Raw genomic sequence first — 72,089 nt, forward strand, 5'->3', positions numbered from 1 at the left:
ATAGTTGCATGTGGTGAAATTCTATTTGCAGTGGCATTTTATTTTGTAATCAATGCTGCTTTATGGGGAAGTGTTTGTCTGGTGATGTGCAGAATTTGGGAGCAAGGAAAAGCAAAAGGGAAATGCCATGACATAAGGAGACTGTTGAGCAGAATGCAAATGTTAAACCAGTTGGCATTTCGAGAGTAATCAAAACGAAAGAATAATATTTTTAGTAAGAGCCAGCTGTCATGGCATAAAAAGTGGTTTCTGTAATCAGCCATAATGGAGGGCCAGTTACCATCTTTGCACCAACTCTCATATAAAAAGAATGAACTTTAGGGTGCTAGTGTAATTTTAACACAAAACCCTAGGTTCATTCTCCCCTATAAATAGGAGATGAAACATGACTTTTCGGGAGACTTGGAGATTTTTAGACAGTCACCAAGAGCCTAAAAATTCGGAGAAAATGTTCTCTCTTTTTTCCGTCAATCATTTTTTCCGTGGCATTCCTCCACTGACAAGCTAGTGGGAGTAGCGTTCTAGACGTCCGAGAGGAGCTAGTTCGTTGGGACAGTTCATGGTGGCGAGGGAAGCTCCGGCAGTGCACGTCGAAGGCTTTTCCTCCTACCCTTTGCTCTTTGCTTTCATATTTTATTTTTGGTTTGTAAGGAATGGATTAACTTACTTTGTGCTTGCTTATTTCGAACCCCGCCATGAACTAATCCTATTTGGTGGGAGTTTAATTTGGATATTTAAGTTTTGCTTTAATGAATGGTTATTTTTCTATGTTATATTCTATTTTGTTTATGAAGCTTAGCGCCTTAAGGTTGTAGGATCTACGAAGTAGTTGTACCTTAAGAGATTACTTAGTGTTCGAGAGAATGTCTAAGTAGTATATCCTTAGTATTCGAGAGAAACTTGGGAGGAACCACATAAGCAAGGGGTTTTAGATAGTAACTAGGCCTAATCAACCTTAGAGATAAGGCTAGGTTTTCATTCGACTAAAAGGAGTTGTGCATGAGAGATAGGTTAGATGTTAATGCTGCCTGCCGTAAAAAGGTATTGTCGAGATATATCCTATAATCTGGACCAATAGGATCCTTGCAGTAGCTAACGCCAATCGGTTTTGCCAAGGCATCTTCAATCTGTCAAGTCCCTTAACTAGAGATAGCATAGGGCACTCTTAGTAAACTCTATCGGGCATATAAGGCATAGAAGTAAGACCATTCTGAGAAGTAAAGTTAGATTTTCCTAAGTAACTCCTATCACTCATTCTCAGAGTAGCATGTCGTGTGAGGAGTCTAAAGTCCTTATAAGCAAATCCAATATTTACAATTTATTTTGCCTTTACATTTTCATTTGATTGCACTCAACATAATTCAATTTGCCATAACATCTCAATCTGCTACCATATTACCATCAGACAATTTCCACAACATCCATTCATTTTGCCACAACATTTTCATTTGCAAATAACATCACTAACTTTACTTAGGTGACATAGTAAAGCGCTTTGATTAAACTTATCAATTTCCTCCAATCCCTGTGGAGACGATACTCACTCATCACTGTATTACTTTTTCGATTGTGTATACTTGCACATATTTCCGTACCCATATATAGTACTCACAAATAGCGGACAAGTTTATGGCGCTGTTACCGGGGATTGGCAACTGGAATTAATTTGTTTTGTCAAAGCATTTTTATTTTACTTTTTTTAGATAGCTTTACTTTTTATTTTCTTTATCTATTTCAGGTTTTTCACGGTGTATGGCCAGAAGAAATTCGAACGAGCCATTAGAATCGGTTGAACCTGAGATCGAGAGGCTTTTTAGGCAAAGAAGACGTGCTCAACGTGCAAATATGTATCAAATAGGAAATCAAGGCATTGGTCAGGAGGAATATCAGAATGTCGAGGCAAATCTAAATGCTGGGAATGCAGCCCGACCTCGTGTCATTCGTGATCACTTAAACCCGATCTTAGATGACTTAAATCCTGGAATAGTGGCACCAGAAATTCAGGCAGCCCACTTCGAGCTCAAACCTGTCATTTTCAATATGCTGAATTTTATAGGGCAATTTGGGGGCATGCCAAATGAAGATGCCATGCAGCATATTGTAACTTCTTGGAGGTGTGCGATTCCTTTCGCCAACAAGGAGTGCACGAAATGTTTTGAAACTAAAGTTATTTCCTTATTCTCTGCGTGACCGAGCAAAGGCTTGGTTGAGTGGCGTTCCAACGGGTTCAATGGAGTCATAGACTGATCTGTGCAAAAAAATTTGTTGCGGTATAATCCTCCGAACATGAACACCCAACTGAGGAACGATATTGCTTCTTTTCGTCAAGTTGATGACGAGTTGATGTATGAGTGTTGGGATCGATACAAATGATTGCTTTGTAAATGTTCGAATCATGGTTTTCAAGATTAGACGCAAGTGGTGATGTTCTACAATGGAGTTAATGCACCCACGAGGATAATGCTAGATGCCTCGGCAAATGGAACCTTACTTGACAAATCACCAGCAGAGGCATTTGACATTATGGATATGATTACCACCAATGATTATCAGTTTCCATCCACAAGGCTTGGACTTGGGCGAAAATCACATGGAGCTTTCGAGCTAGACACTAAGGATTCGATGTCCGCCCAACTTGCTGCTATCACCAATATGCTGAAGAATTTATAAAGACCAAGCGAGGTGAGAGAAGTAAAGGCAACCCATTCAGTATGTTTATTATGCCACGTCAATCACAATGACAGTGATTGCCCGACCAATCAAGAATCCATTAATTATGTAGGCAACTTCAACTAAGATAACAACAACCCTATTTTAACACATATAATCCTAGATGGCGTCAACATCCAAACTTTTCATGGGGAAACCAAGGAACCAGCAATGCTCATCAACCAGCTCGGCAGCAAAATTTCAATGACTCCCAGGGATTTTAATCGAATATGCCATGGAATAATTCCAACAAGAGAGGGCCATCTTCATTTAATACTAGTTCTTTGGAGGCCACAATGAAAGAGTTCATAGCAACAACGAAGACAATGTTGCAAGACCATGCAACCTTCATCAAAGGCCAAGGGGCTCTGCTTCAGAGCCACAGTTCGTCGTTGAGGACATTGGAGAATCAGGTTGGTTAAATTACTGTGGCATTACAAGAACGACGACCAGGACATCTGCCGAGTGACACTGAAGTCACAAAACCTCATGGTAAAGAGCACTGTAGTATGCTAACTCTACGAAGTGGTACACAAATCAACGTCGAAGATAATTTGGGGGAAATCGAAGGATAATTCACCCCCTGAGACTGTACAAGCTGATCAAGAAGTGCTAGAAGAAGAACCAGAGGAAGAGGATAAGGATGAGATTTCATCAAGTAAAGTAACTGAGGGAGCAAAAAAAATGCCAAGGAAAATTCAGAAAGTTTGTTGACATTCTGAGTCAACTTCAAATCAATGTTCCTTTTCTGGAGGCTATGGAACAAATGCCTACATATGCTAAGTTCCTCAAGGAGATTGTGAACAAAAAAAGAAAGGCTAAGCAGTACGAGACAATTGCCACGGTAAAAGAATTTTGCTCATCTTAAGCAAGCTGCCACCAAAGAGACATGATCCGGGCAGTTTTATCATCCCATGTTCGATAGGAGACAAATTTGTTGGGAATGCACTATATGACCTTGGCTCAAGTGTGAACTTGATGCCTAAGTCAATTTTTGTAAATCTTGGGATAGAAAATGCAAGACCATATCCATCATCTTGCAATTAGCCGATCGTTCACATTTGCATTCTGAAGGGCGAATTGAAGATGTCATCGTGTGGGTTGACAAGTTTGTTTTTCCTGTTAATTTTCTGATTCTGGACTGTGAGGTCGATACCACAGCACTCATCATCTTAGGGAGACCCTTCCTAACTACCGATCGTTTTCTCATCGACTGCGAAAGGGGTGAGCTGACCATGAGAGTGGCCGACCAATGTGTTACTATGAATGTCTTCCGATCCCTCAAGTACATGGATGATTCTGAAGAATGCCAAAGCATTTTAGAAGTGGATACAGTAATCACAAAAGAAGTAATTCAATTTTTCCAAGACAATTTCATTCAGGTGGGACCTGATGAGGGGTTATTCGAAGACTTAAAGGCTGGAGAGCCTAATGATTTTTCTATCGAGGAACAACAGGCTAGCTTCCTCAAATATAGCCCAGGTACACATTTTGAACCTTTGAATTTTGAAGAGTTTGTTCCTCCTAAGCCCTCATTACAGCATGCTCCTACCCTAGAACTTAAGAATTTGCCACAACATCTTAAATATGCTAATCTGAGTAGTAATAAAACTTTGTCTGTGATTATTTCCTCTGCCCTTACTCCTAACCAAGAATCTAGTTTGTTAAGTGTTTTGTCACAGCATAAGAAGCGTTAGGATGGACGATGGCAGATCTGAAGGGAATAAGTCCAACTATTTGCATGCACAAAATCCTGCTGGAGGAATGACATGGCAAATCCATAGAGCCACAACGAAGATTGAACCCAATCATGAAGTAAGTTGTGATGAAAGAGATTCTCAAATGGCTTGACGCTAGAGTGATTTACCCCATTTCGGATAATTCTTGGGTGAGTCCCATCCAATGTGTGCCAAAGAAGGGAGGCATGACCGTGGTTACAAGCGAAAACAACGAGTTGCTATCTACACGCACAGTCACTGGGTGGCGAATCTGCATGGACTACCGCAAGCTCAACAAGGCCACCAAGAAGGACCATTTCCCTTTGTCGTTCATCGATCAAATGCTGGATCGACTTACTGGCAAGGTATTTTATTGTTTCTTGGACGGATACTCGGGGTATAATCAAATTGTCATCGCATCGAAGTATCAAGAGAAGACAACATTTACGTGTCCTTATGGCACGTATGCTTTTCGAAGAATGCCTTTTGGACTCTGTAATGCCCCGGCAACCTTTCAGCGCTGCATGCAAGCCATATTTTTTGACATGGTTGAGGATTTCATGGAAATTTTCATGGATGTTTTTCTGTTTTTGGAGATGATTTTCAAAAATGCCTCTGCATTTGGCAAAGGTACTGAAACGATGTCAGGAGGTTGATATCGTGCTGAACTGGGAAAAATGACATTTCATGGTAACTAAAGGCATTGTTCTAGGCCATAAAATTTCTGCGAAGGGCATTAAGGTAGACAAAGCCAAGATCGAGGTAATTGAGAAGCTACCCCCACCAACTTCTGTCAAGGGCATTCGGAGTTTCCTTGGACATGCTGGATTTTATAGACGATTCATCAAGGACTTCTCCATAATATCCAAGCCCTTGTGCACCCTGCTTCAATAGAACCAACCGTTCGTGTTGAATCAGAAATGCCATGGCGCATTCAAAGAGCTGAAGTAAAGACTTATCTCTGCACCAATCGTGGTTCCCCCAGATTGGACGGCACCATTCGAATTAATGTGTGATGCAAGTAATTTTGCTATGTGAGCTGTCCTTGGGCAACGTAGAGGTAAAATTTTTCATGTTATATATTATGCTAGTCGTACCTTGAATGAGGCACAATTGAACTATACTATCACTGAGAAAGAATTAATTGACGTGTCATTTGCATTTGACAAGTTTAGGCCATACTTGATAGGCACCAAGGTCATAGTTCACACTGATCACTCAGCTATAAAATACTTAGTAAACAAAAAAGATGCCAAGCCTAGACTGATTAGATGGATATTACTCCTGTAAGAGTTTGACTTAGAGGTAATTTATAGGAAATGTACTGAAAACCAGGTTGATGACCATCTATCTAGGCTAGAAAACATTTCAGAATGCCATGATATTTTTTATATTAAAGAAGAATTCCCTGACGAGAAAATTTTATATGCCACGGCAATTCCATGGTACGCTGACCTTGTGAATTTTCTTGTTAGTGGTGTTTTTCCTTATGAATTGAATAGCCAGGGCAAGAAAAAGTTTATGTATAATGCCAAGTTCTATTTTTGGGACGAGCCGTATATGTTTAAATAATGTGTCGATCAAATGATTCGACGGTGTGTCCCCGAAGAGGAGCAACGAGACATCTTACACCATTGCCACACAGCATCCTATGGAGGGCATTTTGGAGGTGCGAGGACTACTGAAAAGGTACTCCAATCAGGTTTATACTGGAAATAATTGTTTAAGGATGCCCATGAGTTTTGCAAAGCATGCGACAGATGCCAGCGCATTGGGAACATTTTCATACGACATGAAATACCGCTGCAAAATATTTTGGAGATAGAGCTCTTTGATGTTTGGGGCATTGATTTCATAGGACCATTCCCATCTTCTTTTGGAGATTTATACATCTTGATTGTGGTGGACTATGTATCTAAGTGGGTTGAAGCAATTGCCACACCGAGGAATGACTCTAAGACGGTGCTCAAGTTCCTTCACAAGAACATCTTTACTCGATTTGAAGTACCAAGAGCCATCATCAGTGACAAGGGCACTCACTTTGATAACAAGCAAATTGCCAAGGTATTACAAAAATATGGAGTACGACATAAAATTGCCACGGCATATCACCCACAAACTAATGGGCAAGATGAAGTGTCCAACTGTGAAATCAAACAAATCTTAGAGAATGTAGTGAACCCTCGAAGGAAAGACTGGTCCCCAAAACTGGACGAAGCACTCTGGGCTTACCGAACGGAATTCAAGACACCTTTGGGAATATTGCCCTTCAAGATGGTATTTGGAAAAGCCTGCCACCTGTCAGTTGAGCTAGAACATAAGGCATACTGGGCAATCAAGAAGCTGAACTTCGACGCACAACTAGCTGGGGAAAAACGGCTACTCGATCTGAATGAGATGGAAGAGTTTCGAGCACAAGCATATGAAAATGACAAGCTCTACAAGGAAAAAACGAAGAAGTGTCATAACAAAATTATTTTTCCACGAATTTTCATGTTGGACAGAAAGTGCTCCTGTTTAACTCTAGGCTCAAACTCTTCCCTGGCAAACTGAAGTCATAATGGTCGGGACCATTCGAAGTCCACCATGTTTACCCGTATGGCGTTGTGGATATCAAGAACATGGACGATGGGTCCATCTTTAAAGTCAATGGCCAGCGCCTGAAGGTTTACCAAGGAGCTCCACCCATGCGTGACAAATATGCATTCCTCTTGCATGATGTCGAAACTGGCCAAGCATCTTGAGGATGTCATTACATTTTGGATTTACGCTTGTGCATAAATAAATGTTTATTTTGTTACTGTTTTTATTCAGTTTCCTTTTATTTTACTATTTTATTTTTCTTTGCAAAGTTAGGGTCCATCCAGATTTTAACCGTACCAGTATCAGATTCTGAACACTCCAACCCCACATAATTTAGAAGCACACACATCGCACGATCACCGCACCACCACAAGCATAAAGTCAAGGTACCAAATCATTGCATGATAGTATTAGTAGAATGAATATGCCATGACATTAGTAAGTGTTAGAATTAGTTCTAGAGTAAATTAATGATGCCCGATGATGATGAACTCTTGATGGCTAGGATTAAATGTACATGACTATTGAGGATGATAGAACCAACTCTAAGACTTGCTTCTTTGAAACCTTTGAATACACGATTGTATATTTTCTATTCTTAAGGAACTTAGAAATCTTTTATAAGAGAATTCTTGCATGTCTTGGCATAAACGATGAAAACCCCACTTTGTAAAAAAAATAAAGTTGTGAATAAATGCTTCGGCATATCTGTAGAGGGACACTCCGCTATGCCATAGCATTTCCTGCAAACTACAAATAAATAAATGGAAGCTATGGTATATGAGTGAATAAAAGTAGTCACGGGATGACTCTACCTGACTAGCTCGGGGGTGAAAGGTATACTCCCTTTTACCTAGAGTGTGGGATGGTAGGTGTGATGGGCTGACTCCCCTCGTAGTAGTGTTAAAAAAAAGAAAAAAAAAAGCAAAAAGGAAAAGAAAACAATGCGGGAGTAAAAATTGTAAATGTCGTGGAAAAACAAGAAAACTTCGTAGAAAATTTTTAGGTTTGTTAAGCATGGACTGGATACAAACAAGCACACACCCACACAAAGAATCTTGCCCTAGGGGACAGTACTTGATTTCTCAAACCAGTCTAGCATGTTGAAGCCAAATGTTCTGAGGGCTGAAATTCTATCCCATATAACTATTCTGCTTCTAAACTTGTCATGGTATTTTTATTTTGCTTACTATTATCCATTGCTTGAGGACAAGCAATAGTTTAAGTTTGGGGGTGTGATAACTCCGTAAAAAGGTATATTTGGGACCTTTTCACTTAAGTTATTGACTGTCTAAGAGCTCATATAGGATCATATAGATGTATTTAGGAGCATATAGTTGCATGTGGTGAAATTCTGTTTGCCGCGGCATTTTATTTTGTAATCAGTGCTGCTTTATGGGGAAGGTGTTTGTCTGGTGATGTGCAGGATTTGGGAGCAAGGAAAAGCAAAAGGGAAATGCCATGACATAAGGATACTGTTGAGCAGAATGCAAATGCCGAACCAGTTGGTATTTCGAGAGCGATCAAAACGAAAGAAGAATATTTTTAGTAAGAGCCAGCTATCATGGCATAAAAAGTGCTTTCTATAATCAGCCATAATGGAGAGGTCAGTTACCATCTTTGCATCGACTCTCATATAAAAGGAATGAACTTTAGGGTACTAGTGTAATTTTAACACAAACCCTAGGTTCATTCTCCCCTATAAATAGAAGATGAAACCTGACTTTTTGGGGAGACTGGAGATTTTTAGACAGCCGCCAAGAGCCTAAAAATTTGGAGAAAAAGTTCTCTCTTTTTTCCGTCAATCGTTTTTGTCGTGGCATTCCTCCGCTGACAAGCTAGCGGGAGTGGTGTTCTAGACCTTCGAGAAGAGCTAGTTCGCTGAGACAGTTCGTGGTGGCCGAGGGAAGCTCCGGCAGTGCACGTCGAAGGCTTTTCCTCCTACCCTTTGCTCTTTTCTTTCATATTTTATCTTTTGGGTTGTAAGGAACGGATTAACTTTCTTTGTGCTTGCTTACTTCGAACCCCACCATGAACTAATCCTATTTGGTTGGAGTTTATTTTGGATATTTAAGTTTTTCTTTAATGAACGGTTATTTTTCTATGTTATATTTTGTTTTGTTTATGAAGCTTAGCGCCTTAAGGTTGTAGGAGCTACAAGAGTAGACGTACCTTAGGAGATTACTTAGTGTTCGAGAGAATGTCTAAGTAGCATATCTTTAGTATTCGAGAGAAACTAGGGAGGAACCACATAAGCAAGGGGTTCTAGATAGTAACTAGGCCTAATCCACCTTAGAGATAAGGCTAGGATTTCATTCGACTAAAAGGAGTTGTGCATGAGCGATAGGTTAGATGTTAATGCTGTCATAAAAAGGTATTGTCGAGACATATCCTGTTATCTGGTCCAATAGGATCCCTGCAGTAGCTAACGCCAATCGGTTTTGCCAAGGCATCTTCAATCTGTCAAGTCCCTTAACTAGAGATAGCATAGGGCACCCTTAGTAAACTCTGTCGGGCAGATAAGGCATAGAAGTAAGACCATTCTGAGAAGTAAACTTAGATTTTCCTAAGTAACTCCTATCACTCATTTCCATAGTAGCTTGTCGTGTGAGGAGTCTAAAGTCCTTATAAGCAAATCCAATATTTACAATTTATTTTACCTTTACATTTTCATTTGATTGCACTCAGCACAATTCAATTTGCCATAACATCTCAATCTACTACCATATTACCATCAGACAATTTCCACAACATCCATTATTTTGCCACAACATTTTTATTTGCAAATAACATCACTAACTTTACTTAGGTGACATAGTAAAGCGCTTTGATTGAACTTATCAATTTTCTCTAATCCCTGTGGAGACGATACTCACTCATCACTGTATTACTTGTTCGATTGTGATACTTGCACATATTTTCGCACCCATATATAGTACTCACAAATAGCGGACAACAAACTATTACAAGATCAATTACAGAAGGCACAAATGTGAATGAAAGCCTATGGAGACAAGAAACGTACAGATAAAGAATTTCAAGTTGGGGATCGTGTTTACCTTAAACTCCATCCATACCAGCAAACATCCTTTGCCCTCCTCAAGAACTTGAAACTTGCTACTCGGTATTTTGGTCCCTACACAGTAATTCAAAGGGTGGGATCAGTTACTTATAAATTTAAATTGTCTAACCACTCGAAGATTCATCTTGTATTTCACGCAAGTCTCTTGAAAAGAAGATAGGTGAAGAAACGATTACTTCCCTCGATCCTCCTAAGATTGGTGTTGATGGCCAATTAAAGGTGTATCCAACTTGTGTGTTGGACAAACAAATTGTCAAACGCAATAACCAGACAGTGACACAACTCTTGGTTCAATGGATGAATTTGGGTTTGGATGATGCAACATGGGAAGATTATAGTGGTTTATGCGTATAATTTTGGATTTTGATCATTGGGGACAAGGATCGTTTGAAGGGGGTATTGTCATGGTTGAGAGTAAAATGAAATGATGAATTAGGAATAATTGGGGTTAAGGGTTGATAAATTGGAAAATTCACGATTAGGGATTGGAGATGAAGAGAATTAGGGAAAAAGGAGATATGTGTTATGAAATGGGTAATTGAGTTGAGAAGTTACCTGATGAAGTTGTTGAGAATGGAGATATGGGTCAGCCCAAGAGAAAAGCCCAGGCGGGTGAGTCAGCTGAAGTGGTCCATAGCCAAGGAGTTGTCGTTGGAGAGAATCCAGACAAGGAATAGTTAGTTACACTACATAATAAGAGCATTGACACTTGAAACAAATAATTGGTAGTTGTTAGTGCCTTAAAATATATATTTGCATCAAATATGTAATTGAGATTTTTATGATGAAATTGAATGAAAAAGTCTTTTTCTCAATCTTTCTTCTTTTCTTAATCTAAATTCCTTTTCTTTTACCCTAGAACCGTGACACCTAAGTTGTTAATTCTAATTAATTCCTTGACAAAAGTGTTACGTGATAAATAAAATGATAAAAAAAAATCTACATGTTGTGTCTTCTTCTTCTTCACCATAATTGTAACCTATAAATGGTGATCATATCATCTAGTTGGACCTCTCCAAAACTATATCCGTTGTTTTTCTCCTTCACCATTCACTGTTATGGAGACCAGCAGCTCCTCAACCTGCAACACCACTTTCAATGGAACCACAATTGGGATACTCTTGCTTTAATTTGTTTGTCTCATAAATCAAGTAACCTTTCTTTTTATTGTTGTTGTTATCGTCATCATCAAACGGAAACTCGTTTACATAACATTGTTGGCCAAAGTTTCACCATTGTTTCATTTTCTACTTGTATGAGTATCTCTATGACTATCTTTGCTTTTTTTCTGCTAGGAATAGAGAAGACAACCATTATTGCTTCCTTCTCTTTTATTTACTCCGAAGTGAAAAACTATATAAACTTTACTTTAAGCTTATCCTTGTCTTAGTTTTTCATTAGATTATGCAATTATAATTGGCTTATATAAATATCTGTTTTATTTTTTTGAATTAAGACGAGACAAAGACAAGAGTCTAAAGTTGGGTTACAGAATCGTGTCCTAGAGCAGCAGTATCATAGGCAAGGAGGTTTGCTACTTCCATAGGTGGGGTAGTGTAGAGCACCAGGTCATAATAGAGGTTCGGGCCAAGCTTGGCCATCGGGTCGGCCACGCAGTTAGCATCTCTTGAAACCCATTGAAATTTTATCCCCCATGCATAGGCGCAAAGCCCTGCAATCGCACGTATAAAAAGAATCTGGCTAATAATGGGGTCATTTTTAGACAGTAGATTGATCGCCCGAGAGCTATCCAACTGCACAATGATTCTGATATGGCCAAGGTTTCAGGCGACAAGGAGTCCTTCTTAAATGGCCCAGAGGTCGGATTGAAGGATCGAGCTTATGCCAATATTTTTGCGAAAACCGATAATCCAACCCCCTTCCGAATTCCGAGTAACACCACCAGCCGAACCATTACCATTGGCGATTGACGTCGAACCATCCGTGTTTAAACAGAACTAACCTGTGGGGGGTTTGGACCACTGCTTTTACTTTTATTGTATAATAAATATCTCAAACTTTCAGTTTAGCGTGACTAATTGGCTTTACTGCTTTTGGTCAATAGATATGATTCTATACCATCCAACTCATACAAACATATACTTATATACATGCCTTTCTTTCTTGCATTATTATATATAGCTTACACCTTTGATTTTGGATGTTTAGGGAAGGAGAAAGGTGTAACTATATTAGAAATGAAGCATCGAGATTATTGTTATGGAGAAAGGGACGGAGAATGAAACAAGTTGCTTCAAAGACTAATTGATTTTGGATGAGCTAAGACTTCAGTCATTGCAAGCCCAAATAAAAAAACAAGGCATCTGCCAAAGAACAAGATGTTTCTGATGCTATAATCCCCAGTAATTATGTAGTTACCTATGGCGACGAGTCCTATACTAATGGTGAGGTGGAAAAATTTGTGTTTGGCTGTGGTCGGAGCAATAAAGGTCTGTTCGGTAGAGCTTATGGCCCGTTGTAATGGTCCAACGTGGAAGTGGTGGATACAAGAGTTACATTTATGGTGAGGAAGAAGAAGAAGATACGCAATACATAGATTTTTTCCTTAATTTTTTAATTGTTACCCAACATTTCCATTAAGGGGTTAAAGAGAGTTAACGGCTGATAGACTAAAATCGAATAGATTGATAGCGTAAGAAACTAAAATCACTCTTTTTTTAACTTGCTACCAAAATCAATTAAACAAAAACATAACATATAGTTTACCCAAGAATAAACGATTTCAAAATCACGAACATAATAATAAACCTCGTTGTCAACATGTTTTCACATTTGGGTTAAATAATCATTTAGCCCTCGCTTTGATACCTAGAGAAAACGTTGAATTCCAATATTAGTCACCTAAGTATTAACACGTTTCTGTTTGGATCATCAAACAACAGAAACTTTTACTTTCGTCATTCATATTTTTGTAAAAGACAATTCATAACCCCTTAACCATTCATGAACTCATCTTTCCTTCTTGATACAGCCTTCAACCTTTAATCTCAGTTTCTCCAAGGCTCCAACACTCTCCGGCTATCACCCATTACTTAAATGGCATAATGACAAATTACCCCCAAATTTGCATCTTTTAATATTTTAGCTCACAATGTTTTAATTTTTTTGTCAAAACAGACTCTGTTGGATAGAAATTATTAGTTGATTAATTTTAACACATTTTACTGACGTGACATTTTTATATTTGTTTAATATTTTATATGACATGTGTCACGTCATTTAAAATGGTGACGTGATATATGTCATATCACTCAAAGTGATGATAAGATATTTGAAAAAATCAAAAATTAGAAAGCTATTTGAGTAAATTAGATATAAAATCATTATTTAAGGACTCATTTGATGTCTTAGCAATAATTTAGGATAAACTAAATATTAACTTTTTGCTAGTATTTCCATGTCATCAATTTAACGGATGACGATGAAGTGGCTATTTTATTACAAATTGATAATATTAATGACTAAGTTTTTACTTTTAAAACTTTGATAGGAAAAAAATTTACTCAAAATATTAGTAACCATTCGTGCAATTTACCCTTTTTAATATTATTCTCAAATTTAAACCCTACCGATAGACACGAAGCCGTCAGTCACAAGTCACGAAGCAAGTGTCCTCCCATTTCTAGGAATGGAAACGGGTCAGGTCCGGGCGGGTTTTGCTCGCCCCGTCCCCGAACACTAAATGAATCCCCGACCCCGACTCGATTCCCGACGGGTTTTTTATTGGGGCGCCCTGTCGGAAATTTTTTTTATCCCGTCCCCGAACCCGACCCGAAATATATACCCGAACCTGAAAATATTTTATATATAATTAATATAAAAATATAAAATATTATATCTATAATTAATATAAAAAAATATATATATATATATATATATATATATATATAATAGGGGCGGGGATACCTTACCCCGAACCTGACCCGAAAAAATCTCCGAAAAAAATCTTCGATACCCGATCAGACCCGATATCATTCAACTCGACTCGACTCGAACTTGACCGAATTTCAGGTTTCCCCGTCGAATTCGGGTCATACTGTCATCCCTACCCATTTCGTTGAGGCCACAGCCCAAACTCCGCCAAGGCCGCACACCTGACTCTCCATTATTTCACATTTTCTAGGTGTAAAAAAAACCTTTGTATTATTAGTCCATCAATAAATAAAATAATAAAATACATAAATAATCATTAAATTTTAATATTTTATATAATTATAAAATAATCATTAAAATTTTATCATTAGAATTTAAACAATTATATAATATTTTAAATAATTATAAAATAATCATTATATTTTATTATATTATCATAAAGTTCTCATAAAATTGGTTAAATTACTATAAAATAATTTTAATATTTATCAATAATTTTAATATTTTATACATACCATAATCATTTTGTAATATTTCCATAAGTTTAATCATTAATATAAATTTAAAATTTTAATGATACAAATTATTTTAAAATGATTTAGTAAAAAAGTTATATTTTACTCTAATTTAAAAGTTTTTTAATTAGATTTTTTAACTAAATTAAAAGGAAAAAATCAAGATTCCGCCTAATAAATAAAAGTCACGCGTTCAGCTCACCGTCAGGCCTGTGATAAGCACCCTTAACAAGGATCATTATTGTTTAATTAATTTAATAAAATAATCTATTTATTTATTTATTTATGCTGGTAATTTTCTCCTCTTATATTTATGCGCAAGCCAAGCAAGCGCACCCAACCGCTTTATTTCATTTGCTTTTCTTCCTTCTCCCAAAATAATCTTTCACCATTGTTTTTTGTTTTCCTTCTAATTTTAAAATATATTTCTAATAATTTTCTCGCAGATTTTCATCCGTATCGAGGTACGATTTCCTTTACCTCTCTTCTATTTTTTCTTTGTTTAATTTTTTTTTATTTTGGTTGATAATTTTTGTTAGTTAATTCTTTTTTAACCCACTTTAATCATGAAAGAAATATGTTTATCTGAGTTATTTTGGTTACTTTAATGTTTGATCTTGATTGTGCTTGATATTTGATAATCTATAATGGTTTCAGGTTGTGCTGGTGTTAATCATGCTTAGATTCTCTGTTAAAATCTGTATTTGCTAGAGATGTTTTTTTTTTAAATCCAGTTAAAATTGGTTTCTTAGTTGCGATCATGGACACGATGATCATCAGCATAAGATATTTCGTTGTTGATAATCCCATTGACTTGACTTAAGATATGACCAGCAATTTTTTATCTTGATGCGGTCGTTGTAGGCTTGTAGCTAAAACCAAGAGGGTTTGTTGATGTTAGATATTTGAGCTCTGTTTAATTCAATGTTATGTTTCCATATAATTGATTGATTTCTTCTAGAGATTGTTCTGTGAATCGCGATTAAAAGGTTTTAAAACTGATACGAGCTCAAATATTCTTGTTTTTCAACGGGAATTCTGTGACATATGAAATAGTTACTTAGTATATATATATATATATTACGTCCTGCATTGAGTTCATTCCAACAGATAAGGGAACAAAATGGGCATTGTGGCGTATTATTTCCCGAGTCTTGTTGTTGTTGTCAGTGTTTGTTTAAAGAATTAATTTCTGAAGGAAATGGAAAAATGGAAAATGATTATCATAATGTGCTCCCTTGGGATGCTGTAAATTGACTTTCATTTTTTTTATTTGAGGTTCAGATGCCAGTTCATATTTTAATTACTTAAAGTTTCTAGCATGCCTAGTAACTGCTTCTTAGACAAGATGCTTTAATAGCTAGGGTGTTTGAGTTTCTTGATCGCAATAGCAACAACTAGGCTTAGATCTTTTTATTTATGCAGGTTAGGGACTTGGTGTTTCATTCTTGCCCCACATCCTGAGTTTGACCTTGAGCATTAACACTAACTAGTATGCCAGTTTTTGAACAGTAACCCATCTATATCTGAAGGTACGAGGTTTCCTATTATCCCCTTTCTCGAAGAATGCTTTTTGGAAGTAGTTAATTAGAAGTTATACATTGAGACTTGTTCTAGCCGTCTGCTTCTGGGTGAAATGTGTCAATATCTGTCAGTAATTATTAATTCCTCTTTCTATTATCTTCTTCTTCATCATGTCTTGCAGAATGCAGCACCATCATCTTCAGTTATATTTCCCTTCTTAATTCTCCAGGCTTTTATCAATGTGTTGGCTTAGCTGCAAAAGGTTTTGACATATATTTAAGCATCCCTTTAAATGAACCATAAATAGGTTACTATAGCTGGTAAATCATTTAGTTGTGCCATTTCTGCTTTCTATTTTCTTATCTCAAATGTTGTTGCAGGGGAGCTTTGTTGATCGGAAACTGAAGGAAAGATTTCTATGTCTTATTAAAATCATGAGCACTCACGTAGTGTTATAAGTTGGCCTTCATACAAAGAGCAAGTAAATGGTATTAGAGCTGCCACTCTAATTAGCAGAACTCTTTGACCTCGTTGAATATCCACTTTACATAAAGTTCCTTATTCTCCCTTGACTGGAGATTTCATAAAAAATGATTAAAAGAAAACTAAAACCTAATGGTGATAGTGATGCTATGATCTTAAGTCCTTCATATTTGGTGTTATGTGTTAGCTTGCTAGTGCTTGGTGTAGAGTGCCAAAGGAGGTTTAGGGAGTGGGGTTGAGGTTGAGGAATTGTGAATAATATCTTCTTCTATCGTAGTTTGCAGTTCTAAGAAGATGTAATGACCTAAGAATACCTAAGAACCCCAGGGGCATCTCCGTAAAAATTCCTAAGAACCCCAGGGTCATCTTTGTAAGAATCCCTAAGAAATCCAGGGCATCTTCATGGCTGTTACAGTTTTGGCAGTCACCCAGTCTACAGTTTTTTCTGAAAGATTGATTTAAAGTGTAGGGCATGATGATGGATTAGCTGAAAACATTGAGCTTTGTGTTCTCTTCTTGGCAATCCTGGAAATGTAGTTTTTTGTGGAGCCTTATTTGGTGGTGCTAATTAATGTCATATGGCCTCTTATGGTGTAAAATTGGATGCTTGGATGATGACCATAGTCATGTAGTTGGGATTGACATTTCTTGTATATGGTCGATGTAGTAGAAATATGTGCTTAAAAATATCTAGGCGCTGAGATCATGCTCTATATTCCTGGGAGGAGGTATGACTATGCAAACAAGACTGGGATTTTGGTGATTATATAATAGCCTTATAGCTTCAGGTTTTCAAATTTTATTGAGGTGGAGGGTCAATATGTACTTGGATGCAATGATTTAATTAGGTCAACACTTGACCGTTGTTGCTGTCAAGATGCATGGCTGTGAACTGTTGACAAGGAGCTGAATTATTATTAAGTTCTGCTTGAACCACTCATGTGGCTGATATGGTTTTCCTGTAACTCGACATCAAATAAATGGAGTTGGGTTTGTGGGACTTTTCCTGGTTGTATGTTAGGCTTTCCTCTTACTGTTACCATCTCTTTTATTTACATGTTTCTTAAGCTTCCATATTGTGAGGTTAAAATCATCATCTTGATTTGTTTTTCTTAAAGCTTCATGGTGAATCATTCAACAATTGGAAAACATGTCCTTAAACTGATGGGAAACTTTTTGTATGTCACTGAACTTAGGAAAATTGAGGCTTGCATTCTAATAGAAATACGTAATATATATTTTTTATCCGTGCTCACCTAATCCTTTGACCTTGGAAGTTGTCAGAAATCCGGTGTGAGGCACAATAATGTTCCTATGAGATATAATCTTGTATCAACATCTCTACGTCAAATTTTTTACATGGTAAAAAAGGTATTGTAGGAATCAATCAAAACCTTGATATTGAAGCCATCTATGCTTTTGGTAGATGGGATCTTACATCAGGAATGGTAGCCGTCTCCTCTACAATTATTTTGTAGATATACCTGATTTCTTACTATTTCCTCTTTTGTTATTTTCCTTTTTTAAGAAAAAATATATAACGTTTGGTCTTAGATGATACATTTAATTTCTTTTTATAAAGCTATTCTTTAAATGATTTTTTTAGGATAAAAATAGGTAATTGCAGCAGACTATATGTGCTTGCTTAAGAAACAATTGATACACCCACATGAATTTTGATTGTTATTCCTTATGTTGGTGAATATTTACAAAATTGTAGCTTCTCTTCTATTTTTCCTCAAATCTCCAAGGATGCTTTCTTTTTATACTTATTACTGCTCCATGTTTTAAACTTTTTCCTTAAAAGTTTACTGCTTATTTTTAAGTTAAAATCTTCATTTGTTTGGACAGGGTTCAATCTCTATGCATTTGTTTTCTTCTAACTTATCTTCAACGTAGATAGGTTCTGTTCCTCCCTTAAAAAGTGGAAGCTCAATATCAAGGAGAGTTTATTTCCTTTATTAATATTTTTTCTTTTGTTGAACTAAAAAAGGATAATATTTTCTTCTTAAAATTATTTCTATTAATTTCATAATTGGAGTGAAAGGCATTTTTCTTCTGCTGTTGCTTTGGCTATGAACTGTCCAGCCCTATTTGGTTAAGTGATGACCATTTTCATTCCTTCCATCTGCTATTAGCTCTATAAATCAGTTCCAGGTGATTTCCTGATGAGTAATCCTGCTTCTACTAGTGCTTCACCTTCACGTCTGAACCTAAGGTACTTTGTGTTGGGCTTAAAGGGTTAGTATTGACATCCAATTTAAAGTCTCTATTTAATTGCTACTCCAGTGTTCCTTATTTTGCCTTCACTTTTTCCCTCTTTGTTTCTTGCCCCAGAATATGGAGGATGCTCTCTCTAATTTTATGGAGAGAGGCAATATATAAGGAGCTGATAAAAGGAAGAGGTGGGACTATGGCTAGCATGCCAGTTTTTAAGAAGACCATAGTTGGGAAACTGGGTATTTAGGGTTGTTGACTTCCTATTTGTGAGAGCCTACTGTGAAAATCGCTCTAAGTGATGAGGGCTTTTGCACCAGCATCCATTTTTCCTATTCCTAGGAACCAGTCCATACGTGATTCCGTTGACCTATTAATGCACAGTTTTGATTAAGTGGGTCAAAGCCAAAAGCTATTGTAGTTGTTAAAATTCTACTTGAGATGTCCTTTTTACATACCAATTTGAGCATGTGCATGTATGTTTATGGCTGACTTTGTCTGCTGGTGCGTCTGCACTGCAATATATAGAGAGCTTATGCCTATAGTTCTATTGTTATCGCTGCTTGTAACCTCATGTCTTTCTAAATTTTTTATAATGTGTTCGAATAGTCATTTCTTTTAAAAGAACAAGCACTTGGTGTTACAAAAAAACAAAGGTGCCTTAATACTCAATATATTTCTGCTGGTGCCAACTAGAAGATGTGATTCTTGGAGTTGCTTTTGTTTGCATTTTTCTGCAGACAAATATATCCCAAGTATTATTGTATTTGTTGACAGAAATTTAGATTTCTTCAGAGCTCTGGAAATTCTTTATAAGAAATGAATCTTGTAAATGCAATATGTTGATTAAATGACATGCAAATACTAAGTGCATCCCTTTTTTTTGGATTATTAGATATTAGTTAATTTTACTTCATTTCTTTTTATCTTTGATTTTTCTTTTTTTGTAGGTTGACTTTTCTTCTAGAATATAACTTGGAAGGGATTTGGTTATGGGGCATAGACACATAATTGACACCTCCCAAATGTTTGAGGGTGAAAATGAGCAGGGCTGGAATCATATGCATTCGGACCAACCTTATGCAAATCTTGGTATCGTTATTTTAATGCATTAACTTTTGCCTTTTATTTTTAAGAGGATACATTTGATGCTGATGAAAAATAGATAATTATTTACACTATGATGAAACTTGTTTGCTAGGCAGGTTGAGGTTGGACTTGTCATATCTCTCATATCTTGAAAGTTGGGCCTAGATTTTGGCTTTTGAGTTATGTTGTCTTTTGTGTTGTAACTGATCCTTATTTGTACACTAGCTTTTGTTCTAATGGCTATTGATTCCTTTTTGTTTTGCTTGGCAGTGAGGGCAAGTACTACAGAACATGGCTCCTTCTGTCCTGTGGAAAATATGTCTGTCGATGCAGTGCATGTTTCTCCTCATTGGAATCCTGTCCCTAGGTCCAGTGGTTATGCTACGTCAAGCCACCATGTTGAAGCTCCGCAATCTGATGCTTCAGGCCCATCCCATGATCTTATTCTGCATCCATCAGCCCCCGGAGCATTTGGTGCAACCCCTGATAACTATATGCGTCATGCTTTTTCTTCCAATTATGATAGGCATTCTCTCCATGGAATTGAGGGTGGTTTTGTTGATCTAACAATGGGTGGTGGTAGAGGGCCTCACAAGCGCAAAAGCCCTGGAGTCCCGTCATTCTGTGAAAGGGGCAGTTCAAGCAGATATGTTGGAGCTGGAAGTTCATCTGATCTTCCTCTATCATCCGACTTATGGCAAGAAAAACCTAATGAAGATCCTCAGCAAATGCACTTGGATCATGTTGCCATGCTCCCGAGTTATAGAGGCAATAGCCTTTCAATTAGGGGTGAAGGTTCTATGAGGAATGTGAGAAGCCGTCCAGCACTTAATCTTGAATCCAACCAAGTTAGGAACCATTTATCAAGCAATCCTTCTTACACTAACTATTCTACTAGCCAACCAGTTGACCGCTCTAGCTCAGTGGATCTCGCTGGTCAAAGCTCTAATGCTTTGTCAAGGGAATGGGAATGGGGCCATTTGAGAATGTCTCCTATTCATGGAAGTATTCAAGCTTCGGGTAAGTTGGTCAAATATTTCTCAGTTATGTTTTAAGTTCCCCATCACTTCTTAGTCTGTTATCGGTGAGTTGCAGATCCAGGTGTTTTTAATCATGAGACAAACCACTTTCTCGGTGGTAGCAGTGCTATGAATTCTTCTGTAGAGGTTGAGGGGCTTCAGCATGATTTCATTTCGGGTAGAAATCCCATTCTTCCTCAGAGTTTCCATGGCAGCTCAACACAATCTGTAAGGGGTATTCGCACAAACTATTCTCATAGATCTACCCCAGCTTTTAGGGCTTCTTCCAGCAGTGTGCAATTAGGACATGCGGGACCCCCAGATGAGGGGATTCAAATTGTTGCTGGAAGTTATTCCTCCAGACATCCTCGACCATTATCAGCTATAACATGGCGTAATAATGACAGGATTGGAAGGTCGAGGGTATTTAATGACAGATATCGACCTCCTGCTGATGATGCGGCTTTCCATGAACGATTCTCATCTGAGGTATTTAGTGCTTGTGAAGTAAATGAGTTCTGGACTCTTTCACGGTGTTGCAATTTTTATTTTTATTTTTTTGCTTTGATTGCATCATAAGTGTCCTTTGTTGATTGATAGCGGCCTGTTCTGTTGACCAGGCCGACTTCTAATCTAGCCAAATTTTCAGATCAAGTGTTTCCCGTGAGAGACGGGAAAAATTCTATTTGATCATCAGCTTGCCAAGTAACTTTCCTGATTTAACGAGTCATTAGCTGAATGTTGTAATTTGTTTATCATTCTGCAGGGTTTTATGATTGCGGACCACCCAGCCTTTTCCGGATCTAGAAATATGTTCGACCAACATAGATATATGAGGCTAGACATAGACAACATGTCTTACGAGGTATGTACATATTTCCCTTCTCTATTAAGGTGTTATTTCATTCTTATTTGTGTTTTGCTCTAAATGACCCTGTTTGATACGCTTGATTAGGAACTACTTGCATTAGGGGAAAGGATTGGGAGTGTTAACACAGGTTTGTCCGACGACTCGATATCCAAGTGCTTGACGGAAACAATTTACTGTTCAGATCAAATCCAGGATGAGAGCTCTTGTGTGATCTGCCTGGTAAGAACTTTTATCATGTTTGAAACATAAATAACTCAGATCATGTGGAACCGGCCACCACTCGGCAACTTACAGTCTGTGCTTTGATTTTATAAAACTCGAATGGGAAGTTCGAATATCTGACAAAGCTTTGTAATTCACAGGAGGAATACAAGGACTTGGATGAAGTTGGGGCGTTAAAGACGTGTGGACATGATTACCATGTTCCCTGTATCAAGAAGTGGTTGTCAATGAAGAATACATGTCCGATCTGCAAAGGCGCGGCTATGGCCGAGGATAAGGAGAAATAATGACTTATATTATGGTTTACCATTCTTGTATATATATATATAGACATTTGCCCCCAACAAAATCAGACATTGGTTAACAAATTTGCAGAAAACAAATAAGGGAATGTTAGATTACTTTTCAACCCCTGATCCCTCCCGACCAACAAAGCCTCATCTTTGCCGGCAAACAGCGCGAGGACGGGTTTTTCCTTTGATAAGAATCGATATTGCTTTTTAATGTTGTATTTCTGGGTCTTGTCTTTAATGTCAAATGTTAATCGAAGTACTTATTTGGAATAAGATTATTATATCTTCTGGTTTCTCATGGAAACAAGATGTTACAAAATAAGAATTCAAACAGAGGTATGATGAACCTACCCTATTACTGAATATATCTTCTAGTTTCTCATGGAAACAAAATTTTGAGCCAAACTCAAATACAAGTGATCATGTTAGTGTGGAAGGAAAGTGCGACTTGTGTATGTTCTATTAGGTTTTGCCAATTGCTGCTGATCAGCCATGTGATATAATACCACCGTATTGTTCTTTGAGTATTTATATCACTTGAAAAACCAGTTTTATGTTCGCATGCAACTACCCACTGAATCAACTAGGAGGCTTATCGTGCGAGGTGATTGCAAGTTGGATAGTGTTCGATTTGTTCTTGTTAGAAAAATTTGTTGTTCGACTTGTGCTTGTTACAAAAACTTCTTGTTCAACTAGACTTGTTTCTCGTTAAGCTCATTGCTCGACTTGTTGCTCATTAAGCTCGTTGCTCGTTAAACTCACTAAAAATTTTACCTTGTTTTTCAAATATAGGTAAAATATACAAATTTAAAGTTTAATATAAACATAAATTAACAAATTTAACTAAAAAAATTATCAAAGAGTGTATGAAGTAATTTCAAAGTCTAAACTTCAAAATAACAATCCACAAATGCACCAACTAACATATTAAAATTTATGTAACAATTCACAAATAAATCAAATTAACATATTAAAAACATTCTTGAGAAGAAAAATATGTTAAACAGTACATAATCAGTACTAAAAATAAGGAAATTAACATCTCTTCACTCTATTCATTATTGCTTGTAATTATCAAACTATTAAAAAATTATCGAATTGCTCGCGAACTTATCGAGTCGAGTTGGTCTTTGCTTTAATCGAGTTTTAACCATATCGGATTCGAACAACTCACCTCATTAAATAACCCTAGTATCAACCAAAAAAAGGAACTTGCCAAAGAGAAGCATCAAAAGCCTTCTAGAATAACTATTAGACACAAAAATATAATAATAAAAAAACCCAAAGGGGCATTCCGATAATTGAACTCAGGAACTCTCACACTTAAGTAAGAATCATACTACTAAACTAAATGTCCTAAAATGCTAGAAATTTGTAATAGATTTAATAAGTTCCTTGCTTATACAGTCCAAAACGCTAGACCAAAACCGTTCCGTTTCCTTATTTTGTTTGTAATAAATTACGCAACTATCAATGTTGGTCTTTTTAGTACCTAAACATTTAATTTTTTGCAAAATCACACTTAATATTTAGTTATTGTTTCATTTTAGTATCCAACCATTAAAAACTTAATTGTACTGCAATTTTATGGGTAAATTACATCATTCATCACTTAACTATCTTCTCACTCCTATTTTGGTGTTAAAATTTAAAAAAATTCAATTTAACTACTCAACTTTCAAATTGCTCCTATTTTAATCTTCTCACTCCTATTATTATTTTATTAATATATAATTAAAAATAAAAAAATTTGAAAGTTAGAGTGATTAAATTAGGAGTAATTTGAAAGTTAAGTAATTAAATTAAAAAAATTAAACTTTAATGACCAAAATAGGAGTGAGAAGATAGTTGAGTGATGAATGATACAATTTATCCATAAAAAAGGTGTCACGTGCCTATCACCCGTTATGTTTTTAACGGCGAGGTACTAAACGAAACAAAAACTAAACGTTATGTAACACCCCCAACCCGTATCCGACCCGGATACGAGTCCGAAGTGTCACATTGACTTTTCAAACATTTATTCGTATAAAATAGTGAGTAATTTAAAAACTTTGATAACATTTAAATTATTTCAAAACGTTTACAACAGATATCAGAGTTCATACCATTTATATCTTTAGACTACATGCCAACTACACTCTGTAAACAGTACATACATTTTCTGATCTGACATTTGGTAAGGAGAACTGACCTGTCTTGCTCCGCATTACTCTTTATTCTTCTCGAAACCTACGTGTGAAACAATCACACGCTAAGTCGTTGACTTAGTGAGGCAATAATTAAACATATAACAATAAATTCATGAACGTGCATTCATACCATTGAATCATGACATTTCAATATGCATGTATCTATTGCATGATAACAATATATATAATAATTCATACACTTTCTTGTTTGTCTTCCAATTGCATTGCCCATGTATATTATTATCTTTATCAACATCATTATAATTCAAGCAACACATGACATATCACCATAAGTATATACATCACATATATCTTATACATTACATTCCATGTTATCTCTTATTAGCCCATGTGCACTTGTGAGAAATGTAGATATGTGAGTCTATTGAGGTTGTGCACCACTATGCTGTCACCACAGCTCATATAAATGTCCAGAAGGACCTATCCAGAGGTCACAAAGACCCCGGTAACTATCCAGAGGTCATAAAGATCCTCGGTAACTGTCCAGAGGTCATAAAGATCCTCGGTAACTGTCCAGAGGTCATAAAGATCCTCGGTAAACTGTCCATAGGTCCCGAAGAACCTAGGTAAACTGTCCATATGTCTCGAAAGACATAGGTAAACCCTCGACTCTTGGCATGCCAACTATACCTATAGCTCTCGTATCATATAACATGAGCATTATATTCATATCACTTCACATATTCACATGTACATTTCACTTTTCGTATGATTTCATAATCATCTGTCACGTAGCTTATAACACTTCTCTTGTGTTCATCTGGCATGTAACTCATTGTCATCTCTTATTCTCATATGATTCTCATACACCAAGTATATCACATAGCTTGTTACCTATATAAATATTTTCTCATAACTTATCATCACATAGTTCCCATAACATTTTCCTATAGATTCATAAATCTTTACCATATGACTCATGTATTATATGTTCATTTCCGCTCATATATCCACTCCATATAACTTATTTACATGTTCATATAATCACTTCTGTCAATGTCTCCTCATTTATATATCATTCTTATATTGCCCTATAAATCAATGTTATTTAACTTATCTCATTTTTCATCTAATCTCATAAGTTGGTTATACAATTCCTATATATATATATCTAACTCATGTAATTTATATCCTTTCTCTTGTTATCATATAAATCATTGCTATTTTACATAATTCATGCTCCTATAATTTATATCTCAGGTTCATATAACTCATCTAATTCCTATAATACATAAATCATTGCCATATAACACATATCATATAAATTCATACCACCTAACATGTGATACAACTAAACATATTCATGTAATATAAACATAATCATACAATCATATATTCAACATATTGGAAACAGACTTGTCGCAAGTCAAATTTCCATACATAATACGTATATTCTAATAGTACGCACTCACATGGCCTCACTAGTCAATATCGATATGTTATCTTTCCTTGATCGATCTTACTTGCCAAACGTTCCGGAATTGCTTTATGCGTAGAATCTACATACATGTACATTTTGAGGCAATCATTAGATACCTACACCTTGTAATTGGATACTAGCAACTTAAACGAACTTATTAAACCAATATTCAGATTTTCCTTTAGGGGGAATCGGTTCCCTACTATGGGGGTATCGATTCCCTCAAGACATTCTGGAATTGTGTCGTTTGAAGGGGTATCGGTTCCCCTTGAATGGGTACCGATTCCCCTTGCCCAGAAATCATATTTTTAGCTCGAAAATCACTTCATTTTCAGCCCAACACTTCATATATCATCTCCTTTTCATTCTTAACTCTAGTACACATACTTAAACCAATCTATATTCATTTATTTCATCTTAAACCTCAAAATCCTATCTTCCATATGTAATTCAAGAATCATATCAAATTTTCTATATGTTCAAAATCAAATTCTATCACTCCAAATCTCTTAATTTAACCATTGACAAGTCAAATTTAACTTCAAATTCTACTTATCAATTCTTTTCCAAAGTTTCATATAAAAACTCCAAATCTTTAATCTCTCTTAACCCCTCCATTCTTTGATTTTTACTGTAACCCAAGCTTTCCTTATGTTTATCCATCAACTAAAGATCAAAACCAAGCTTAAAATTCAAATAATAATCAACTAATAAAACTCTCACCTTTGCCTTGCTCTCCCACGCATGAAGAAGAAGAAAGGAGAAGAGAACTCTGGATGTTTCTCCCATTTCCCACGTGTATAATTCCTTAAATGATCAAATGACCATTTTACCCTTTATTTCCTTTAACAATTACAAAATAACCTTCATCATATGTATCCAATAATAATAGAACTATTTCATTCTTCTATTTTAGTTATCAAATTATGAAACTTTACAATTTGGTCACTAACCCATAATTTGGGATGTTACAAATCTCCCCTCCTTTTAAAAAAATTCGTCCTCGAATTTTCACTGCAAATCCTGAGAAGAACATATCTTCTAACGTTCTCATGCTGCTTCCCTGACTTATTTTTTCTTGTTATCATCAGAAACTTACTTTCAATCCTTTAGTTTTCCAACTATCTTTTTCATTTATACATTCATCTTCTGTTACTTATCATATAAACAATAACCAGTAATACCAATCCATTGTCGTGTTTTCTCTCATTCAATTATGCAATTTTCCTTTGACCTTTCTAAAATTCTATATAATGTCACTCATCCCATTGACAGTAACATTCATCTCATCACTTTATATCATAAATCCATCTATTTCTTCATAACTCTCTAAATACTTTATAACCATACCAACTTGTATTTCGTCATCATTTGACCAAAACACAACTTTAAATCTTCTTCAATTGTGATTAAACATATACTTTAAGGAGTCAAACAATATTTTCACATCACCTTGCACACTTGTCTTATTTCTATATCAAAATTGTCCTCTGTACTTCCATATTTACGTATCTGATCCTTTAAATCAATCCCTTTCATTTCTTTATTCCTTATTCCTTATACATAAATCATATATTTCCTTTCATGTTCACATACTCTGGTCTTATCACTTATACTCATCTTTATGTACCAATCTTCATTGCATCCTCATTACTCTAATAACCCATTTCCTATACATAACTTCATTCTTTATCATTCTTATACTTGTATTTTTCTTCCTGAAGGTTCCATGCAAATACTTATCTCAGTTTCTACATCATAGCTATCTGCTCAGAATATACAACCATATTCAAATTCACATCATAATTAATTAACTCAACTTTATCTTTTCCTTCAATCTTATAACTCTATCACCTTTACTCTGACAGCTAGTCAATAACATATGTTCAATCTAGGGTACAAACCCTAATCAACCAAACACATACATCTTTTCAAATCGAAATTATCTTAAAATTCGCTTACTCAACTTATCAATTTCACCTCTATTCTCACACATCCTGAAATTTCTTTTGCTTAAACTCAACATTCTGACTTCCTGTGTCCTATAATCTGATCATCGATATACACATTCTCAAACTCTTCTTATCAATCCTCAGCTTTACTTAAATATACAAATTCTTACTTCCTTTTCCTTTACTATACCACATTATAATGATCCAAATATGCAACTGTATCCAGATCCATTGCAGATCTGGTTATCATATCCTGACAATATCTTATAATCTTATAATTCCAGTACATTTTTATCACATACTCTAGTTAGCCTATACTAACTCTTTTCATCTTAACTGCAAACCCTTATCATAAACATACTCTTGTTTATGAGCAATACTATCACTTCGTTTCAAACTCATAAGCTCTGACTTTATACATCTTATACACTTGTCACTGATGCACTTATCCTTGAGTTCTTCTATACGTACTCATCACGTCCTTAGATCTTTTTAACATTCTTATGGTGACACCTGTTCACCATATTCTATCTTATCCACATAATAACTCTATATCGTTTTTCCGATTCCAAACGATGAAAACTTTCTATCATTATTCAGATACGATTTCAGCTTTCTGAAATCAACTTTTGATCTTACTAGGCATTTCCTGAGGTGTCCGCTCTTCATCCTGCCTGGCCAGGGCAAGTGAATAGCTATCACAATCAGGAATATCATCTTTCACTTACTTCGAAATTATCACGATCGGATTTCTACTGTATTAAACTATTATTATTCTATTAGCAAGACAACATACTCCTTACACAATCAGATCAGAAATTTTTCAATCTATGTTGGCATGTACACCTTTTATGACACTTTGGACTTCGGTTTATGCCGAGAATCGGCTAAACCTTAGCTCTGATACCATTAAATGTAACACCCCAACCCGTATCCGACCCGGATACGAGTCCGAAGTGTCACATTGACTTTTCAAACATTTATTCGTATAAAATAGTGAGTAATTTAAAAACTTTGATAACATTTAAATTATTTCAAAACGTTTACAAAAGATATCAGAGTTCATACCATTTATATCTTTAGACTACATGCCAACTACACTCTGTAAACAGTACATACATTTTCTGATCTGACATTTGGTAAGGAGAACTGACCTGTCTTGCTCCGCATTACTCTTTATTCTTCTCGAAACCTACGTGTGAAACAATCACACGCTAAGTCGTTGACTTAGTGAGGTAATAATTAAACATATAACAATAAATTCATGAACGTGCATCATACCATTGAATCATGACATTTCAATATGCATGTATCTATTGCATGATAACAATATATAATCATGTCATACACACACGCAACATATCTTCTTGTATTACTTTCACTTTTCGTTTGTCTTCCAATTGCATTGCCCATGTATATTATTATCTTTATCAACATCATTATAATTCAAGCAACACATGACATATCACCATAAGTATATACATCACATATATATTATACATTACATTCCATGTTATCTCTTATTAGCCCATGTGCACTTGTGAGAAATGTAGATATGTGAGTCTATTGAGGTTGTGCACCACTATGCTGTCACCACAGCTCATATAAATGTCCCGAAGGACCTATCCAGAGGTCACAAAGACCCCGGTAACTATCCAGAGGTCATAAAGATCCTCGGTAACTGTCCAGAGGTCATAAAGATCCTCGGTAACTGTCCAGAGGTCATAAAGATCCTCGGTAAACTGTCCATAGGTCCCAAAGAACCTAGGTAAACTGTCCATATGTCTCGAAAGACATAGGTAAACCCTCGACTCTTGGCATGCCAACTATACCTATAGCTCTCGTATCATATAACATGGGCATTATATTCATATCACTTCACATATTCACATGTACATTTCACTTTTCGTATGATTTCATAATCATCTGTCACGTAGCTTATAACACTTCTCTTGTGTTCATCTGGCATGTAACTCATTGTAATCTCTTATTCTCATATGATTCTCATACACCAAGTATATCACATAGCTTGTTACCTATATAAATATTTTCTCATAACTTATCATCACATAGTTCCCATAACATTTTCCTATAGATTCATAAATCTTTACCATATGACTCATGTATTATATGTTCATTTCCGCTCATATATCCTCTCCATATAACTTATTTACATGTTCATATAATCACTTCTGTCAATGTCTCCTCATTTATATATCATTCTTATATTGCCCTATAAATCAATGTTATTTAACTTATCTCACTTTTCATCTAATCTCATAAGTTGGTTATACAATTCCTATATATATATATATATATATATATATATATATATATATATATATATATATATATATATATATCTAACTCATGTAATTTATATCCTTTCTCTTGTTATCATATAAATCATTGATATTTTACATAATTCATGCTCCTATAATTTATATCTCAGGTTCATATAACTCATCTAATTCCTATAATACATAAATCATTGCCATATAACACATATCATATAAATTCATACCACCTAACATGTGATACAACTAAACATATTCATGTAATATAAACATAATCATACAATCATATATTCAACATATTGGAAACAGACTTGTCGCAAGTCAAATTTACATACACAATACGTATATTCTAATAGTACGCACTCACCTGGCCTCACTAGTCAATATCGATCTGTTATCTTTCCTTGATCGATCTTACTTGCCAAACGTTCCGGAATTGCTTTATGCGTAGAATCTACATACATGTACATTTTGAGGCAATCATTAGATACCTACACCTTGTAATTGGATACTAGCAACTTAAACGAACTTATTAAACCAATATTCAGATTTTCCTTTAGGGGGAATCGGTTCCCTACTATGGGGGTATCGATTCCCTCAAGACATTCTGGAATTGTGTCGTTTGAAGGGGTATCGGTTCCCCTTGAATGGGTACCGATTCCCCTTGCCCAGAAATCATTTTTTTAGCTCGAAAATCACTTCATTTTCAGCCCAACACTTCATATATCATCTCATTTTCATTCTTAACTCTAGTACACATACTTAAACCAATCTATATTCATTTATTTCATCTTAAACCTCAAAATCCTATCTTCCATATGTAATTCAAGAATCATATCAAATTTTCTATATGTTCAAAATCAAATTCTATCACTCCAAATCTCTTAATTTAACCATTGACAAGTCAAATTTAACTTCAAATTCTACTTATCAATTCTTTTCCAAAGTTTCATATAAAAACTCCAAATCTTTAATCTCTCTTAACCCCTCCATTCTTTGATTTTTACTGTAACCCAAGCTTTCCTTATATTTATCCATCAACTAAAGATCAAAACCAAGCTTAAAATTCAAATCATAATCAACTAATAAAACTCTCACCTTTGCCTTGCTCTCCCACGCATGAAGAAGAAGAAAGGAGAAGAGAACTCTGGATGTTTCTCCCATTTCCCACGTGTATATAATTCCTTAAATGATCAAATGACCATTTTACCCTTTATTTCCTTTAACAATTACAAAATAACCTCATCATATGTATCCAATAATCATAGAACTATTTCATTCTTCTATTTTAGTCATCAAATTATGAAACTTTACAATTTGGTCACTAACCCATAATTTGGATGTTACACGTTATGTATGATTTTGAAAAAAAATTAAAATTTTAGGTACTGAAATGAATCAAAAATGATAGTTTAGATACTAAATGTATAATTTACCCTAAATAATTACTTTGGATTGTCTTCTCATCTTGTATTTTTTTTACACAGAATTTTGCTCTTAATAGGAATTGAACCCACAATCTAGAGACTGAGAAGGATTCAAAAATTTAAAAATATGGATCTAAGTTTTTTATTACTCTTCTTTTCAACAAAATGGGTATTTAATTTTTTTTTCTCCTTCCCTTAACATATTAAACTATATTTAATAATTTATCTAAAATAATTTGTATCTCGGCCCATGGAGCCAAGCGTATATGTCCATACATAGGGGAAATGAGAAATATCAACTAAGAGTTTTTAACCATCTGCTTTAGAAATTGTTAGACTCTTATTTTATATTTTTTATTAAGTAAGAAAATATTACGTTTACATCAAGATGAATCTTAGCCTCATATATTTATGATAAATACTTTTTTAATTATATCAACAGTCCCAAACTTAAGTTTTGGAAATTTACCTTAGTAAATACCAACACAAAACAAAAGGCAATCCTAATAAAAACAATAATATTGCTTAGCATTAATAGAAAATAAATGCTCTATATGGCTATATATACAAACATATAAGGAACACAAAATAAAACATTTTCTTACCCATCAATACGCGGAATCAGCTGTGGAATTTGGTAATAGAGTTTGAGGTTCAATTTAAAATTTTAAAAGTTTTAGAGGTTTAAAATAAAAATTTTAAAAATTTTGAAGGATTCAATTAACATTTTTTTTTCAAAAAATTTGGGGTATAACTAAAAAAATTAATTTTGAAAGGGTTAATGAGAATTTTTAAATTTTATGGAAGGGATTTAATTAAGAATATCCAAAAACTTTAAAAATTAATATAAATTTTTAAAAGTTCTATAGAGATCTATTTTTTAAAAATTAAAGGTCTAAATTATAATTTTTAAAATTTTTAGGTCATACCTCCACTACTCTACATTATCTTCCGCCTGCGAGGAATGAAGATATGAATTATGATGAATATGCATTCTTAAAATAGAATATAAAACATTAACATAAGAATCCGCACACTATATTGATTTTATAAATATATAACCAACAAAATGATTTGGGATAATATATTTTACCGCAAAGAACTGAGTTTAATTCGCTGTTAAAAGATATAGACAGTTAAAGCGAAGGTGTCAGGATGACTTAAAAATCAATTATAGATTTAAAAATATTTTTTAACGTAAACACACGTATATTAATAATATAAAATTTTTGAATAAAGTGAATATAAAAAGAATTTCATGATAGAAATCATCGGTAAAATAAATAATAGTGTTGCTTAAGATATAATTTATTTAATAGTACTAATAATGTGTTATACACTATGAAATTGGTAATAAGAGCAAGAGAAAATCTTTTATTGCTTAAGTTTTTACATAATCACTATTTACATGACTCCAAAAATTATAGGATACATGAATATGAATCTTGAAGGTCATTATATAATTGAATATAAAAGATGAAGGGTTAGGAAAGATGAATATGAGCATCCATTTAATGAATTGATTTATAATACTATCTGTTTTGTTTTTTATTTAAAATATTTTATGTTTGATTATTTAATTATATTTTATCAATTTATTTAACCACTTATTATGTTTGGTTATATATATATATAGGGTTAGGATTAGGGATGGGTATGGGTATGGGTCGGGTTGGGTCGGATTTTTGGTCCACCCGACCTGATCTGAGAACAATGACTCCTCCACCCGAAATCCGACCGGACCCGCATAACATATACCCTCCACCCGAACGATTTTTTGAAATAAAATCTGAACCCGACCCCAAATAATAAAAAATATTATTTTTATTCAATAAAAAAAGTGATTTAATTAAAAATAATAATATGTAGAGGAGTATTATTGTAATTATTCCTAAATATATAAGGTAAAATTATATTTTTTTCTAGGTCAGGTCAGGTCAAATATTTTTTACCCTAAACCGAATCCGATCCAATCAAGTCGGAACCCGTCGGATTCGAGTCTCATGCCCATCCCTAATTAGGATCCATTTACAAAATATAAAACTCATTAGTTATATATATATATATATATATATATATATATATATATATATTTCTAGTTCGGTTAAATCCTTCAACATTGTGGTTCTTGTAGATTTATCTTTCTCCTCTATTATACTTTTCCGATGAATTATAATTTGTTCTTGTAGTTTATACTTAATCTCTAGTTTATGTATTTATTTGGTTCACATCAATAAGAAGTAAAATAAATAAGGGCAAAGTATATAAATGGTCATCCGAATATAGGATATTGTTTTGTTAATTCCCTCGACTATTAGAAGTTATAAAATGATCTCCCGATTATAGAACATTATTTTGTTGAGTTCTTAGACTATTAAAAGTTATAAAATAGTCATTCGACTATTCATATGTTCCAAACTCGTCATTTCTGTTAAAAAATTTGATGCCTATCTGAGCTAGAGGTAAACTTATCGACTGAGATATGATAAATCATTATCTTAGAACCGTTTGAATTGTATTTTGTGGATCGATTATTTGTTAACATTATATTGTCATGCTAGTGTTTAAAACATTATGTCGTCGAGTCAGTGCTTAAAACCAATGAAGGTGCTAGTAGACATCATTAAAATATGATTTTATCATATCCTAATTAGCATGGAACATATGAATAGTCGGATGACAATTTTATAACTTTTCATCGTCGGGAAACTGAACAAAACATCATCCTATAATTAATGAATCATTTTATAAATTTTAATAATTGAATGAGTTAACAAAATAATACCTATAATTGGGACAATTTATGTACTTTATTCAATATATAAATAAATTTCATTGGAAGTCAAATAGAACTCACTGGGCCTTCTTATAAGTCCAATCCAGTAAGAAAAAGAAAGCAATAAAACACTAGATACTGGGGGGGGGGATGAACATCCGAAACAGTGGATTCATTACCAGAAATAGATTTTTTTTTTCTTTTTGGTTCCAAATTCGTCCCGGTGGTGAGGAGCTCCACCGTTTAGTTCGCACTTCGCAGCCATGTCAGACGACTTTGATTTCGCCGATAAGGTCAGACACGCATTCGATCACTTGATTCTTCTTCTTCTTTTTATCCCTTAATTTTAAGCTCTTTAATTCCCAATTTCAGTAGCTTTTCACTGAGATCCATGCAAATCAGTTCGAATTTAGAGATCTGGTTTTGTTTCTTTACCCTTTTTTTTGTTCCGATCTAGTGCTTTTTCAAGTTTGATTTCGTTTTTTTAGGCTTTTGCATGCTAATTCTTTAGCTTAATTAAAGATATTTTTACAGTTTCTATATTGCAAGCAAACTTATCAAACTATTCTGTCTCTCTTTTTAATGTCTTTTTCTGAGAAGTCATTTAATGGTTGCTACTTGCTACCTCATGGTAATTATCAACACTATCTTTATATGGGATTTGATCAATCAATTTGGGGTTTTTTTTTTGTTCATCCATACCTCTTGAATTCTGACTGAAGAACCTAAAAGGAGAAATAAAATATGAAGGTTTTAGTGAATTTCTCATACATACATCCATAAATTTCTAGGTTTCATTAGCCTTGTGATCACCGCTTAAGTCTTAAAATAAAGAATGATAGATTTATATCTTTTGTAGAAATGTGTGTACGCATGTAATTTTGTGTTGGTTTACATTATAGAATCTTTTTTGTAGTAAGTATACATGAATTGAGCCTGATAACCACATCTAAAAGTAAGCAACTTTGAAGTGGTAGCAATGTTTTTTGTTTTATGATTTATCCCTTTGGCCTTGTAAAAGTTTAACAGGTTGAAGGTAAGTATTGATTAGCTAGCTAGTTGTGTTACTTACATGCGTAATAACTCGGTTTCTGTTAATCTGATAGGAAAACAATATTATTTATGAAACTGAATCTAGAGGGTTCAATCCAGGATTGATAGTGCTGCTGGTTGTTGGGGGTCTACTGCTGACATTCCTTGTGGGGAACTATGTACTGTACTTGTATGCGCAGAAAACTCTTCCTCCTCGAAAAAAGAAGCCGATATCGAAGAAGAAGATGAAGAGAGAGAGGCTGAAGCAAGGAGTTTCTGCACCAGGAGAGTAAGGATATTCGAGACCTAGTTTCCCCTGTTCCCTGTGCTAAAAACGTTTGTTCACGATTTTCTTCATGTTTGATTCCCAGAGAGTTGTTTTAGTTTAGCTTTCAACATTTTAATTACAAGTTAATCCCATATTTGGTAGACTGGAAAGTGAAATATTGATTTTCTGTTCATCATGTGCAGTTTATTTATCTCATTTCTAATTGCATGTCTAATTTCCTTTTCATTTGTTTAGGCTTAAAAGAAATCTGTCTTTTTCTGATACAATTTCGAACAAGGTATAATCAAATACAAGGTATAATCCTGTAAATATACGGAAAAGCAGAACATTTACTGTATTATTATACATACAAAATACTTGAAATCTATATATCAATCTGTATGTTATTTGGTTTAACCACAACTAGCAATCATCTGGTAGTACTTTAGATTTTAGACAATGTAGATAACTTTTCAACACTATGCCACTGTATGACATCACACTGATAAAAACATGGACAAGGCACAGACAAGCTATTCGAGTTCTTTCACTATATAAGGCAGGGCACGGGCAGTAAGCACTCAGGCACCACGGCTCATGGTCTGTTCCCCGGGAGGGATCATGACCAGCACAGGCTGAGCATTGTGCCCCGGGTGAGGCAACCTTCGGCGAAGCTCGCGGCCTTCCTGGCAAAGAGCACATGCATGGCAGAAAACATGCGTTGCAAAGTCACAGGCCGATTCACAGAGTTCCCGCTGCACCTCGCCTTCCAAACAGCTTCCACAGCATCCACATGACCTGTTAAGTTCCTCACATGTACCCTGTTTTTAGCAAAGAAAACCACAACAGATAAATCTTTGAAAGCCCTCACCTAGTTGATTCTATGCATAATAAGAACAAAATATAGAGATCAACAAACTCCAATAGATCAAAGGATGTTAGAAACATCAAAAAACCAAATCAAACAAGGATATACAGACATAGAAATTTTGTTGTTATGATCAGAAAGGATGTTAGATTTACTTGCCTCAAGATTAAACTTGCGACGAATTGCGGTTCGGGTAGGGTATGAAAACCATGGAGCAAGACAATTCCAGCCAAAAAAGGAATTCCCGATCAAGTAAAGACCAGAGTAAGGCAAGCAGTGATTTGCAAACGTCCCCGGTGCAGATCCAAGTCTTTCGGCATTGCTTCCATACAGCACACAAGGGGCCACGCTTCCGAGTAGACCTGGCCGAAAATATCATGATTCGAGTCAAAAGCAAAGATGAGCACTACATAACTAAAAAACTAGATATACAGACAAATGTGTTGAACATTTTAATTGTACTTGTTTGAATTGAAAATATTAACAATTTCAGATCAAGAAGCAAATTCAATCTTCATACGTATATGTGTCCAACATATGCATGCTTATTTTTTTCAAGATTTGCATACATTTGAAAAACCATTGGAGTCATATGCTCATATCTCTATGTCCATATAATCCTTATATAAGAATATGAGTTGGACACAAATAAAGAGTCGGAAACTCGGAATAACAAAGATTGTGTAAAAGATAACAGTAAACCAACTACAAGTTGATCTAGTGAAAAAGACATTAGATTTCTTAAATAATGTTAGGGATTCGAAACTTGATGTCCTGAACGGAATAAATTGAGTTGGAAGATTGCTCACATAATACTTTTGTGATATTCGATTTGGATTAGTCAATCAATGAAATCACATAAAGATAACACTAACCAGAACGTAATTGATCATGGAATTAAAGAACATCCTTTCAAAATCATTGTCTTTTGATTTTCCTTTTCTTTCTATCTCGTTACTCTCTAAATTCCAAGTTCTCTATAACCAAAGAGAAATCAGAATTACAGCTTTAATTCCAAACTTAGCAATTATAATTCGGCTTCTAAACGCAGCAAAAATCCCAAATTTCTCAAACGATTAAAATTCCAAAAATTCGTAAACTATCAGATCTATTTAGAGATATCTCAAATAAATAAAAAATAAGAAACTTACAAACTTCAATGTCACTGCTGCAAAACTCATCGTTACGGCCAAGACAAGCAAGGAGGGAGGAATCCCACTGTGACCGTCCCATTGGTTCTCCGACAACACTCCTGCAGACCAAAGGCATCCCATCGGTGGTCCACCCAAACCGAGCCCCGGTACCAACTTCCGGCGAAGATTCCACATCGGCCGTCGCCTCCTTTGATTTGTTAACACTTAGTTTCTTCTCCTCATCTTCTCCAACACCACCTTGTTTGGTCAGAAGAGGGCTCGATTCCTGTTGATCGTTGTTGATGCTGCCACCATTGTTAATTGCCATTTTCTCTTTTGGATTCGAGAATGGAAGATAGAGAGAGATCTAAACTCAAGACTTAAATATTCGCTCTTTAGAAAGCGCGTGAGCTTTATTAATTAATTAATTTTTGTTTTGCTGTATTAAGACGGAATTTCTATCTGTCTGTAGGACCCAAAGTAATTTGTCTTTGTAGTGTTCTAAGCCCAAACACAGCCAACTTGGACCAAGTTGCCTAGTAAGCAAAACTCGTTTCTCGTTTCAATTAAAAAAATAATAATTTTTTAATTGGATTTATATTAAAAAATTGATTCGACTTGAATCCAAACTCGAAAATTATTAAATAAATTTTTATTATTAAATATGATTCGAATAATTCAAAAATTTTAATAATTAGATAATTAGTTTTCACGTTCCAAATCCCTCAACTCTTAAAACATAGCCTTTTAACAGACATTCATTGCCCGATTAAAGATAAATCTACACGCATGTCACCGACTCGTACTCGTGTTAACATGTGTATTCGACATATACTGTTTGTTTCTTCTATTTGGATAAAATCCGTGTAATTTTCTCTATTAATCTATTTTTCTTTTATTTTGATCCTGAATAACTCAAGTATTGCTTAAAATCTAGGAAAGATGTGCGTGTATGATTGTTAGTTGGGATGCTCTTCTACGTTTCTTAGTCATGTATGATTGTTTTGTTATCATATTTTTATTCTTTAGACTTTTGGGATGTTCTTCTATGTTTCTTAGCCATATGAGATTGTTTAAAAAAAATAAACCAAACAATATCATTTTGTTATGATTTTTTTAGTCCCAAATTTATTTTTTAATTATAGTTATATAATTATATTTACTATTTAATATGTTTTACCTTAAATATTATGTTGTAGTTAATTTGAATCATTTTGTTTCACTTGATTTTATGGTTTTTAACTTATATATATTATGACTTGCTTTGAATATGACTTTTGATATATAAAATTATTTTTTATTAAATATTTTTGGTATTTTTATTTAATTTTTTAAATAATTATGACGTCGTCTGGTTCTTCTGACGGTCGAACCGATCGACCGGTTAAACCAGTGAACCGATAGCATGACCGGTTCATTAACCGGTTCTGAAAATCATGTCTTTTCTAATTTTTCCACATCAGTAAATGCATGTCCAATCAGCCTCGTTTTTTTTTAGTTTAAGCAACACGTATGTAAAAGTACATCCAATAATTATATTTTTTAAAATTTTAATAAAATAATATCATTTCGATAAATAATAGTAGGAAGATGTAATTTTGATATTTAATTCTAAGAGATAGTATACTGAGAAAAACTAGTCCTACAAATATCTAAATATATGTATACTATTTTTAATATATATATATATATATATATTGTATCATTTAGTATACTTTGCATAAACAATTGAGATAAATATAGGTTTCAATGAGGAATAGGAATATAGGATGTTGGGTTTGATTTACAATTGCAATTTGAATGTGTTTACTTAGGCTTTTCACTTGTTTATATTTGCTGCACTTTTCTTTTATTTTTTGTAATTTTATTTAATTTGACATAGGGGGAATGATGCCAACACATTAGATTTTTCTTTTAAAATTTCTATAAAAAAATTAAACTTGAAAATTTTCAAATTTAAAAAAAAATATTGAATTCAAAAGATTTAAACAAAGATGAAGCCCAAAGTTTTTTGATGGGGACTAGAAGAAAATTAGAAGCTTTGAAAGTCAAAGTACAAAATTTTCATTACACTAATTTATAATTTCATGATTTCATAAGGGACTACAAAATAAATTTTCCATTTTAAACGGCAAACCAAGACATACTCCCTTAACTCCGTACATGGATCTAAATATGAAAAAGCTTAAATTTAAAAATATTTTCTCACATAAGGTGTGAGAAAAATTATTTTCTCATCTAGTGTGAATGTTATAATGTCCCATAAAAGATATTCGGAATATCCGATTTCTAAAAAACATGTAGAAGACCCGACGACTTCTCCAAACTGCATGCATGCCTGCAAATTGTATCTTTCCAAAAGACAATGTGTTTTTCATGGATCTTCTAGAAGTTGTCGAGCCTTTCGATACATTCTATGAGACGTTGTAACATTCACACTAAATGAGAAAATGATTTTCATAACACCTTATATGAGAAAATCCTTTTTTTTCAAAATATTATTTAGCCAGTTTTATCAACCTTAGTAAAATTGGTCAAATAATACTTTCAAAAAAAAATAGCTTCAAGAAAGGATTTTCACCTAATCTCTTGATGTTTAGTGGTCTATAAAACTATCACAAGGATTCTTGTGATATATTGGTTAGATACTTCCCGGGACTGATATCTTCTAGTCAATTTGTATTCATCAAAGGTAGAAACATTGTGGACAAGACTTTATTAGCTCAAGAGATGGTGAAAGGGTATTTAAGAAAGTCTTTCCCTTAAGTGTGCCATAAAGATTGATTTGCAGAATACCTTTGACTCAGTTAATTGAGAGTGTTTTATGAATGTCCTTGATGCCTTAGGGTTGCCTATAGTCTTTAGAAGTTGGATAAGGGCTTATGTCAATGTTTCTAAGTTTTCAGTGGTTTTCAATGGAAATTTGGTGGGGTATTTCAATGGGGAGAAAGGAGTGAGGTAGGGTGATCCCTTGTCACCCTACATGTTTGTAATGATTATGAATGTGCTCTCTCACTTACTGGATGTTGTTGCTAGGAGAGGATTTTCAAATATCATCCAAAGTGCAAAAGGATTTTCCTAACTCACTTATGCTTTGCTAATGACCTACTCATATTTTGTCATGGGTTAGTGGATTTTGTCTTAGGAGCAAAGAGTATTCTTGAGCAGTTTTATGGGATGTCTAGATCGAAGTTGATTGCTGCAAAAACTGATTTTTTTTGCTTGTGGCGTGGATAATGTCTTGGAGAGAATTCAAGTTTTTAATGGATTCAAGATAGGTAGGATACCTGTAAGGTATCTTGGGGTACCTTTAGTAACCATAAATCTCACTGAAAAGGATTGTTTGCCTCTGTTGGAGAAAATTCAGGGAAAGCTTGGAGTATGGTCTTAAAGGAAGCGTAGTTATGGTGGGAGATTGCAACTCATTATGGTTGTGTTGTTTAGTGTCTCCAATTTCTGGTATAGACAGTTGATTGACATGGTTTTCAGAACCGGACCGGTTAGCGAACCGGCCATGCAACCGGTTCACTGGTTCAACCGGTCGAACCGGTCCGACCGGTCGGAAGAACCGAACGACGTCATAATTATTTAAAAAATTAAATAAAAATACCAAAAATATTTAATAAAAAATAATTTTTTATATCACAAGTCATATTCAAAGCAAGTCATAACATATATAAGTTAAAAACCATAAAATCAAGTGAAACAAAATGATTCAAATTAACTACAATATAATATTTAAGGTAAAACATATTAAATAGTAAATATAATTATATAACTATAATTAAAAAATAAATTTGGGGCTAAAAAAATCATAACAAAATGATATTGTTTGGTTAAATTTTTTTTTAAAAAAAATAATCCCACATGGCTAAGAAACATACTCAAAAGCCTAAAGAGTAAAAATATGAGAACAAAACAATCTCACATGGCTAAGAAACATAGAAGAGCATCCCAACTAACTTCTATAAATAATAGAGGTAATTTGACATTAAAAATCATGAATCTTTTGGTGAGCATTGAGTGAACTATTCTTTCACTTCAATCAAGCTCGAATTTTAGGCTTCAATCGAGCTTCTAATTTTTTTTTGAGTTTAAGGCTTTTTTGAGTTCAAGTTTCAATATTATATTTTGAGTTCGAGTTGAACTTAATAATTTTTAGCTCCTGAGTTTGAGTCGAGTTGAGATTACTTTTAAAGTTTTCAAGTTTGAGTTGAGCTCAGCAATACTCGAGTTCAACTTGGCTCGTTTAACAAACGACGTCGTTTGGTTTAATTTAAAAAAAAACAAAATTGGCGGTTTTTTCCGTTTTCAGCCGGTCCGGTTCGAACGGTTCAACGGTTCCGGCCGGTTCACTAGTAGCGGTTCAACTGGACTAGGCAGCAGTTCCCGGTTGAACCGGCCGGTCCAGTCCGGTTTTCAAAACACTGGTTGATTCTACCTAAAACTATGATTTGGAGAATTGAGCAACCATGTATGTAACACCCCCAACCCGTATCCGCCCCGGATACGAATTCGAGATGTCACATTGACTTTTCAAAACATTTACTTTTAAAAGATAGTTGAATTTAAACATATATTTAAAATAAAATGATGGAACATTTGATCAAAAGTAATTAAACATAATTTAATTTATAGTGAACTTAAAGCTCAATAATTTACATAAGTATATATTATATGTTTACAAAAACGATCAAAGCATATACGAGTCAAACCGTTAATTACATGTCAACAATATTCGATATAACAAAATACCTACGGTTTAATTCTTTTCTGATCTGATCTTCTGAAAGGAGATGCTGACCTGACTGGCTTAGTTTTACTCTTCTTGCTTCTCTAAACCTACGTGTGAAACACTCACACGCTAAGACTTTGACGTAGTGAGGCATATAATGCATAAATGGAACATTAAAACATGAAATCACATAATTAACTTTTCTAAACATAATAAGTACAGAAACTATCATACACTTCACCCAACAATAACATGTAATATTATGCACTGTTCATTAATGTTATTTCTTTTAATATCCCATGGTACCTTCTTGAGAAATAAAATCCTAAAACACTTGGACATATTCTAAACATATCATAAATCATATAAAGAAACCATGGAACATATCATATAACAAAAGCATATATATATATATATATATCATCAACATCATTATCATTATCATTCACTGTTCATTTATTTCCTTTCTTTTAATAGCTCATGTATATCATTGAGAACTTAAGGTATGTGAGTGCATTGGGGTTGTGCACAAATGTTGTCACCACAACTCGTATAAATTGCACCGAATTTGTTACACCCCAACTCGTATCCAACTCGGATACGCGTCCGAGATATCACATTGAATTTTTAAAACAGTATTCTTAACAAAATAATCGAACATTTGGACTCATATTAAGAAAATATGATAATATACAAAGGTTTATACAAAATTCCCAAAATACTCAGAGCATACACAACTTAAACATTTGATTACATGCCAACATTGATTTACATAACAAAATGACATACTATTTAAGTTGCTTCTGATCTGATAGTTGTAGGAGAGATTTTATCCCAGCTGTCTAACCTTACTGGTCTACCTTCTCGGATCCTATGTGTGAAATACTCACACGCTAAGTCATCGACTTAGTGAGGCATAATAATAATAACAATAAAATGTAATGATAATGTCATAATGTGATGTAGTATCATGAAATCTTATATTCAATCCGTGCAGTTTACATGATCATGTTTCTTACACATAAGCTTATCCATTTAACCTTCATGAATTATTATTAATAAGTTCACTAGCCCATGATACAATGTTGAGAACCTAAGGTATGTGAGTACTGTGAGGTTGTGCATTATGTTGTCACCACAGCTGTATAAATACACCGAACTGCCACGTAGAATTGCACCGAAGTGTCGCGTATAAATGCACCGTAGTGTCGTATATAATGTCCATAAGTACCACACAGAAATTCCTTAAAAATCAAATACATATACCAAGGATCAAAGTATGTGTCACAAAGGACATCATAAATGTTCCAAATAATACATATATATCCCGAAGGACCGCGTAGACCCTCTACTCTTGGCACGCCAACTATACATATAGTTCTCATCTACAAAACATGGGCTTTTCTCAATTTACATAGTGTATCTCATAGACATATAATTTCTTACCTTCATCACATAGCTCATGTAACTTTTCATACATATTCATATAGATCTTTACCATTTAAAGCATATTATATAAATTCAAATCACGTGTCACATTCTGAAATGCAAACATATACTAATGGTTTTGGAATTAGACTTATCACATGTCTAAAGCTGAATATACTACTATAATCATGCTATGCATACGCACTCATCTAAATCTCTTTGTTTTCCCCCCGATCGATCCTACATGTCAATTATTCCGGGACTTATTTAGGCTCAATATCTACATAAATATAATTTTCAAGACGATTATCAGAAGCCTAAACCTTATATTTCGATTTTAATAACTTAAGCTAATGTAATGAGCCAAAATTTATTTTTCCCTTTAGGAGTTATCAGTACACTATGGGTGTATCGGTACCCAAATTACTTTCAAAATTCACAGGTATTGTTACCTGTCTGTATGTATCGATACACATGTATCAATACACCCCTTAATGTATCGATACACCATGAAGTTGTTCTTCAAAATTGGTCTTAGTGTATCGATACCTATTCACAGTGTACCGATACACCATGTCCAGAACAGACCTTTTCACCCGAAAATTCAATAACTCTTCATTCAATTTTCTTATATAAATCTCTTTTCATACCACCAAACTCAACTATAATCATTTAACTAACTTCTATCATTCCAACATCTTATTATCTCTCATATCTTATTTAAATTCTTAAAACTAAGAATCTTACTAAATTTTCCATGTAATCTAAACTTATTTATAACTTCTTATTCACACCTATGACAAGTCAAATTCAACTTCTAAATCCATTTATATGCCCTTATTCAAAATTTCACTTATACACTTCTTAACTTAAATCAACCATAACTTACCACCCTTTAAGTTTCTATACCTCCTTTTGATTTCATACTCTTTCCTAATGCTTCATCAATCAAAATCACACTTGAATCTTAAGAATTAACCAAAGAAAGCCAACTCACCTTTGCTTAAGTACTTCACGGTGGAGAAGAAGAAAGTTAAAGAAGAGAAGTATGGAAACTTTTGTTTCCTACACATGCCCCACGTGGGTATTAAAAGATCCATAAACAAATTTTTAATTATTTCCTTATTCAAAGATTCGTTTGCCCTTCCAGCTTTCCTTCATTTGATAAGCATCCTACACAAAATTTTTAATTAAGTTCTTGTACTTTTCAATTTATCTAATTTGGTCACCAAATTTTAAAATCTCACAATTTGGTCACTAACCCATTATTGAGGATGTTACAAATCTCCCCCTTACGAAAATTCATCATCAAATTTTCATTGCACGAACAAATGGGGTATTGATGCCATATATCCTTTTCACACTCCCATGTTGTTTCCTCTACCTTGTGATTTCTCCATAGAACTTTGACCAAATGAACATCTTTATTCCTCAATTGTTTGACTTCTTAAGCCAATATTCTCACCGGTTCTTCTTAATAGGTTAAATCAGGTTGGACTTCTACTTGCTCCAGTACAACGATATGGGAGAAATCGGATTTATATTTTCGTAACATGGACACATGGAAGACATTATGAATTTTCTCCATTTTCGGTGGCAATGATAACTGATATGCTACTGGTCCTATTCGTTTAACAACCTCATATGGCCCAATGAATCTAGGACTCAACTTTCCTTTCCAATCAAACCGTAATACTTTCTTCTAGGGATATACTCTAAGAAAAACTTTATCTCCAACTTCAAATTCAATCTCCTTTCTTTTAAGATCAGAATAGGACTTTTGTTGATCAAATGCCACTTTGAGGTTATAATGAATTTCTCAAACTTTCTCTTCCACATCTTGAATCAAATCCGGACCAAGAACACTTCGATCTTTGAGCTCATACTAGTTTAGTGGCGTACGATATTTTTTCCCATATAATGCCTCATAGGGTGTCATCTTGATACTGGACTGATAACTATTGTTGAAGTGAACTCTGCCAGTGGTAAATACTTCTCCCACGACCCTTTGAACTCAATTACACATGCTCTCAACATATCTTCCAAGATTTGAATAGTCCTCTCTGATTGTCCGTCAGTCTGAGGGTGAAAGGCCGTACTAAAGTTTAGGCGAGTTCCCAACGCTTCATGTAGGGATTTCTAGAATCTCGAAGTGAATCGAGGGTCTCGGTCCGAAACTATAGAGACACACTCCATGCAATCTAATAATTTCTTTAATGTATAGCTTTGCGTACTTTTTCATAGAGAAATTGGTTTGAACAAAAAGAAAATATGTTGATTTAGTCAATCGATCAACAATCACCCATATTGAATATCTTTTGTTTGGAGTTAGAGGTAACCCTGAAACAAAGTCCATAGTCACATTTTCCAACTTCCATTGAGGAATGGAAAGCGGTTGCAATAACCCTGACGGAACTTGATGCTCAGCTTTGACTTGTTGACATACTAAGCACTTAGACACAAATTCTGTGATGCTTCGTTTCATCCCTGGCCACCAATATCGATCCTTCAAATCCATATACATCTTGGTTCTACCCGGGTGCATCGTCAATAGACTGCAATGAGCCTCTGTCAATAAATCTTTCTTCAACTTCTCATCGTCGGGTATCACTATTCTTCCTTTATAATACAAATTCCCATCCGGCTTAACCTGAAAATCTTTAATTTCTCCATTCTTCACTTGCTCTACTCTTTTTAAACACAATTCATCTTTACTTTGTAATTCTCCAATTCGATCCAACCATGCTGGTTTAAGCTTTAACTCTACACATAGACCACCATCTCCAGTTATAGATAATCTTGCGTTCATAGCTCGTAAGACTGTAAACGTTTTCCTACTCAAAGCATCTGCTAACACGTTAACTTTTCAGGGATGATAGTCAATTATTACATCATAATCTTTTAAAAACTCAACCCATCTCCTTTGCCTCAAATTAAGTTCTTTTTGAGTCATCAGATACTTCAAGCTCTTATGATATGTATACAAGTAACAACGTTCTCTGTATAGGTAGTGGCGCCAAATCTTGAGAGCGAACACTACAACAACCATTTCCAAATCATGAGTTGTATAATTCTTTTCATGTGTTTTCAATTGTCTTGATGCATATGCTACCACTTTCCCTTATTGCATTAATACACATCCCAACCCATTATGGGACGCGTCACTATATACCACAAAATTCTTGCCGGATTCAAGTTGAACTAATACAGGAGATTCTGTCAAAAACCTCTTTAAAGCTTCAAAACTTTCTTGACACTCAGAAGTCCAAACAAAGGGTACATTCTTTCTCATCAGCTTAGTTAAAGGAAACACTATCATCGAGAAATTTTTAACAAATCTCCGATAATAACCTTCAAGTCCAAGGAAACTTCGAACTTCTGATACATTCTTTGGAACTTTCCAATCCATTATAGTATTTATCTTGTGAGGGTCCACCCTAATCCCATCTAAAGAGTTCACATGCCCCAAGAACATTACTTCATTTAGCCAAAACGCACATTTGGACAATTTGGCATAAAGCTTCTTATCTCTGAGAATTTTCATGACTATCCTCAAATGAGCGCTATGCTCTTCATGAGATTTCGAGTACACTAGTATGTCATCAATAAAGACAACAACAAATTGTTCCAAATAAGGATGAAAAATCTTGTTCATGAGATTCATAAAAGCAGCAGGTGCATTTGTTACTCCAAATAGCATTACGATGAACTCGTAGTGACCATATCTAGTTCTAAAAGATGTCTTCAGATTGTCTTTCTCCTGAATCTTCAATTGATGATAACCAGAATGTAAGTCAATTGTTTAGAATACTGAAGCTCCTTTTAATTGATCAAACAAATCATCGATTCGAGGAATGGGATATTTGTTCTTGATTGTTACTTTATTGAGATGCCGGTAAGCAATGCAGAGAAGCATTGAACCATCATTCTTCTTAACAAATAATACTGGAGCTCCCCAAGGCGATACACTTGGTCGAATAAATCCTTTCTCTAGAAACTCTTGCAATTGATTCTTCAATTCTTGCAATTCTTTTGGAGCCATACGGTAAGGTGCCATTGCAATAGGAGTTGTTCCTGGCATTACTTCTATTTGAAATTCTACCTCTCTATCTGGAGGTAATCCTGGTAACTCGTAGAAAAAACATCAGGGTATTCTCGGAATATTGAAATATCATCTAAACCTTTTTCTTTAACTCTTGTATCTACCACATTTGTAAGAAAACCTTGACATCCTTGTAGCATCAACTTCTTTGCCGACATCACCGGTATAATATTTGTTAAAGGACTAACTCTTTCACCGCTCACATTCACTTTTGTTCCTTCTGGACTTCTCAAAATTACCTTTTTCAATCTACAATCCATATTCCCATAATAAGGAAACAACCAATCCATTCACAGAATTACTTCCAACTCATCAAAAGACAGTTCCATCATATTAGCAGGGAATTCAATTCCCTGAATCCTTATGGGGCATCCCTTATAGACCTTATTTACCCGAGAACTATACCCTAAAGGGTTAATTACTATCACCTCATTACTCATAGCTTCTAATGGAATTCTCAATTCTCTTACTAATTTACTACTAATATAAGAATAATTGGAACCCGCATCAATCAATATCAATATCAATTTAAGTTGTATACCCTTGCAGTTGAGCGGACTTCATGTTGTATAGAGGATTTAGACTGGTTTCTACCTCTACCTCTTCCTTGTCCTCTTTGTGAGGCAGAAATAAACATCTCAGATGGTGCAGACTCACCCACCATTAATGGGCAATCCCATATAAAATGTCCGGCATCTCCACATCGAAAACAGGCTCCAGAGGCCATCTGACATGTCCCAAAATGGTTCTTTCCATAATGCTGACACTGTCTTGATTGACCTTAATTTGATCTCCCAGCACCGGATCCCACTAATTGTGTCTGTCTAGCTCTCGCTTGACTTGCTCCTCTAGTAGATGATGCAATAGATTCAAATCTAGCTTGAGGTCGGAATCCCAAACCTCTTCCTCTTTTTAGTGGTGATAAGCTGGAAGAAGCACTCGTTCTCTTCGAAGGCTGAACTTTTTAATCCCCAAATCTTTCATTCTGAGCTATCTAAAGAGCTTTAGCACGATTAATCACCTCCTAGAACAAGGACAAGTTCAATACTATCAGTATCTCTTTCAATCTAGGGTGCAAGCCCTCACAAACTATTCACAAGCATCTTTCTTGTAGGAACAAGCTCAGCTGCAAACTGACTCAGCTTATTAAACTCACACTTGTGTTCATATACTGACAGTTCATAAATTCCTGCTTCATTTTCCGGATAAACTGATCTCCAATATACTTTTGCTTAAATTCTTCCAAGAAAATGAACCAAGTCAACTGGTCACTTGACAACCTAGTGACATTTTTTTACATATCCTCGCTTGACCCCTTAGCAAAGACACAACTCCATCCAACTTCTCCACGTCAGAATAGTGAAGACTATCCAGCATGATTTTTAAATCATTCAGCCAAAGATCCGCTGCAACCAGACCTTCCTCGGCTTCTCCCTTAAATTCAGGAGCTCCTAATCCTCTTAACTCTTTTGCTACATTTACTCTTGGAGTTGATGGAGAAGGATGTTGAAGACACGTCAGAATAACGTCAAACGTCCTGAAGAACGTATCCTAGTCTTTATACAGGCACTCCCTGAGATGCCTGTCCTTCACCTTACCTGCCCAGGGCAGGTGAATTACTACTTTCAGGTGGTCTATCATCTCCCGCTTCACTTTGAGAGCTACTATGTCCGAACATCTAATAAGAATAAACATATCGTTCTATTAGTAAAACATCATACTCATTACTATATCAGATCAAAAGTTCTCACTGTATGTTAGCACGTATTCAATTAAAGACACTCTAGACTTTGGTTTATGCCTAGAATCCGCTAAACCGTAGCTCTGATACCATTAAATATAACACCCCTAACTCATAGCCAACCCAGATACGAGTCTGAGATGTCACATTTACTTTTTAAAACAATATTATTAACAAAATAATCGAATATTTGGACTTATATTAAAAAAATATGATAATATACATAGATTTATACAAAATTCCCAAAATACTCAGAGCATACACAACTTAAACATTTGATTACATGCCAATATTGATTTACATAACAAAATGGCATACTATTTAAGTTGCTTCTAATCTGATAGTTACAGGAGAGATGATGTCCCAGCTGTCTAACCTTGCTGGTCTACCTTCTCGGATTCTACGTGTGAAACACTCACACGCTAAGTCATCGACTTAGTGAGGTATAATAATAATAATAACAATAAAATGTAATGATAATTTCATAATGAGATGTAGTATCATGAAATCTTATATTCAATCCATGCATTTTACATAATCATGTTTCTTGCACATAAGCTTATCCATTTAACATTCATGAATTATTATTAATAAGTGCACTAGCCCATGATATAATATTGAAAACCTAACGTATGTGAGTATTGTGAGGTTGTGCACTATGCTGTCACCACAGCTCGTATAAATGCACCGAACTGCCACGTAGAATTGCACCGAAGTGCCGCGTTGAAATGCACCGTAGTGCTATATATAATGTCCATAAGGACCACATAGAAATTCCTTAAGAATCATATACATATACCAAGGATCAAGTATGTGTCTTAAAAGACATCATAAATGTTCCAAAGAATACATATATGTCCCAAAGGACCGCGTAGACCATCTACTCTTGGCATGCCACCTATACCTATAATTCTCATCTACATAACATGGGTTTTTCTCAATTTACATAGTGTATCTCATAGACATATAATTTCTTACCTTCATCACATAGCTCATATAACTTTTCATACATATTCACATTAGATCTTTACCATTTAAAGCATATCATATAAATTCATATCATGTATCACATTCTGAAATGCAAACATGTACTAATGGTTTTGGAATTAGACTTATCACAAGTCTAAAGTTGAATATACTACTATAATCATGCTATGCATATGCACTCACCTAGATCTCTTTGCCTTTCCCCCGATCGATCCCACTCATCAAGTCTAAACCTTATAATTCGATTATAATAACTTAAGCTAATGTAATGAGCCAAAATTTATTTTTCCCTTTAGGAGGAAATTCACATATATTGTTACTTGTCTGTTGTATCGATACACAGGTATCGGTATACCCCTTAATGTATCGATACACCATGAAGTTATTCTTTAAAATTGGTCTTAGTGTATCGGTACCTATTTATAGTGTACTAATACACTCTATCCAGAACAGACTTTTCACCCGAAATTTCAGTAACTCTTTATTCAATTTTCTTATATAAAGCTCCTTTCATACCACTAAACTCAACTAACCATTTTAACTAACTTCAATCATTCTAACATCTTATTATCTCCCATATCTTATTCAAATTCTTAAAACTAAGAATCTTACTAAATTTTCCATGGAATCCAAACTTATTTCTAACACTTATAACTTCTTATTCACACCAATGACAAGTAAAATTCAACTTCTAAATCCATTTATATACTCTTATTCAAAATTTCACTTATCTACTTCTTAACTTAAATCAACCATAACTTACCACCCTTTAAGTTTCTAAACCTCTTTTTGATTTCATATTTTTTCCTAATGCTTCATCAATCAAAACCACACTTGAATCTTAAGAATTAACCAAATAAAGCCAACTCACATTTGTTTAAGTGCTTCACAGTGGAGAAGAAGAAAGTTGAAGAAGAGAAGTCTGGAAACTTTTGTTTCCTACACATGCTTACCTGGGTATTAAGAGACCCATAAATAATTTTAATTATTTCCTTATTCAAATACTCATTTTCCCTTCAGCTTTCCTTCATTTGATAAGCATCCTACACAAAATTTTCAATTAAGTCCTAGTAATTTTCAATTAATCTAATTTGGTCACCAAATTTAAAATCTACAATTTGGTCACAACCCGTTATTGAGATGTTACATAAGTGTCGCGTAGAATATGCACCGAAGTGCCATATAGAAATATCCCGAATGACCATATAGTATTATCCGAAGGACTGCGTAGAAATGTCTCGAAAGACCACGTAGAATTGTCCCGAAGAACCGAGTAGAACCCTGACTCTTGGCGTGCCAATTATACCCTTAGCTCTCATAGACATATTATGGCTTTACCATTTAAATTTCACATTTATATAATCACGTAGTTCAATATCACATAGACATATAATCACATAGCTTATATCAATTTTCATATAATCACTTAGGTCAATAACACATAGCTTAATCATATTCTCATGTAATCACATATGTCAATATCACATATCTTATATCTTGTTCACATATATCCACATAGATCATGTAACACATAAGATAACATATAACACATAGCTCACGTATAACAGTGCATGTAACATATAGACGTATGCATGTACTCATGTACACATAGAAACCTTATCAATATATACTTGTATTCATGAAATCATACAATCAAACATTGGAAATAGACTCATCGCAAGTCTTCTTTCCATATAATCATATTTAATAATAGCTCGCACTCACCTTGGCCTCACTAGTCAAAGCAAAATATTTATAACTCTTGCACACTTTTATAAGTTCGAACCGTCCGGAACTTGCCTTCGTTCAATATCTACACAATAATACGATTGGTATAAATATCATAATTCGAATCACTATAATCAATCCTTCATAACATAAGTTGAAAGAAATATTAAATTCCAAATTTTAATTTGAATAGTATCGATACCCTTACTCCAATACCGATCCTTCCTTATAGTGGTATCGATACTATACTTATACCCTTTTTACATTCTGGAATTCGCCCTTAAAAATGGTACTGATACTTAAACATTGGTATCGATACCTCTATTATCGATGCTACTACTTCGGTATCGATACTCTTTAAAGAATTCATCCACTTTTACCTTATGGTATCAATATTGTTCATCCAGTATCGATACTCAAACCAAGATATCACCTATTTTTGCCTTGAAGTATCGGTAATGTTCATCCAGTACTGATACCTCTCGCCCATAAATTACTCGTTTCAGCTCAAATTTTAACCAAAACTCCTTTAAACCTTCCATTTTGACTTCCTTTCAAGCCTTCAGACTTAACTACACTTATTACAACTAACTTATATTACTCTAACACACTTAATCATCTAAATTCCCATAATATCACTTGAAACTAATAATCTTATCAAATATTCAACATGCTCTAAATCCATTTCTAACACTTTAGATTTCTTATTTCAGCTTATGACAAGTCAAATTCCACTTCAAAATTTATTTATTAACTCTTTCTTATCAAATCACTTAAAACCCCTTTTTATTCAATCTCAGGTAACTTGCAAATCTTTTAGTTTCTACTTCTCTCAGGTAACTTGCAAATCTTTTAGTTTCTACTTCTCTTTAAGCTTCCACAAGCTTTCCTAACATCCCAAGAATCAAAACCACTCAAAACTTAGAATTAACCAACTAAAAGCATTATTACCTTAGTTATGGAGCTCACAGTGGAAGAAGAAAGAAATGACGAAGAAAGATTCTATAGTTCTCTGATTTTTTTCTTTCTCCCCTACTCCACGTGGATATATATAACACCAACAATAAGTTTTTATTTCATTTTCTTGACTAATGACCAATATATCCTTCTAGCTTTCTTTCTTTGATATTCAATCCTACCCAAAGATATTCTAATTAAGTCCTTAAACTTTTTTAGTTTTTTAAAATTAGACACGAAGTTTTAAAATCTTATAATTTAGTCACTAGCCTGTTTTTGGGATGTTACAATGTATATGATTGTTCTAGAAAGAAAATGATTCCCCTACTAAGGGTGCGAGACTTAGTTGACACCATATTTGTAGTTTGAAGTCTGAATGAGGCCTAAGGATCAATGATTTTTTTTGTTGGAACAAGTCTTGTTGTTTGCTGCTTATCAAGGGCATTTTTGTAGGAGAGGACTCTTTGTGGGTGGCTTGGATTAGGGAATATGTTTTGAAGGGTTAGGACTTCTAGTTCACTGATTGTAGATTTCATTATAACTAGATCTTAAAGTTTTTAAATCTGCGAGGGGAGGCTAAGACCCTCTTTGCTAGGGAGGTTGATTAGAGGATGGTTAATAGTAGACAGATATGTGAGGAAATTAGGGATAAAAAGGGGAGAGTTCGATGGCAAAAGATCATTTGGTTTCCTTTTGTATATATTCCTAAGCTCTCAATTGTGTCTTTGATGCCAATCTTAGATAAATTTCCTACAAAAGACAGGCTTGCTCGAATATATGTAGCCTCGGATAGTATATGTGGGTTATGTGGTATTGATGTGGAGACTAGAAACCATATTTTTGTGAGTGTTTTTATGCTTGTAATGTCTTGGGTAAGATCATGCAGACTTGCCGTATGCCTTATAGGTTGCAGTGTTGGGATGATAATCTGGACTGGGTGGTTGATAATTTGAATGGAAAGTCCTTGGTTGTGTGTACTTTGAAGATTGTTTGGACTAGTTTCATGTATTGTATATAGGAGGAATGTAATTATAGGCAATTTAGTGGGGTTGCCCGGCCTCTTGAGGTTGTGAGTGGGAATATTAGAGAAATTGTTCACTCGAAATTACATGATTGTTGTATTAATAAGCAACATAGAGTGAATTTGCATCTTTGTATTGATTGGGGAATCCTTTGTTGATTCATGTTTGGTTGTGTTGTTATTGTTGGTTTGTTTGGAGATCCTTTGTTGATTCTTGTTTGGTTGTACTTGTTACAGTTGGTTGCTGCATCTTTTTGCGATATTTGAATTAAACTTTATACTTATGTTAAAAAAATTAATTTTTGTATAAGACTTTAAAAAGTTATTTTTTAATTAGTGTAAATGTTACAGAGTCTCATATAAGACGTCTGAAAAGTCGGATGATTTATGAATATGGCCATCTTAAAACAAGCATAATATCACTCCTTTTTGACTCACCTTTCCAATCAAACTAAACCTTCAACGTCAATTCAAACTTTAAAAATAATAATCTTTTTAATATACTCAAAAAAAAAATTACAAATAGTCATTAAATTATTTTTAAATAAAATATTAATAAAAATTTGATTTTATTAAAAATTTTATTCTAATATTTTAAGCAACATTCTAAAAAAATTAAAAATATATATAAATTTATAATTTATTTTTTGAAATTTTAAAATTATAATTTTAAGAAATTTTTACAAATCAATTTTTGTTTAAAAAAATTTTCATATTTCACTTTACTTATACTCTCACCCTCCTAAAATATAACAATGTTTATATGGTCAATGTATTTTTAAAATTTTAAAATTTCAATTTAAATTAGTTTAGTACAATTTTTTTTAATTTTATCATGCCTTTAAAATAAATTATATTTATTCTAAATGCATTTTAATTCATGTACTCATAAACGAAGTACGAAAAAAAAATTATCCAAAAAAAAGTACGCAAAAAGATGTATAAATTAATAAAATAATCCTTTTACTCCTTTCACTCTTTTCACTCCACACCAAATCAAACAAAAAATAAAATATTTATCAAAGAACATGAATTAAAATTAATAAGTACATGAATTCCTTTACGTCACAAGCGAGCAACTCTCCCATCATTAATATTATTTTTAAAAAAAATTAATGATTATAAGATGATATTATATATAATTTAAATAAATAAATTCACGCACGTACATAAACGGAGATTTTTTGTATTAATTGGTTAAGTCTTTATTTAAGAAACATGTCTGTCCATTTTGAATTCATTGCAACCTGCCAACTGTTCAATCAAATGATAATTTAAGGTAAATTATATATTTAAATCTTAAACTATTATTTTGTTTCTTTTGGTATCTAGACTTTATTTTATCCAAAATTATATCTAACATTTAGTCTAAGCTTTAATTTGGTATCTCTTCGTTAAAAATTAACAGAATTGCTGACATATTTTTACATTTTTCAATAATGAGTGATATTATCTTATGGTGATACATCAATATACCGTTAAGGCTTTAACTGCGTGAAACCAAAATGAAACTTAAATTAAACATTATCTATAATAAAGTTTATGTACCATAATGAAAAAAAAAGTAATAATTTAAGTACTAAACATGAAATTTACCCTATAATTTATAAGGAATTATTGAAAGTAATTGCCCTTAGAGGCGCTGAATGTTTGTACTTCATGAAGTAAATTCTAATAAAGTAAGCATCAATACTATACTGCAATGGATGTTATAAAAAAATAAGAATTCAATTTAATTTTATTGAAAATATTTTAAAAACTGTCTAATTATGTTTCCAATCCCTACACTCTTCATACTTTTGAAATTTAATGTCTTTACTTTTATTTCCAAGAACTTTGTCACATTATTAATTTTTTAATGACATCGTCAAAGAACTTTTGTTAAATTAAATTATTTATCATTTTAAATAATTGTTTATATGAAACGAAAGGAAATTGCCTTTCCTTTTACTGTTTTTGTTAACTTAAAAAGATTTTTGTGCTCATTTTATAAATACATGAACTAAAATGTGCTTATAACAAAGTCAACTTATTTTAGAATCATGATAAAGTTTAAAAATCATGTCAAAAAAATATATATTTTTATTAAAATAATTTCTTAGAATTAGAATTTTAAAAATTATGTTAATCATTAAACTTTTTATATAAGTTGAAGATTAAAAGTAATTAATGAAAATATGAAGTGTTTTATTATAATTTTAAAATTTATAAAAAAATCTTAAAAATATGATTTTCAAAATTTTTATAAAATAAAATATGATTTTTTATATATTTAAAAATATTTTTAAAATTATTACATAAAATATTAAAAAAGCCTAAAATAAAAATTGATATTATTTACTAATTTAATATAACATTTTTTCCTTAATAACAATGAAAGATAACTTAATCCAATCTTTAAAAGAAAAAATAATTAAATTTATTAAGTAAACTCAGTGATTAAAACGAATATTGATCACTCTTAAAATTCGGATTTCGAGCTATTGCCTCTGTAGAATGTGTACGTTATTGTCGGAACCGCCTTTCGGGTGGGCCCATAATTGGACTTCGACTTAGGAAAATGGATTAGGAGTCGCCACCGATCATTTATTTTAAAGCAAAATAGGTCGACCGAATACCTTATTTCTTACATGATCTGTATCTTACCAGTGATATGTCGGATTCGGGAGTCGGTTACAGTTAAGGAATGGTTAGCACCCTTGAACTGCCCTTTCGGTACTATGTAATTTCCAATTGTCTTTAATTAAGAAAGTGGTAAATTTAAATTAAATGGTAAAATACTTACCTATAATAGTTTTGACAACGTACGCTTAAAGAATCAATAAGAGTGTTAGAAAAACAAGGGTGATGAAGATAAATTGAAAAATAAAGAAAATGAAATAAAGAAGAGAAAATAATAACAAATAAAGACAAAAAGTAAACAACACAATTAATATGGAGATAAAGGAAATGAAATGAATAGAAAATAAAATAAAATAGAATAAGATAAAAAAGATAAATAAATAAAATAAGAAAAATAAAGAAAATAAAAATAAAATAAATAAACAAAACGAGGAAAAAAATAAAAAAGAAATAAAATATACATATATATATATATTAGCTTGTAAACTAAAAAAAGAAATAAAGTATATATATATATAATATAAATATATAAATAATAAATAATAATAATAAAATGTATATACATTAAAATAAAATGAAATAGTAATAATAGTAATAATATGAGGAATAATACCAAATATATAATATATATATTATAATGTAATATTAAATAAAGATAAAAATTAAAATTAAAATCGAAATCTAGAAAAAAGACTAAATTGTAAAAATAGAAAATCGAGTGACAAATTTTAAAGTATTTCGAGGATGAAATTGAATTTCGGTGAGCAAAATAGACCCGTTAAAAATTATGAGGGACCAAAATACAGTTTACCCTTTTTTATTACAAAACGCGCGGATCTGACATGGGCATGGGTTAGGTCGGTAGCATCCGCGGGTTGAGTATTTAAATCAAACAGGTTTTATAATTTTATTATTTCCCTCATATCTAACCGAGCCAAGTCCCTCACTCACCATTTTCTCTTCTGTTCATCCTAGGATGAACACGCCACCGCCTGGGTTCTTGATGAACCCAGAAAACGCCCTTCGCCGCCTCGTCGGCCGCCGGTCATCGGCGTAAACCAAAAAAGTTTTTTGATTATTCGAAAGCCCTTTGAACCCCCATTCCAAAAATTATAATTCTTTTTACAAATCGGCCTCGGGAAACTGCAGATCTAAGAAAACAAACCTCGGTTCCCACGTGTTCATCGACCAAAATCCCGATCTTTGGTATTTTTCAACCCAAAACAACGAAACAAAACAAAAAAAGCCACATGCAAATCGAATAACACGCGAGGAAGAAAAAAAGGTACCTTTTATTTTGAATAAACTTTCAAAATTTACAAATTTTTTTGCTCTTAACTTCCTTGTAGTTTCTCTGGTATTTCAGTGTAATCTCTACTTGTATTCGTATGAAAATCATGTTAGAAACGTTGAAAATTACATCCTTTTATAGCCTTAGATTCGACTATTTTTAGAGTCCGATTTGGACTCAACTACTCTTATTTTTAGCATTTTATTCCTATTAAAACTGCTGCTAATGGATTTGTTGTTTGTGGATGAGAATCTCGGTTGATGGAGGCGAAACGTGCGATGTTGGGGCTCGCTTGGCACTGGATGAGATGGGAGACGTGTTGCGTGAGGGAACCTCGTTGATGGAGTGTGTAAAGCTAGGGTTCCCAAAACTCTACCTGGACCGGTTCTGTTTGGGTCACTTGGGTCTGGCGTGTTGGACCACATATGTGGGCTTGTTTGTATTTGGGAACCAATTGGGCCTGAGAGAAAAAAGAATAAATATATAAATATATTATATATATATATGAAATATTATATAGTATATATATAATGATAACGTATAAAGGACGAAATTTAGTGTCTTCAGCTACCCCTCTTTGCTCATTATCGTGTAACGAAAATAGAAAGATTAAAAGGCACAAATTTTGATCATATCGAATATCCTCTGTTGTAGAGTTGAAATCCGATATTTGATTGGTTTCAAATTGAACTGAAATATGAAATGACTCCCTCTTCGTGAGGTCAAGTTGAACTGGTAGCTTCTGAGCACGATATCCTTCGTCGTGAAGTTGAAATCAAACTAAGAACTTTTGGCAAGTGGCCTCTGAATTGTCTTCTGGCTCAAGTCACTTCGTCGTGAATGTGAAACTTGTTCTGAAAACTTTGGCATTGCTGTGCTACAGGTGACTCATTCGTTGTGAAGTTGGGTCAATATGTTTGTGAAGTTGTAATCGTATATGGCCCCTTCGTCGTGAAGTTGAGCATGGGAATTGGATATCCTTCATCGTGAAGTTGAAATCCAATGTAAGTTGCGTTATTTTGAGACCAATATCTTTCGCTGTGAAGTTGAAATTGACTCTGAAACTGAAGTTTATTGACAGACACTCATTCTTTGTGTTGGAATCGTCGTGAAGTTGAAATCCAATCTAGAGATGGATGTTGCCTGTGTGCACGATTCCCTTCGTCGTGAAGTTGAAATCGCGGGTGGCCCTTTCGTCATGAAGTTGAGCCTGGTAATTGGATATCATTCATCGTGAAGTTGAAATCCAAGTAATTTGTATTGCTCCGAGTCCAATATCTTCCGCCATGAAGTTGAAATTGGCTCTGGAACTGGGAAATTATTTGTTGACAGTCAGCCACCCCTTCGCTGTGAAGTTGAGCTTATGCTGTCTCGAGTATAATATCTTTCGTTGTGAAGTTAAAATTGACTCCGAATGAAACTGAAAAGTTGTTTGTTGACAATCAGCCACCCCTTCGTTGTGAAGTTGAGCTTGTGTTGTCTTGAGTCCAATATCCTTCGCTGTGAAGTTGAAATTGGATCTGAAATTGGGAAGCCCCTTTGTCTTGAAGTTGAGCCTCAAATGACATGATATCCTCTATCGTGAAGTTGAAATCGTGGATGTATGGGTACGATATCCTCTTCCGTGGAGTTGAAATCGCGGATGGCCCCTTCGTCATAAAGTTGAGCCTTGACTTGAATATCCTTCGTCGTGAAGTTGAAATCCATGTATTGTATGTTGCGGGTGGCCACGATTCCCTTCGTCGTGAAGTTGAAACCGTGGATGACCCATTCGTTGTAAAGTTTGGCTTCGAGTCAAATATCCTTTGTCATGAAGTTGAAATCTACTCTCGAGCAAATTGTGTCGTTTTGAGTCCAATATCCTTCGCTTCGAAGTTGAAATTGGCTCTAGGTAAAACCTACAAAGATATACATATATGCGATGTTATGGATGCACTGCTCTTAGGTATGCCTAAAATGCATATGCAATATATGTTATTCTAGGCTCTGAAGAGAAATCTCGATCTCTGGTGGCATGCCTTGCTAACTCTTGATTCTGGAATCTTGTAGTTCTAATTCCCGATCTTGAATTCTTCAAATGTGTAAATATGATGTTCTTTGTTCCTTGATTTGGGAAATGCTTCTCGTCCATCTCAAGTATGTGCATGAGCCTTTATCGGCTTTCAGGTACCTGTACTTTTCAACGAATCTTTGTACAGTAATATGCGATTATCTTTGCAAAAGTAAATAAATCATTAAGTTTAAACTCAATCCAAGATGCTCAAGAGAAATTGATTTAGAGAAAAGATTGTCTTTATTCATAAGGGGAAAAAGAACAAACGAATACATGACAAACATTATGAAAAAATGAATACATGATGAAGTGTGAATGAATGTATGAGATCTCGATAATGTGGGCACTTATGAGCTGAAAAGCCGTTAGGTGACCTTGAATGCAGTATTTTTCAAGGAATCTTCGAAAATGTGACAACGTTCTGGGGAGTGCAACCTTTCTCCATCTCGTTGAGTTGTAGAAGATTCAGATGCTGGGATGTTTCCACTGTCAATATCCAAATCGCCCTTTTTGGGTTTTCAACTTGGACCCATCCTTGGTTGCAATACGCCCTTTGTGGGTTTTCATTGAACCCACCTTATTTTTCTTCTCTTTTTTCTTTTGTTCTTTTCTCTTTTTCTTTTTTTTCAATTTAGGGCGCCCTTTCGGGTTTTCACCCTAAATGTTTTTTCTCCTTTTTTTTCCTTCTTCGACTTAGGATGCCCTTTCGGGTTTTCATCCTAGGCGAAATATTTCTTGACTGCATCCGAGTTGATGGGATGTGGCAGTTTAGGTCCGTCCATTTCAACCAAGACAAGTGCTCCTCCGGAGAATGCCTTTTTTATGACATAAGGTCCTTCCCAATTTGGTGTCCATTTTCCTCAGAAATCTTTCTGGACTGGCCAAATTCTTTTTAGCACCAGATCTCCTTCACGGAATATTCTCGGGCGTACCTTTTTGTCATATGCTCAAATCATTCGTTTCTGGATTTGTTCATGGTGGTGATGGCTTTCAGTCTCTTTATCTATCAGATTAAGCTGATCATATCTGGATTGCACCCATTTCACATCATCCAGTTTGACTCTGTCAAGACCCGGAGTGAAATCTCTACTTCAATGGGCACTGCTTCCATTCCATAAGCTAGTGAAAATGGAGTTGCTCCAGTTGAGGTTCGTACCGAGGTTTGGTAAGCGAACAGAGCATAATGCAACTTCTCATGCCAGTCTTTGTAAGTCTCATTCGTTTTCTCCACTATCTTCTTAATGTTTTTGTTTGCTGCTTCTACTGCTCTGTTCATCTTTGGTCTGTAAGCAGTAGAATTGTGATGTTTTATGTTGAATTGCTCACAAGCAGCATTCATTATTTTGTTGTTCAAGTTTGTAGTGTTATCGGTAATGATCCTTTCGGGTAAACCATACCGATATATGATCCTTTTTTTCAAAAACTTACAAATAGTTGACTGAGTAACTGGCATACGATGCAGCTTCTACCCTTTTGTGAAGTAATCGATGGCTACAAGGATGAACCGGTGACCATTTGAAGCCTTCGGATGTATTTGCTCGATAACATCCATGCCCCACACAGAGAAAGATCATGGTGACGTCATTACATGAAGTGGATGAGGTGGAACATTGATTTTATCTCTAAATTTGACACTTATGATATCTTCTGGCATAGTTGATGCAGTCACTTTCCATTGTGGACCAAAAGTATCCGCATCTCATTATTTATCTTGACATCATACGTCCATTTGCATGTGTTCCACAAACTCCGTCATGTACTTCTTCCACTATTATTTTGCCTCTTCAGCATCGACGCACCTTAAAAGGACTTGGTTATGGCTTTTCTTGTACAAGACCTCCCCCGTCAAGGACTTATCCAGCTGCCATCCTTCTAATGGTTCTTTTATCGGTTTCGTTGGCTTCTTCCGGGTAACTTCGATTCTTGATGTATTGCAAAATATCGTGGTACCAAGGCTTAGTGTCTTTCACTTCTTCAATTTGGTAACAATGAGCTGGGTACTCATACGACTGCATGTCAATTGGTATCATTTCAGACTCCCTGCCAACCCTGAATACGGCTGCCAATATAGCTAAAGTGTCAGCCATTTTATTTTCCTCTCTAGGCACGTAGTGGAAGGTGACTTCATCAAATTCTTCGAGCAAATCCAATATTAGTCTCCGGTATTCCATCAGCTTTGTATCCTTGGTTTCCCATTCTCAGCAGAGCTGATAGATTACTAATGTTGAATCTCCATATATCTGCAAGGTCTTTATGTTTTGCCCCAGTGCAGCTCGGATTCCCCAGAAACAGGCTTCATGCTCTGTCATGTTATGGTGCAATCGAAGTTCAGTCTACTAGTAAATGGGTAGTGATTCCCTTCTGGAGAGATCAGGATTTCCCTGATGCCATGTCCTAATGCATTTAATGCACCATTGAAATGCATTCTCCAGGAACTGTCTGTTGAAGTACTTGCTTTTTCTAAGGATATGGCCATCAAGTCTTCATATGGGAAATCAAAGTCTAATGGCTCATAATTCTCTTCGGTTCTATTTGCCAAGAACTCCGATATGACACTTCTTTTTATTGCTTTCTGGCTCACGTACTCGATGTCAAACTCAGACAAGAGCATCTGTCATCGGGCTAACCTTCCGGATAGGGCAAGCACACCCATCATGTACTTTAAAGGATCTAACTTGGAAATTAGCCAAGTAGTGATACAACATGTATTGTCGGAGACTTTGTGGCCCATACTAGAGCACAACAAACCTTTTCGATATGAGGTATCTGATCTCATAATCGGTGAACTTCTTGCTCAAATAATAGATGGCTCTTTCCTTTCTTCCAGATTCGTCATGTTAACCCAGGACACAACCCATTAAGTTCTCGAAGATGGATAGATATAAGAACAGAGGTTTGCCAATGATAGGGGACATCAGGACTGGAGTGTGTGACAAATACTCATTTACTTTCTTGAATGCAATCTGGCAGTTCATCCCATGCTCCTGGATCGTTCTTTCGGACAAGACGGAAGATTGGGTCACATTTATCGGTTAACTGAGATAACCGTGCTATGTAGTTCAACCTGCCCAGAAAACCTCTGACCTCTTTTTGTGTTCGTGGTGAAGGTAGACTTTAAATAGCCTTAACTTTATCGGGATCGATCTCGATCCTTTTTTTGCAGACTACGAAGCCTAATAATTTCCCGGATGTTACCCGAAGGTGCACTGCTAGGGTTCAATCTCTTGGAACTTCCTCAATTTCTTAAAGCTTTCTCAGATTCTCGACATGTTCATTCTCGGTTTGTGCCTTGACAATCATGTCGTTGACATAGACCTCGATTTCTTTGTGCATCATGTCATGGAATAGGGTCACCATAGCTCTCTGATACGTTGCCCCAGCTTTCTTTAGTCCGAAGGGCATCACCTTGTAGCAGAAAGTTCCCCACATTGTGGCAAACATAGTTTTCTCCATGTCTTCAGAATGCATTTTGATCTGGTTATATCCCGAGAATCCATCCATGAATGAAAAAAAAGTGTTCTGGGTTCTATTGTCTACCAACGTGTCAATGTGATGTAGAGGAAAATTGCCTTTAGGGCTCGCCTTATTAAGATCCCGGTAATCGACGCACATGCGAACTTTTCCGTCTTTCTTCGGAACTGGTACTATGTTGACCACCTACTCCGGATACTTGGCCACTTGAAGGAAAACGACATCGAATTGCTTCTTGACTTCTTCTTTAATTTTAAGGAGCATCTCAGGTCGCATCCTCTCAGTTTCTGTTGTACGGGTTTGCACTCTGGCTTATTTGGCAGTTTATGAACTACCATGTCTGTGTCTAGTCTCGGCATGTCTTGATACGACCAGGCGAACACATCTCTTTACTTCTGAAGTAAGACTATAAGGTTTGTCTTGCTTCAGCCGAGAGATTTGTGCCAATTTTAACCTCCTTTCTGTCATCTTCAGTGCCCAGATTCAAGATTTCGATCGCCTCCTCATGTGGCAGTATTTGCTTTTCTTCTCTTTCTACCATTCTCAACAATTCGGTAGGCAAGTTGCACTCATCTTCATTTTTGCATTCGTTGAATTCCCCGAGACAAATGGCCGATTCAAAATCCACCTCCGGACCATGATCATCAGTGCCTGCATTATCGTTATCTGGGGTCCTGAAGGAACAAAGAAGATATGTGTGTGTGAGAGGAAATATCCCACACGAAGCAGTCAAAGAATTAAATTTGAAAGAGAATAGAATAGAGTACTGGAATGAAGAAAATAAAAAACTTGTTTGCCATGGAAAAGGAAAAAATGCATCTTTTATTGAACTTAAACAAAATGTTTATTCACCCTTACAAAAGATTACCTATTGCCCCGGGTGTAGGCAAATATGGATAGTTCTAATATTACTCTGAAAGATTCTTGTAAACCACAGGTAGTTCTTCCACCGACCAACTGCTAGGCACGAACCCAGGTGGCAGAGGGCATATCCCAGATCTATCTTCATTGTCAAAATCTTCTGTGGTCATGACATTAATGTTCAAATCTTCTAGAGCCGCTTCTAGATTGGATGAGGTTGTCTCGAACACATAACCACCTGTCTTGAATGTATGGTAAAGAGCGGGGAATGTCATAGGCTTCCATTGAAATTCATTTCATTCACCTGGCTATTCTCTGTCCCGGTTCTTCTGGACTTCCTTCCTCTTTTCATGATAACTGGGCTAAAACCAGAGCCCAAACTGTCTAATTTTGAAATAAGAATGACTGGACTAATCCTTCCTTGTAGATGCTTCCCAAACCCTTTTTCGATTTTGGCATCTCTTCCCAAACTCTACATGATCTCCATTCTTGAGCACTTGGAGAGTCGAGGTCTGGGAATCCTCTTTCCTTCTGCCACAAATGTGGCATTCACAAACTCTAAGGAGAGGAATGAACGTTCTACCACTTCCTCGTTTACTTCAATGTATAGGGCCTCCGTGTCACACTTGTCACGATATCTTCCTCGAATTAATAATTACTAAGGCCCCGTCATAAAAATTTAATTTTTGGTACAGCGTGGACGGTACTGCACCTCTTGATGAATCCATGGCCTCCCCAAAAGACAGTTGTAAGAAGGCATGATATCCATCACTAGGAACTCGACATCATAAGTGGCAGGTCCGATTGTCAACGGTACCTTGATCTTGCCAATTACCTCTCTTTTGGTCCCATCAAATGCTCGGACCACATTCTGGCAGGTTCTCATATGTGAGGTATCTATTGGCAGCCTTTTAAATGTAACCAAATATATCACATTTAGGGCCTAACCGTTGTCGATTAAGACACTTGGTAAAGTGTGCCCCTTACAGTAGGTAGTAATGTGTAACGCCTTTGTTCGGCCTCTTCCTCCAGAGGGAATCTCATCATCTGAAAATGAGATGAGATTATCAGCTTAAATATTATTTACCAATCGATCCATCTTGTTGACTGGTATGTTTTTGCGTACGAACGTTTATAGCTAGCACATCTTCTTTGAAAGGCTCTAGTGATCTTTGCCCCACATTGTTATCACATCCTTTGGAAGTACTCACCTGGCATTCGTACTTCCATGACACTTGTCGATTGTCTTTATATTGAAAAGGCCGAGGTGCTCTAATCACCACCTTGGCCGGTGTTATTGTTGTTGTCTTCGTTTTAGGGGTAATTATCAAATGACTACCCCAGCTGTACTTCTTGTCGGATGATTCTCTGGTAGCACAAACATCTTCTTCCAATGAATCTTGAATTTCTTCATAAAATTCTAGCTCTTTTCGATCCATCATGAGTTGGACTAACGATATGAATTCTGGGCACTCTTGCACTTCATGCCCTTCTTCGTTGTGGTAACAACAATGATTACCACCTTCATTCATCGTTGTGTATGATTGGGGTGCAAGAAGTCCCGCTTTTACCATTTGGCTCCATACCCAAGCCAAAGGAGCTTTAACTTCCGAAACATTGGTTTTGATTCTCCCGCCGTTCTCGGTGATGACTGCATTAATTCCAACCTCCAGATGATTAGGCAAGGGATTCTGGGTGATATTTGGTGTTCCGGAGTTGAAAGTGATATAATTCTTATTCCGCATTCGTTATACAAGCCTTTTGAATGTAAGAAAATTTTCAATTGAATGCCCCTGTACACCTCGATGATATTCGCAGTGGGCATTTTCGTCAAACCATTTCGGATATGGGGGCTTTATCGGATCCATTGGGTAGGGTGATACCGCGTGAGTATCGAAGAGCTACTGGTAAAACTCTTTGTATGTCATGGGAATGGGATCGAACTGCTCCTTTTCCCTTTCCTTCCTTAGTTCTTTCTGAGTTTGGTTAGAAGTACCGGATGGTACAGTTGCAGTGGTTTTTGAACTTGAGATCGTAATACCTTTGTTAGCATTGTAGGTGTTGACATTGCTGATCTCTCGGTCATTTATCTTCATGGGAGGCTTCTTACTGGATTCTCCTCCCTCGATTTTTCCTTGTTTTGTAGCTAGCTCGACCATATCACCAGCCATAACTAGATCTGAGAAAGTTCCCGATGTAATTACCACCAGGTGTCCGAAGTAAGGCTTCTTCAAGGTCTGAACAAACAACTTTCTAGTTTCCTTTTCATCCAAGGGTGGATGAATTTACACAGAAAAATCCCTTCATCGATGTGCGTATTGTCGGAAACTTTCATTGTGCTTCTTTTCCAGGCTCTGCAGCATAACTCGATCCAGTCTCATATCGTTGATATGCATGTACTGCTCTAGGAAATATTTGGCTAAGTCTTTCCACGTCTTGATATGAGTTCCGCTGAGCTGGTTGTACCACCGGATAGTTGAACCGGACAGGCTCTCCTGAAAGTAGTGGATCAAGAGTTGGTTGTTTCCCCCATATCCTGTCATCTTCCGATAGAACATAGTGATATGGGCTGAGGGGAAGTTGTTCCCATCGAACTTCTCAAACTCAAGGACCTTAAACTTTAGTGGAAGCACCAAATCTGGAACTAGGCTCAGCTCTATTGCGTCCACTCCATAATAATCATGGTCTCATTAGACCATCTTCATCTCGTCTTCCAGGATTCTGATCTTCTCTTCCATCTTTTTTGCTTTGTCCTCTTTATCGAAATCCGAGATATATTATAATTATCTGGATGGTTGTCAGGACCGATTGTGGAAGTTTGCACCTTCGCAACAGATGATGATTTTCCTTTCATCGTAGATGAGTTCTCTTGCAGTCCGGGTAAGATCCCGGGTGAAATAACCACCTGTGGGTTCGGTGATATGGTTACCCCCTCAGACGCACCTACTCCAGGTGCACTTGCTTGTTATTGTAAACCAGACAACTTAGCCATGATTTGGTCGACTAAGGATTCCTGGCTTTTTTTGATGGACTCCATGGTACTTTGGCTGAGCCATTTTGTCCTCCAATTCTTTCTGCATCTTTGCCATATTCTCTTCGATCTTCTCGACTCTGGCCTCCATTTATCTCTTTTTTTGCTCGATTATTGTGTGGGTGATGAGTATCTAATGCTTGCGGTGGTAAGCTTGGTGTCTGAGACATGTTATGTTAGTTAATATGAATGTAAAAACATGGAAAATATATAAAAAGCAAACATGAAATATAAAATGTAAAATATGCAATGTATGATGTATGCAATTTAGAGGCATTGATCCAGAAAAGTGTCCATTATTATAAATAATCTTTATTCAGACAAAAATGTTTTATCTTTTAAGAGATATAAAAATAAATTAAAGGTACATTCGGACTAAATCCTCTAGACCCCGAACACAGCTTCTAGTAGGTTGACAAGTTTTCTGCCTTCATCTGTCACTGATTGAATACCTTATCGAACCACTCCAGCTTCTCTTGCTAGGCCGTGAAGATGACGGGCTGCCTTCTGTACTTGATCTAGGAAATCTCGATGACTGCGTCTGGCCTTCACCCTTTATGTGTTTGCTCCCAACAGAAATGCCACTGTAAACCCCCGTCGAAAGGCACTATATGAAGTTCATTTGCTTGTTTCTTGAACCCATTACAATAGCTTCTAACTCAGCTATTGTCTTGTCATCCTTTCATGTTGTTTCTCTAGATCAGCTACCCGAATTCTCAAGCGTTGGTTCTGATGTTGATTGTCCGCTAAGCGCCTCTGAGCAGTCTTCAACTGTTCCTTCCAAGCACTTTCATCCGACCCCTCGAACTTCTTTTTCAGACTGTGAGCTTCGTCTTTCCAGTATTCCAAAGTTACTTTCAACTTGGAGTTATCCTTGACTTTATCTTGATACCCCTTTCTCAAGTCTTCGAGCTCAAAACAGACTCTTTTATGTTCTCTTTCCAGTTTGTATGCTCTATCTTTCTGAGAGTCGGCATCTAGCTTCCACTGATAACGTTCAGCTTCAAGTTCCTTAACCCTCTGCTTCAGCTCGTTATTTACAGCTTCAAACTCTGCCTTGGCTATCTCAAGTTTAGAAGGGGCATGCTTAAGATGTTCCTCCATAGTCCGGGTGTCTTCACAGTCAAGTACTGGGACGTTATAATTCTTTCTCAATCTTTACCACTCCACATAATCCGGAGTAAGCATGACTCTGGAAGCTACAACATCCATCCGGAATACTTTCTTCCATGAATCAGCCGCTTCCTTGATCATCTTCTTATAGTTGTCACCATGATACACAAACTATGATTAGCCTGCATGTTCTGGGACAAAGACGTGTCCCATACTGTCTAAGTGCTAACAACGGAGTATACCCAACTACACCCCAAAGTCCAAGTAAGGTCATAGTGTCAGAATCCCCACACCAAAAAGAACGTCACCGAGGAACAACCAGAGGGCTCTCCAAGTAATATCCCGATCCTGAAGATGTGTAAAACTTTCATCCACTTTTCATTTGAAGCTCATTCATTCCTCGTTATGAATTCTCCCAAAGGTAAATAGGTAGTGTTGAATGGGCGGTAAGCAACCCCATTAGTCTTCTAGAAGTGGCTGTGAATCCAGATCTGAAGGAGCTAAACACACCCAATGAACCTTCCTCCGCCGGTTCTTCAAAAATGGTTGAGAGATCGAAAGGTCTAAGCTAAGATGGCCGGTGCTGGGTTGACTCATTTCGAAAGTTGTTCAAATAGCTCCACCACGGCTGCGTCAATGCACCCCAAAGCCTTCAAAGATAATCAAACCGTACAGACCAGTGCAAACAAGTCTATAGTCTTCTACTCATCAGGGTGGTTATTCATTAGTTACTTTATGTGGATCCATTCAATTTCTTCCCCGTTGCCTCTACGTTGAGTCTGGTCAATTACCCATTTCTCGTCTACACCTGCAACTTTAGCCAATGCATTCTTGAAAGGCTGACTTTAATGTGTTTAATGTAGGCTCGCTCCAGTTTGATGTTTTCACAATGTAGTAGTGTAGTGTACTCCTCGATAGTGGGCACCATGTCCTCCCGGTAAAAAGTGAAGCAACTGTATCCCGAGTTTAGAATTGAACCAAGGCTCTGATTAAGGGCTCATCAGTCTTAACATGAAGTAAAAGTGCAATGTCACCGTATCGTTGGCTAAACTTTTGTTTCCGATCATTTTTCCAACAGTCCCAAATGTCTCGAAGCTCTTGCACATTGTTCTACTTTAGGATGATAGAGGCGTAGTTAACCAGCTCTGATACATAACTTCCTTGAAGATTGTCTCCCTTTTCCTTCTGAGTCTTATCGGACCATAGTTGTACCACGGGGTTTTCAATATCTTGTATTACAACACCTTTTTCCATTAATTCATATTATTTTATGTGTAACAAACGCTTTTTAAGGATCAATAGCCTTTTGTAATGATGCAAATGCTAAAAAACAAACACAAAGGCTAACAAGTCAGTAAAATAAAAATAAATAAAAAATGACGAAAGAAAAATAAAAAGAGTAAGAAGGAAAAAAACATGGTTAGGGTAGGGTAGACTCTATTTCTCCATAGTCTCCCGGTTTAGGTTCTAAAAAATGGTACTCGAGTTCTCCTTGTCGGTGCCCCCTTGGGCTTGCCAGACCCTTAGTCCTAAACCCATCACAAGCTTGTGTGGGACTAAGTTAAACTCGAGATGACACATTCCCTTATGCCCATACGGAGAATAAATTCACACGAAGGCATCGCTTTCACCCCACTTAAAAAGGTTCGGAGCTGGGTTTAGAGCCTTAAGTGAAAAAGCTTTGAAGGCTGAAATCATTAGAAAACGGTTAGTACAACTATTTACTCGAAAATATAATCAAAGATAAGCAAATAAGGATCGAAATGTTACCTTAAAATTCAAACTTAACCTTTTCGTTAAAAAGGCAACTGGAAATTACCTTAGCCTGACTCACTTACATGTGTCCCCAGCAGAGTCGCCAAGATGTCGGAACCGCCTTTCGGGTGGGCCCAGAATTGGGCTTCGACTTATGAAAATGGATTAGGAGTCGCCACCGATCATTTATTTTAAAGCAAAATAGGTCGACTGGATACCTTATTTCTTACCTGATCTGCATCTTACCAGTGATATGTCGGATTCGGGAGTCGGTTACAATCAAGGAAGTGTTAGCACCCTTGAACTGCCCTTTCGGTACTATGTAATTTCCAATTGTCTTTAATTAAGAAAGTGGTAAATTTAAATTAAATGAACTGCCCTTTCGATACTATATAATTTCCAATTGTCTTTAATTAAGAAAGTGGTAAATTTAAATTAAATGGTAAAATGACGATCCGAATTACTTACCTATAATAGTTTTGACAACGTACCCTTAAAGTTTCAAGGAGAGTGTTAGAAAAACAAGGGTGATGAAGATAAATTGAAAAATAAAGAAAATGAAATAAAGAAGAGAAAATAATAACAAATAAAGACAAAAAGTAAACAACACAATTAATATGGAGATAGGGAAAATGAAAGGAATAGAAAATAAAGACAAAATAGAATAAGCTAAAAAGATAATAAATAAAATAAGAAAAATAAATAAATCAATAAATAAAGAAAGAAAGAAATAAAAATAAATAAACAAGACGAGGAAAAAATAAAAAAAATAATATATATATATATATATATATTAGCTTGTAAACTAAAAATAATAAAAAAAATAAGAAATAAAGTAATATATATATATATACATATAATATAGCATATAAATAAAATAAATGAATAATAAAATAATAAAAAATGTATATACATTAAAATAAAATGAAATAGTAATAATAGTAATAATATGAGGAATAATATCAAATATATATATATATATATATATAATGTAATATTAAATAAAGATAAAAAAGAAAATTAAAATCGAAATCTGGAAAAAAGACTAAATTGTAAAAATAGAAAATCGAGTGACAAATTTTGAAGCATTTCGAGGATGAAATCGAATTTTGGTGAGCAAAATAGGCCCGTTAAAAATTATGAGGAACCAAAATGCAGTTTACCCTTTTTTATTACAAAACGCGCGGATCTGACATGGGCATGGGTCGGGTCGATAGCATCTGTGGGTTGAGTATTTAAATCAAACAGGTTTTATAATTTTATTATTTCCCTCATATCCAACCGAGCCAAGTCAGCCACTCACCATTTTCTCTCTTCTGTTCATCCTAGGATGAACACGCCACTGCCTGGGTTCTTGATGAACCCAGAAAACGCCCTTAGCCGCCTTGCCGCCGTCGTTGATGGGCGCCGACCGCCGGTCATCGACTGCAAACCAAAAAAGTTTTTTATCATTCGAAAGCCCTTTGAACCCCCATTCTAAAAATCATAATTCTTTTTACAAATCGGCCTCGGGGAACCGCAGATCTAAGTAAAAAACCTCAGTTCCCTTGTGTTCATCGGCCAAAAATCCCGATCTTTGGTATTTTTC

General features: G+C 35.1%; 3 protein-coding genes across 6 annotated transcripts; 2 read left to right on the forward strand and 1 right to left on the reverse strand.

The window, feature by feature from the left end:
- The first annotated feature begins 14,854 nt into the window (after positions 1-14,854).
- On the forward strand, positions 14,855-42,774 carry LOC120188157 (E3 ubiquitin-protein ligase MBR2-like). 4 transcript variants are annotated; one of them, XM_039191672.1, is made up of 11 exons: positions 14,855-14,965; positions 15,927-16,033; positions 16,207-16,287; positions 16,406-16,513; positions 19,676-19,817; positions 20,085-20,834; positions 20,910-21,322; positions 21,600-21,698; positions 21,789-21,923; positions 22,067-22,249; positions 42,741-42,774. In XM_039191672.1, exons 5-10 carry the CDS (start codon positions 19,718-19,720, stop codon positions 22,211-22,213), a joined length of 1,644 nt encoding a protein of 547 aa, XP_039047603.1. In that variant the 5' UTR covers positions 14,855-14,965; positions 15,927-16,033; positions 16,207-16,287; positions 16,406-16,513; positions 19,676-19,717; the 3' UTR covers positions 22,214-22,249; positions 42,741-42,774. The 4 variants fall into 4 exon arrangements, with proteins under 4 accessions (XP_039047603.1, XP_039047602.1, XP_039047601.1 ...); XM_039191671.1 differs by lacking the exon at positions 16,207-16,287; XM_039191670.1 differs by lacking the exons at positions 16,207-16,287; positions 16,406-16,513.
- Positions 34,446-35,827, forward strand: LOC120188160 (DNA-binding protein S1FA-like). Its single transcript, XM_039191675.1, has 2 exons — positions 34,446-34,597; positions 35,411-35,827. The coding sequence occupies exons 1-2, from the start codon at positions 34,568-34,570 to the stop codon at positions 35,627-35,629; spliced, it is 249 nt and encodes an 82-aa protein (XP_039047606.1). The 5' UTR covers positions 34,446-34,567; the 3' UTR covers positions 35,630-35,827.
- On the reverse strand, positions 36,080-38,000 carry LOC120188159 (cell number regulator 8-like). The gene is made up of 3 exons (XM_039191674.1): positions 37,624-38,000; positions 36,632-36,834; positions 36,080-36,425 (listed from the first exon to the last, which is right to left on the reverse strand). The coding sequence occupies exons 1-3, from the start codon at positions 37,931-37,933 to the stop codon at positions 36,186-36,188; spliced, it is 753 nt and encodes a 250-aa protein (XP_039047605.1). The 5' UTR covers positions 37,934-38,000; the 3' UTR covers positions 36,080-36,185.
- Positions 42,775-72,089: the final 29,315 nt, after the last annotated feature.

The sequence above is a fragment of the Hibiscus syriacus genome, unplaced genomic scaffold, assembly GCF_006381635.1.
Source record: "Hibiscus syriacus cultivar Baekdansim isolate YM2019G1 unplaced genomic scaffold, ASM638163v2 tig00116939_pilon, whole genome shotgun sequence".
NCBI classification, from domain to species: domain Eukaryota; kingdom Viridiplantae; phylum Streptophyta; class Magnoliopsida; order Malvales; family Malvaceae; genus Hibiscus; species Hibiscus syriacus.

Excerpts from the sequence above, each read along its gene's own strand:
- LOC120188160 (XM_039191675.1), top strand. The coding sequence starts at position 34,568 with ATGTCAGACGACTTTGATTTCGCCGATAAG. Across the intron at positions 34,598-35,410 it reads ACTTTGATTTCGCCGATAAG|GAAAACAATATTATTTATGA; the intron begins GTCAGACACGCA and ends TTAATCTGATAG.
- LOC120188157 (XM_039191672.1), top strand. The coding sequence starts at position 19,718 with ATGGGGCATAGACACATAATTGACACCTCCCAAATGTTTGAGGGTGAA. Across the intron at positions 20,835-20,909 it reads TGGAAGTATTCAAGCTTCGG|ATCCAGGTGTTTTTAATCAT; the intron begins GTAAGTTGGTCA and ends GGTGAGTTGCAG. Across the intron at positions 21,924-22,066 it reads GCTCTTGTGTGATCTGCCTG|GAGGAATACAAGGACTTGGA; the intron begins GTAAGAACTTTT and ends TGTAATTCACAG.
- LOC120188159 (XM_039191674.1), bottom strand. The coding sequence starts at position 37,933 with ATGGCAATTAACAATGGTGGCAGCATCAACAACGATCAACAGGAATCG. Across the intron at positions 36,835-37,623 it reads CAGCAGTGACATTGAAGTTT|GTCTACTCGGAAGCGTGGCC; the intron begins GTAAGTTTCTTA and ends ATTTTCGGCCAG. Across the intron at positions 36,426-36,631 it reads GTCGCAAGTTTAATCTTGAG|GGTACATGTGAGGAACTTAA; the intron begins GCAAGTAAATCT and ends TGCTAAAAACAG.